General features: G+C 41.9%; 2 protein-coding genes and 2 long non-coding RNA genes across 9 annotated transcripts; 1 reads left to right on the plus strand and 3 right to left on the minus strand.

Moving 5' to 3' along the window:
- Positions 1 to 2,064: 2,064 nt before the first annotated feature.
- Positions 2,065 to 20,061, minus strand: LOC125247254. Its single transcript, XM_048158526.1, has 8 exons — positions 19,859 to 20,061; positions 19,184 to 19,507; positions 14,571 to 14,900; positions 3,796 to 3,903; positions 3,060 to 3,149; positions 2,808 to 2,836; positions 2,457 to 2,528; positions 2,065 to 2,315 (listed from the first exon to the last, which is right to left on the minus strand). Exons 1-8 carry the CDS (start codon positions 19,917 to 19,919, stop codon positions 2,196 to 2,198), a joined length of 1,134 nt encoding a protein of 377 aa, XP_048014483.1. The 5' UTR covers positions 19,920 to 20,061; the 3' UTR covers positions 2,065 to 2,195.
- Positions 20,062 to 24,804: 4,743 nt separating this feature from the next.
- Positions 24,805 to 50,764, minus strand: LOC125246756. Of its 6 annotated transcripts, none has more exons than XM_048157765.1 (8): positions 50,451 to 50,764; positions 46,853 to 47,194; positions 38,833 to 39,162; positions 38,605 to 38,745; positions 36,699 to 37,046; positions 35,850 to 36,140; positions 31,436 to 31,534; positions 24,805 to 25,167 (listed from the first exon to the last, which is right to left on the minus strand). In XM_048157765.1, the coding sequence occupies exons 1-7, from the start codon at positions 50,485 to 50,487 to the stop codon at positions 31,440 to 31,442; spliced, it is 1,584 nt and encodes a 527-aa protein (XP_048013722.1). In that variant the 5' UTR covers positions 50,488 to 50,764; the 3' UTR covers positions 24,805 to 25,167; positions 31,436 to 31,439. The 6 variants fall into 6 exon arrangements, with proteins under 6 accessions (XP_048013722.1, XP_048013747.1, XP_048013730.1 ...); XM_048157790.1 differs by having other exon boundaries at positions 31,436 to 31,525; positions 50,451 to 50,761; XM_048157773.1 differs by lacking the exon at positions 24,805 to 25,167 and adding an exon at positions 31,089 to 31,270.
- Positions 50,765 to 53,370: 2,606 nt separating this feature from the next.
- On the plus strand, positions 53,371 to 55,033 carry LOC125248969. Its single transcript, XR_007180456.1, has 2 exons — positions 53,371 to 54,178; positions 54,306 to 55,033. It is a non-coding gene; the product is annotated as an uncharacterized LOC125248969 (long non-coding RNA).
- Positions 55,034 to 62,520: 7,487 nt separating this feature from the next.
- On the minus strand, positions 62,521 to 65,937 carry LOC125248895. Its single transcript, XR_007180433.1, has 3 exons — positions 65,711 to 65,937; positions 63,516 to 63,544; positions 62,521 to 63,286 (listed from the first exon to the last, which is right to left on the minus strand). It is a non-coding gene; the product is annotated as an uncharacterized LOC125248895 (long non-coding RNA).
- Between the last annotated feature and the right edge of the window lie 10 nt (positions 65,938 to 65,947).

A 65,947-nucleotide genomic window follows, 5' to 3' on the forward strand; every position in this document is an offset into this window, starting at 1 on the left:
GATGTCATAGGCTGTCGCCGGCCAATACGATTACCGTGATTTGATAGTGTTTCAGACACCGGTTCACGCGGAGGCGTTCCCCCATAGCACTTTGACGCAGTGTGAGTTCCCTTTCGAAAGAGAACCAGTCATAAGGGTCTGTTTTTTGAAACTGAGATTTATAGATCATCTGATCATCTGCTTTCCATTGATGTATGGTGTGTTAGGATAGGACAATATTTGCCCGATACAACTATTTTAAAATCTGGAATCTAAGGATGAAAAAAAATATATATATATTGAGAAAATCAGCTTTAAAGTTGTCTAAATGAAGTCCTTAGCAATGCATATCCACTCACAAAAATAATTTTGGGATATATTCATGGTAGGAAATTTACAAAAAATCTTCATGGAAGATGATATTTACTTAAGTGTCCTAATGATTTTTTGCATAAAAGAAAAATCAATAATTTTTGACCCATACAATGTATTGTTGGCTATTGCTACAAATGTACCCATGTGACTTATGACGGGTTTTGTGCTCCAGGGTCACAAATGTGGTACTGGTAATGTGAGCTAATACCTCTCCAAGATTTTGAACATAAAAGGTATAGATTAAATGTTGGTCTAAAACTGGTTAGGATAGATGTATCTGAATTTGACATCTTTATAATTGGAGTAATTGTTGCATGTTTTAGACTGTCAGGAACTGTTCTAGTGCTTAGACTCAAATTTACAGATACAGAACAACATCTGAACAAACAGTATTTATAACTTTAAAAAAAGAGCTGGCATGACAGCATGAGGAAAGACAGCGGGCCTGAAGTGTTCAATGCTATTTTTGCAAGAAGGAACAGGGTCAGAGGACCAGAGGAACTGACATGATGTACCAAAGACAGAAAAATATTTTCTTTGCATTCTTTGCATTATGCTGTGAGAGAAGTGTTGGCAATGTTTCTTTGTAAAGAAACACTATACACATATAAACTGAAAACATCATATGTATGTTCATGATGTCACCGTTTACACAAATTCATGTTTGGTTTTGTTGTTTACAGGGAGAAAATAAAGGTATCCTTTTCAAAAACTTGGACCTTTAAACCTTTTATTCAAATTTTCATGGAAATGAATGATCAAAACATTGTGCACAAGTTGAAAATGGTGTCGTGTAAACGCCAAAAGTGTGAAAATTCACACCCATCAGTCTAAACTGAGTTCAGAGATGATCTCAGAAGATCTCATTTCCTTTTCTTTCTTTAAGCGTGTTTCTTTAATAATCTGTGTGGTCAAACTAACTGAGCTCTCACACTCAGCAGTGACATGTTTCCAGACCTCAACAGTGAGATCACACCTCTGAAATACCACAGAAAGCATATCTAAACTGTGAAACTAGACTAAAGATCACGCAAACAGTTCTGAAAACACCAGATCTCAAAGCCAGAACACAAAGAGGACAAAAGAAAAAGTGTGTTAGTTTGGCCGCACTTTTTAGACATGGAGAAAGCCAAACTTTTATTTGCATATTTAAAGACCCCCTGTGGTGAAAATCAAGTTTTTAATGTTAAAATCTTGTAACCAATCACCTCAATGTGGGCGGGCTTTAGCATATCATTAACAGTGAGTGGAGGAGTCTTGAGAGAAGATATGAAAAGATATGAAAAATCATGTAGATTTAGCAATATAGCGGGTGTATGATGTATATTACGATGTTATGATGAACAATATGTCTTTCTCCACTGATGTTCTGAGTTTCCCTGGACCCCTGGTTGAGGACCAGTCCCTTATGAAAATTAAACATGGTTTATGATAGTAAAACGTAATAACCATGTTACATCAAAAATACATCAAATAGCTTTAGCTGTTCTCATAATTAGTGCAAGCTGACAGTTAATTAACTGCTGGAGAAAATACATGATTTAATGAGAATGATGTAAGAGAGTAAAAGTGTCGTCATTTTCTAGACTTTGTCCAAACCTGCAGCTCTGAATGAATAATAAAGACACTAGCATTAACTGATCAACAAGCAGACAGAAACTATACAAAAAACATGCTGAACTGAGAAAAATAGCAATAACTACAAATAAATCAGAGCATCACTTGGGTTTGTTTGTGAACATGTAAAAGACATTGAAAGTATTTATAATGGCACTGAATGACACCATTAGGACTCAGTTCTATTAGATTCATATTCTTCTGCTCATGTGGTTTTTGTGTCATTATTTGACTGATTTGTGATGGTTCTTGTTCACAGAGGCATAAAGTTCACTGCAGTTTTCCTGAGATCCAGCTTTTGCTCCTCTGATGGAAGCAGAAGTCACTTTATCATCACAGCGAACCTGAATGAACATCACAGTTATTGTTTCAACACACAATTATTACAGCATGATGTTTGAGCTCAATTCATGACACAAATTCAGAAGAAAACACAAACTATCATGTTGAGAGAAGCTGGACAACATCAAGGAAGTGTTTCTCACCTTCTTCTTTTGGTCTTGGTTTTTACTGTACGCAGTGACCTCAGAATAAGTCACATGATCATCTGTCTGCTCCTAAACACCAATTGAAATGTGAAAAATCACCACAATGTCAAATATACACAAATATACACAGATTATTGAAGATGAATCATATTGTTCACTGGCAGTAGATGAATGTAAATGTTGATTGTGTTGTTGGTTCATCATATTTATTCTTATCTGTGAGTTTTAGAGCAGAAACAGTTCAAATACACTAACCTGTCATTATATAATCTGACTAATACGAGTGTCATATTTCAGGATCAGAGCTTATAAACACTAATAACTCATGGATCGACCTACAATACTCACCTCAGAGTCATCAGTTCCTCTTCTGTTATCTGAAACATAACGTCAAGAGAATACTGATCAAAAACACAAACCAAATACACAATACAGTCTCAAACACATAATATTTGGAGGAATTTTAGTGCTGTAGAATTACATTGTGAACTCACTGATTTCTCTTCACTTAGAGGAATTCTGTCTAAATTACATGTTTATTTTATCAGATGTTTTGGACTTTTTGTCTGTTATAAAATATGAGAAACTGTAAAAACTCACCGTCTCTTTTTCTGCGAATCATCCAGAGAATAAGAGCAGGAAGGAGAACAGCGAATGAAGCGACAACAATCACAATCACTGAGAGAGAGACTATAGAGAGACACTTTCAGAATTACTGTGTTTAAATAAATATATTAAAACAACAACTACAAATAAAATTAATTGACACATTTAATAGTATAATTATCCCTTATTTAAAAACTGATACTTGAAGTACTTGTGATGAGGATTTTATAGAAATTTCAGTAACTTTATCACAGCTGTGATCGTCCTACTGTTATCAATTCATAGATCTGTAGCTAAAAAGTGTTTATTATATTAAAGTTTCCACCAACAAAAACAGTCAATTGCACTTGTACAGAACAACTGATCGAGCAACAGCATGAACACTGAAACACAGCAATATTAATACTGTTGTCTTCTGAGCTCATTTTCTGTATATAACTTTTTTAGGACTGTCTCAATGAAAATGATGCCTCTTTGACATTATTAGAGTTACTTTTCACATAACATTAGTTTTCATGTTTCTGGATTGTTGGTGATGTGTGAGAGAATGTGAAATGAGAATGTGATGTGGATTACAAATGAAGCATGTCTCGAGTCAAAGCTTGTGATCAGATGAAGATTCAGTTCATTTAGATACTAATTCCAGAAATGAGTGTGTCCTGTAAGAGCTGGTGTAAACCGCAAAAGTGAGAGACTGATGATGTGTGACAGTGATCATGTGATCATGAACCTTGTGTAGGAGCTGCTGCTGTAGTTTGGCTTGATTTCTTCTCAGAGTTTGAGCTGCTGACTGGAATCAGTGTTGTTGAATCAGAAGATGAATGTTCAGATGCTTCATCTGTAAGACATTAACATCATGATTTAGACTAGCAATAGTTCGAGGGAACTTGCACTGCATTGTCATGACTACACTTTTGGGAACGCAAGCTTCTGAAGCACATGGCACGGCATACACGTAAGCTATAACGAGATGCCGGCACACAGTAGCATCAGCTTCTGCTCTTCAGCAATTGCTATATGGAGGAATTTTAAGACTCGCCACTCACCACTCGCTGAAAAAAAGCAAGCTGGATGAGTGCTTCTTGCAGTGTAGAGCACAACCCATTGTCTGGGCTTACCATTCTTTGCTGATTTACATAAGTTATGTAAATTGTGGAAAAGACCATTCTCTTCCCATATTTCCCCCACCTCTGTGACTTAATATAATTATGGAACAATGCTGCGGGTTGAGGAACTTTGGCCTGCTATCTCTTACCCAACACTGCATCATCCCTAAAAGCCCAGACGCTTCCAACCAAACCCTGCTGCACAACATCTGCTTTGGTGGGAAACCCATATATGTGATCCTGGACCACAAAACCAGTCATAAGGTTATTTTTTTTAGTGGAGATTTATACTTCTGAAAGATGAATAAATACGTTTTCTATTGATGTATGGTTTGTAAGGAAAGGACAAAATTTGGCCGAGATACAACTATTTGAAAATCTGGAATCTAAGGGTGCAAAACAAATAAATAAATCATAATGTTGAGAAAATTTCCTTTTAAAACCTATTAAGCCCTGAAGTGACATACACAAAAGTAAAGACTCATAACTCCCAAACTATAGCAAGAAGAATCAAAAGGTAGGTATCATTTTGTAGAACACTTTTTTAAATAAATCTTTACTTAATATCATAATGATTTTTGGCATAAAAAAAAAAAAAAAATCTGTAATTTTGACTCATACAATGTATTGTTGGCTATTGCTACAAATATACCCATGCAACTTACAACTGTTTTTTTGGTCTAGGGTCACATATGGTGGTGGGTCAGGCTGGTGCATGCCTGCACACTATGGCCATCATACCAGGCCGACCTATTAAGGGACATAGATGTGAGCGAGAGGGTCAAGCCTGGTGATATTCAGGAGCAGTGTCAGGCTGCAGACCTGTCTCTCTGTATCACTAAGGAGACTGTCCGCGCCATTGGCCGCTCCATGGCAGCATTAGTGGCCACAGAGACAGATTTGTGACTTAATCTCTTGGGCATTGGGGAGAAGGACAAAGACATGAGCACTCATGACCGAGGCCAGGTCCAGGTTATGAAACCTGACAAACATGTACAGCAAGGACCATCCTGCCGCATCACACATTTCCTGGAGGGAGACTCCCAAAAGCAAAGACAAAGAGGCAGCCATAGTCAGAGTAGAGTGGGCTCGGACCATAAGAGGTGAAGGTTGGTCGGCCGACTCGTAAGGAAGTGAGATAGCCTCAACTATCCACTTACTTAAGGTTTGCTTAGATGCAGGGTGCCCTTTACGTGGGGACCGAAACACAAAAAACTGATCAGATTTATGCCACAGGGCAGCTCTGTAGATGTAAGCATCTAAGGCCCTGACAGGACAGAGCAAATTGAGTTTCTCCTGGTCTGGATCTTGGAATGAAGGACAAAAAGCCTGCAGCATAATAGGGCCCGCCACATTAGTGGGAACCTTAGTAATATAGCCTTCCCGAGGAAACAATAAGGCTTTAACCATGTTCTCCAACCAGTTCTCTTAAGAGACGAAATAGCAAAAAGAAACAGTCTTGAAAGTGAGGAATTTCTCAGGAACCTCTTCGATGGGCTCGAACGGATCCATGGACAGGCTTTCCAAAACTATGGCCAAGTCCCATGTTGGAACTCTCTGACATGCCGCAGGTCTTAGCGTCAAAGTACCACAGAGGAAGCAAGTTACCCATTGGTGTCTTCCAACTGAAGCACCATCTAAAGAAATAAATGTCTGCCACATAAATCCTCAAAGTGGATGGGGATAACCCTGATGAGAAATTATCTTGAAGGAACTCCAGAAATATACCAACCAGGCAGTTAGCAGGTTACCAACATATGACCTCTACACCACGAAGAGAACACGTTCCATTTCAGGGGATATAACCTCCTCTTGGAGGGAGCTCTAGACTAGAATATAGTCTCCACTACCTCATTAGGGAGACCTGAATCTATACGCTGGCCCCCCTCAGAGGCCACGGCCACAGTTTCCACAACTCCGGGTGGGGGTGAAGGAGTGAGCCCCCCGCCTGTGAGAGCAGGTCCCTCCTGACCGGAATCTTAAAGGGAGAGCCGTTGAGAAGAGACATCAGGTCCGAGGCGGCAGGGTTGGCAGAACAGCCCCTTGAGGGCACCGAGGGGATACGGGCACCGTATAATGAGGAGGCGGCAGGACTTCTTTCCCGAAGCCTTCCTCTGGATAATGACAGTCCTCAGATCCGTCTGCCCAGTCCCCCAGTCTCTCTGTGGGGGGAGCACAGGATGCAACACTCGCTTTCTGTTGCGGCCTGTGTGAGGAGCTCATACTCAGCTGGGGCTGCTCCCCCCCAGCAGCCCCTGGGACCTGAGAGTCGCTGAAGCAGCCAGAAGGTGTGAGAGGGGCATCCAAAAGAAAAGATCTATCACGGTCTTTGATATCAGCGAAGTTGTGCCATAAATGCCTCTCCATGGCTAGGGCTGCCATAGACCACCCGATTGACTTGGCGGTCTCCTTGGTAGCCCGGAGAGATAAATCGGTTGCTTTACGAAGCTCAACAAAAGCCTCGCAACTGACTTCCCCATCCTCATCAGGATTCTTTTGCAGGTCGGCCTGATAAGCTTGTAAGATGGACATGGTGTGTAAACAACCCGCCGCCTGACCTGCAGACGAGTATGCTTTACCAACTAAAGCAAATGATGTTCTAAGTGTCTTAGTGGGTAACTTTTGGTCTTTTAGAGAAGATGCAGACTCGCAATAGATAGCTCGCAAGCGTCTCTTCCACCAGAGGCATCTCCCTATAACCATACCTTTTCAGCTCTAATGTATTGCTGTAATTAGATAATTGTGGTGGAGTCACAACCTCCACCAGCTCCTCATAAGCTTGTGTGTGAGGTGGCGAGTCCATCGATACTAACAATGCCTGATTCCTCAGAACTAGAACGTTGCAGTACTGGTGCTTCACCAGGTGGAAGAAACCACAGAGCATGCTTACGCCTCCTGAAATGAAGCGCTGGGTCCTGCAGGTAAAGGTAGAGATAGGGCAGTGCCCGTCTCTAACTCCTCTGCAAGATCCAGGGAGCATAGCGTCTTGAGAGACAGCTGTTCACAATGCTTGCAGCCAGCCCCCTCGAGGGCTGCCTGGGCATGCTCCTCTCCCAAACAAACAACACAAAGCTTGTGTGTATCCCCACCTGTAATGTAACGAGGGCAGGGAGTAACACACTGTCTAAACTGTTGCTTGCTTGCCTTAATCTTTGTTTCATATATACTGTATATATATATATATATATATATATATATATATATATAGTATATAAGCTCTCTCTGTGAAATCGTGTGTCTTATTTGGTGTTGTCTGTCTCTCATATATCATATATCACATTTATATATAAATGTGATTGTGACAAGATAATATAAATGTGACAAGACATATAAATGTGACAAGAAATCGTGTGTCTTATTTGGTGTTGTCTGTCTCTCATATATCATATATCACATTTATATATAAATGTGATATATGATATATGAGAGACAGACAACACCAAATAAGACACACGATTTCACAGAGAGAGCTTACTGAAGACACAGAAGCTGACACTGTTTGATTCAGGTGTGCTTTATAGTTTCCTGGTCATGACGTCACGCGCCTATGATGTTCCATCACACCATTGGACTGATTTCACATGTTTTCATGATGCAATCATGCAGAGGCGTTCCCAAAGCACTTGACCCAGCGTGAGTTCTCTTGAAAGGGAACACTTAGCCGAACACATTAACAGCAAATACTTACAAACAGACTTTGAACGTGGAAGAGGCCCAACACAATCAATTGGAACTGGAAACAGTGGAGCAGGCGGAATAGTGATTTGGCTTCCCTACCATTTGACAAATATGACAAGTTTGACAATAAGGGAAACATCTCTCTTCAGACCAGGCCAATAAAAATTTCACAAAATTCATGTTATATGTATTTGCAACACCCAAATGACCCAATGAGCAAACATACCAGTGGTGGTCTCCTTGGGACAATGGCAATACCCCTTCTAAAATAAATGATAGAGCAGCTCCAGTTTCTCAGAGGATGCGAATTGGCATAGGCTCATTTAGACCAGGAATGGACACAGTTCCACTATGCAGGAAAGGGCCATATCCTGTCTTATCGGGATTAATCAAAGAGTCAGCTGTAGTAGTCCTATCAGATTTTGAATAAAAATCACCTGATATCAACCCAACAGGCTTTGGATTAGACTTTTTTTTTTAAAGAACAAGACAAATTTTCAATCAAATGACCAGGAACTTTACAATAAATGCAAACACTGTCATCAGAAGAAAGTTGTATTGTTTGATGACTTTCGAGAGGATAAAACTGATGGAACAACAGGAGTTTGATCCCACGATTTCTCTTTAAACATCACTTTATGTATTAAAACAAAGTCATCAGCTAAAGTATCAGCTTTGTGGAGTGTCAACTTTGTTCATTTATATACATCAGGGATGGGTGGCCCGCCATGTCTTTAATACACTGAACTACTCGGGTGATCAATTTTAAAAACTATTGCGTTACTAAGGCAATGACTGAAGAGCTCCGTTATCAGCCCACAGTGGAAAATGAAACCATATCCGTACTGGCCGGCTCAGAACGGAATGGAACGGTAAAGCAAAGAGAACGGTTTAACTTCACGGCAGAAAATTCAACAGCATCCAGAGTGGTGAGCCTTCTTACAAATCCTCCCGGAAATGAGTAGTATACAGCACTTAAAGCCCACCTGTTAAAAACGTTTGAACTGTCGGATGCTGAGAGAGCCAGCAGGCTTTTCTCACTTCAAGGACTGGGTGACAGCAAACCGTCCGAGCTCATGGACCATATGCTGGATCTTTTGGGCGAACACAGACCTGATTTTCTTTTCATCCAGCTTTTCCTGCATCAGCTGCCTTCCCAAGTGAGAGCTGCATTAGCCAATACCACAATCACTGACTGTTGTAGACTAGCTGAAGAGGCCGATAAGAGTCAGGGACATTGTGCGGCTGCGCTTTTTCCCACGCACATCTCTTCTTGTCGGCAGCAGTCTTCTGGCACCCAACAGCCCTCAGGATTGTGTTTCTATCATGGAAAGTTTGGAACCAAGGCTAACAAATGCCGTCCACCATGCAGTTTCAGTGTTCCGGGAAATGCCAGGGCCGGTGCTCAGTAGTGGCCATGAGTGTCGGCCGCGTTGGCAGGCTGCTTTTCATCCGCGATAAGCATCTCCGGACGCCGTTTTCGGTGCGACACGGGAGCACAAAGGAGCGTCCTGCCTGCATCTCGTTTGGACATGGTAACCGACAGCCACGGCCCCCCTATGGAAGCTGCCAACGGTAGCCCCGCACATATGGAATGAGGTATGTCAAATTGTGTTTCGGAGGACAGCATTTCGGTTGGGACTTTGTTACTGCAAAGGTTGCCGTTCCCCTCTTCGGTGCTGATTTTTTGTGAGCACATGGACTGTTGGTGGATGTAAAGAACCGCCGTCTGATTGATGCTGTCACGTTTTGTTCTTATACGTGCACGCTCAGTGAGGCAGACTCCATACGACTGTCTAGCATGCTCTCAGCTTCCAATGATTTCCAACGACTACTGGCCAGTTTCCCAGCCCTCACTCAGCCCACTTTCTCTGCATCTACTGTAAAGCATGGTGTGGAGCACCATCTCGCCACTACTGGTCCACCTGTCTACGCCCGCGCTTGGCGCCTTGACCGACCAAGCTTGCCGTTGCAAAGGCTGAGTTTGCAAACATGGAATGCCTGGGCATAGTATGCCGATCCAACAGCCCGTGGGCATCACCCCTCCACATCGTCCCTAAACCTGGCGCCGGCTGGCGCCCGTGTGGCGACTACCGGTGGCTTAATGAGGCAACGGCACCTGACCGATACCCAGTCCCGAACATACAGGATTTTTCAGCACACCTGGCTGGCAAGGTGATTTTTTCCAAAGTGGACCTCGTCAGGGGATATCATCAGGTGCCAGTACACCCACTGGACATTCCCAAAACAGCAGTGATCACGCTGTTTGGTCTGTTTGAGTTCCTGCGCATGCCGATCAGCCTTAAAAATGCCACCCAATCTTTCCAGCGCCTCATGGACTCTGTTTTGTGGGAGCTGCCTTTCCTTTTGGTGTACTTGGATGACATCCTGGTAACGAGCACGTCCAAGTCTCAGTACCCGGCGCACCGCCGAACCCTTTTTGAGTGGCTTAGCCACCATGAACTAATTGTTAACCCCACCAAGTGCCAGTTCGGTCTCTCCACCATAAACTTCCTATGACACAGAGTCACTAAGGATGGGGCAGTTCCTCTCTTATCAAAGGTGCAGGCAGTCATCCAGTTCCCACGCCCACTCACTGTCAAATCTCTGCAGGAGTTCCTCGGCATGGTGAATTTTTATCACCGCTTCATCCCTCGAGCCGCTCAGCTCATGGGGCCATTGCATGAGGCCTTGAAAGGTAAACACGCTGTGGACTGGACTGAGAGCAGAGTCAAGGCTTTTGATGGCACTAAAGCAGCATTAGCGAACGCCACCATGCTGGCGCATCCTTCTCCTACAGCCCCCATCGCCATCACCTCAGATGCCTCTGATTATGCTGTCGGTGCTGTTTACGAGCAGTGGGTAGGTGGGACCTGGCAGCCACTGGCTTTCTTTAGCCATCAGCTGCGCCCTTGTGAGCGGAAGTACAGCACTTTCGACCGGGAGCTGCTGGGTCTCTACCTCACCATTAGACACTTTCGTTCACTGCTGGAAGGCCGACACTTCACTGTTTTTGTGGACCACAAGCCACTGACTTTTGCCATGGACCCGCCAGCAACGGCATCTGTCTTACATTTCAGAGTTCACCACGGACTTGCAGCACGTTGCCGGTAAGAGCAACCACGTGGCGGATTGCCTATCACGGGCTGTGGCAGGGGCAGTCCATCTTGGTTTGGATTACAACCGCATGGCCACGACTCAGACAACAGACCCAGATGTGCAACATCTGAAAACCTCGACTACAGGGCTGCAGATCGAGGACATGGTTTTTGGCAATGCCGGCACAACGCTCCTGTGTGACATCTCCACAGGTAGTCCTCGGCCTATTGTTCCCTCGGGGTGGAGGCGTCAAGTTTTTGATGCCATCCATGGTCTCTCCCACCCAGGTGCAAAAGCTTCACAGAGGCTTGTTTCAGCAAAGTTTGTGTGGCACGGCCTCAAGAAGGACGTTAGGGACTGGGCTAACACCTGTGTTGAGTGCCAACGGGCCAAAGTACACCGCCACACTAAAGCCCTGTTAGAACCATTCCCGGTTCCTGAGAGGCGTTTTGACCACGTAAACGTGAACCTGGTTGGTCCTCTGCCCTCCTCTCAAGGTTTTACATATCTGTTAACCATGGTTGACAGGACCACCCGCTGGCCTGAGGCTATGCCACTGACATCGGTGGCGTCATTCGAGATGACACGGGCATTTATTGGCACCTGGATTGCCCGCTTCGGCACCCCTTCGGACATTTCCTCTGACCGAGGCACGCAGTTCACGTCCGAGCTTTGGGACGCTGCCGCACAGAGCCTTGGAGTGAGACTCCACCGCACGACTGCATATCACCCGCAGGCTAATGGACTCTGTGAACATTTTCATAGATCGATGAAGGCTGCCCTGCGTTCCAGCCTCAAAGACAGCAACTGGGTCGGCAAGCTCCCGTGGGTGATGCTGGGTATCAGGACTGCACCAAAGAAGGACCTTCAGTCCTCGTCTGCGGAGCTTGTTTATGGACAGCCGCTGCGAGTACCAGGTGATTTTGTCCCTAGCACCACGATTCCCTGGTCTGCTACTCTCCACCGGTCTACTCTACTGGATAATGCGAGGCTTTTTGCACCTGTCCCTACTTCCTGTCACGGCCTCCCTCAGTCGCACATCCCCACTGGACTTCAAAAGCCGACTTGTGTCTTAATTCGCCACAATGCCCACAGGGGACCGCTACGCCCGCCCTACGAGGGCCCACTCCGGGTTCTGGAGACAGGGGACAAACACTTTGTGGTGGACAGGGGTGGTAAACCGGAGCGACTCTCCATTGACCGCCTTAAACCGGCTCATTTGGACGTGGCCAGGCCTATTGACCTGGCTCAGCCCCCACGACGCGGACGGACTCCTGCTCTGCCCCCACCCCGTGCTCCATAATTCTTTACACTTAATACTGCCTAACACTTGATGGCTGCTCTGTTAAGTCTTCGTCGTCAGCAAGGAACCTGGGTGTGCTCTTTGATACCAATCTTTCATTTGAAGGCTATGTTACTAGCATCTGTAAAACCATTATTCCATCTTAAAAATATATCTAAACTACGACATATGCTCTCAATGAAGAATGCAGAACAGTTAGTTCATGCGTTCATGACCTCAAGGCTAGATTACTGTAACGCTCTACTGGGTGGTTGTTCCTCCCGCTTGATAAATAAACTACAGCTCGCACAAAATGCAGCACACAGCATTTGTAAGTTGTATGGAAGTGGCTAAATTAAATACACTTTTGTTTGAGTGAGCAGTTAAAGGTATTAGCCAACTAATTACACCCTCTGACGAAGATCAGACTGGCTAGTTTATGTCCGTGAGTTTACAGCAAATTCCGGGGTGAGTATCTCTGTGCGGCATTGGGTCCTTGATGAACAAATAATTGAAATATGGGATACCCAGAATCATCAAATATCTAAATTAATACATAATAATGTTTAATTTCTAATTGGAAACACAACCTAAGAGTAATAATCATTTGAAATTGGAGTCATATTAAACAAGTGAAATTAAGTGAACTTCACAGGGGACACACACGCGTTAACCTTCGCCTAGGCCGTTGGATTCCATTTTTGGGCCAGTGGGGGGTTCTTTACAAAGCACTAAATGGTTTAGCTCCCCAGTACCTGAGCGAGCTTTTAAAGCATTATAGTCCTTCACGTCTAATGCGATCTCAGAACTCCTTCCCTTTCCTTTCCCTATGTATAGATAAAACGTTATCAAAATTATTCCAGTTCGCATAGATCCGCGGACACAACTAATTTTTCTGTATTATGCGGACCAGTCAAGTAATTTGGCAAATATCACTTCTTTTTTTTTTTTTAAAAGACCAAGCTTCTGCGCACATACACACTCAAACATGCAAACCTATAGACTAAACATGTAAATGAATGGTAAGAATGCATTAAAGGTACTCAGTTTTCAGTGGGAAAGGTGTCATTTGATTGGCCCCTAAAGTAATAATTAACAATTTTTACAATGGAAGTGATTCAATCAAAAACCAACTTTAGCTCGATAATAATTTTCCTATTGTCACTGTGAAGCTGCTTTGAAACAATATGTTGTGAAAAGTGATATATAAATGAAGATGACTTGACTTTGTCACCATCTCTGTTTGAAACCTGCAGTTGCACTGATTTGCGGAATTATCTTTACGTGGGATGTGCTTTGGCACGGCTCCTCAGCGTGGATGAATCTAATGTTTTAAGGTGCAGCTGCAGCTATGTGTTGGGACTGTCAGTCAATGCACCAGTGTGGATCTTCACTGTACATAGTAATTACAATTATGTTCAAAATATGAAGTTTTACCAGAAAATGTTATCTGAATAAGTAACATGTCATCCGCTTTTGTTCTGCCCAACTGAAAAAAGTTTTACAATAAATCAAGGACCTTCAAGCTCTTTTTATTTCCCCTCCCTGCTTGGAATTTGCTCCTGGGAGGGTGAAGGCTATCTTCCACCCTATATCTGGCTACATGCCCTCTAATGTGCCTAGATCTACCATTCTTCATGACTTTCATACTCTACAGCATGTATTGGCAGAAGGGGAGGGACTTCATTTACTCTGCCCTGTTCAGTTTTATGTTCAAAGATCTTCTTGCTGGAGGAAATCAGATCCCCGGCCTCCAAGCAAACAATCAGCAACTGGATTGTCGAGGCAATTTCTTTGGCTGGCCAGGTGTACAGTGTGCCCTCACCTCTAGCCGTAAGAGCTTATTCAACTAGAAGCATGGTGTCTTCTAAAGCTCTGCTCTTGGGGATCTTCTTGCAAGACTTATGTGATGCGGCGGGCTACCCTGCATACTTTCATGAGATTTTATAGTCTGCATCCTAAGCTGTGCCTGGACAGTTTCACACTAGGACAGACAACACTTGGCATGGCGCCTTGGGCACTGCATTGCCCAAAATGTTATCATGATGATGCAGCGTGAGTTCCCTAAAAAGGGAACGTCTTGGGTTACGACTGTATCCCTTATTCCCTGAGAAGAGATTGAGATGCTGCATCCCTTTGCTATGCCTTCGTATACCTTTTCAACCTTTTAGAAGCTGACCAGGATTGGTCTAGTTTCACATGTTTCAGATACTTGCAATTATGTTCAGATACTTGCAATTATGTTGCAATTATGAGGGTGTTCCCCAAACTGTCAATTCACTGTCCTGTTCCCTTCTCAAGGAACAAAAGTTACAGACATAACACGAGTCATTTTCTCACCTGAATACTTGAGCGTGTATCTGACTGAGGCCTTGAGTTGATTTCTGAGAGTAAGCTGACATCTCCACTCTCTGTTGTCATCTTCATTCAGGAGTGTTGTAGTCAGATTGATGTTACAGTGATCTGATGAGAATAATATCTGATATCTGGAGTCTGTCTTCAGATCAACACCAGTCTGATTCACCCACGACAGCTGAAGTCCCTCAGAACGGACCCAATAATTACAAGGGAATCCATAATATGAATACAACTGACAGGAGAGAGTCACAGAGCGACCTGGACTGATCTCAGTCTGTGAGGATGATGAAGATGATGATGATGATCGAGACACTGAAATTTAACACAAAACACAGATGCTTCAATAATCATGTAAGATTAAAGACAAATACAGTGGTGTGAAAAAGTGCTGATTTTTTTTTTTTGCATTTTTGTCACACTTTTAGAGCCCGGTATGTCACACAGGAGAAAAAACAAACAAAAAAACAATCCATGCCGACGGTTTTGCAATCCGTTCCCTCACTTTATAAACCATGCTCACGAATTCTTAAACTGTTCCCTCAGTTTAACAAATCGTGCCCAAAATCAAAAGCCTAAATGCAACAATAGGCTTATAATAATAATAACAACAACAATTATTATTTATTGTATTTATTTTTTAAATGTAGCATATTTATTTATAAATTATTTTTAATTTATGACTATAAAAGAGTGCACTTAAGACAGTATATCATAAAATAATTAATGAATGCTTTATTTAATTTTTTTTTTTTTTTTTTTTTTTTTTTTACAGTTTTAGAAATGTTTGTGTACTATTTCATTCTTAACATGAAGACTTGTTTTGGTGATTTTATTATACTAAGCTTTTTGCCCCAAATGGACTTTAAAAGATAAAAATAATGGAAATTCTCAAATGAATTCTGAATGGAAGTTCAGGAAATTCTCTATTTTGTAAAATAAAGTTTATTTATTTACAATAGCCTATGCATCCCGCACCTAAATAGGTGGCCTGGTTGAATTTTCTGGTAAAGATTGGAGGCGGGGCCACAAATCTGTGAGTACAGATTTTACAAACCCGTGGGAACTGATTGTGAAAACGTGCGCACAGATTATGAATTTGTGGGAACGGATTTAAAAACCGAGGGTACGGTTTGCAAAATCTGACTGCACGGATTTGAAATTTGTGGGAACTGTTTATAAACTGAGGGAGCTGATTGCAAAACCGTCGGCACAGATTTTTTTTTTTTTCTCCTATAGGTGACGTGCCGGACTCTGTACACTTTAATGTTTCAGATCATCAAACAAATTTAAATATGAATCAAAGATAACACAAGCAAACACAACATGCAGTTTTTATTATGAAGGGAAAACAAAATCCAAACCCACATGTCCCTCTGTGAAAAAGTGCTTGACCCCGCTGTTAAAACATACCTTAACTGTGGTTTATCACACCTGAGTTCAGTTTCTCTAGCCACACCTAGGCCGGATTACTGCCACACCTGTTCGCAATCAAGAAATCACTTAAATAGGACCTGCCTGACAAAGTGAAGTAGACCAAAAGGTCCTCAAAAGCTACACATCATGTTGATGTAACCAAGGTAGGGTTATTATTATGTTGGGTTAATAACAGAATGGGTTAATGCTAGGTAAAATAAACAAGTTATTATTGAGTAAATAATATTTAATTCATGAGAAGGGTTAATTTGGAATACATTAGATGGGAGTGCATCATTTATGCTTATGTACATGTGATATCATGTGTTTCAGTTGTGAACTACATTTTAAAGCACTGTTTCTTTAAGAATTACGGTGATACTTAAAGTTTGTATGTAATGCACTTGCGAAAATGTGCTTTTGCCTAGCAAGTTAGTATTATTTGTTGCTGATAGGTTGTTGTTTTATTTGTTCCCGCCCTCACATGTGAGAGTGCGATTCTGATTGGACTAGAGGGAGAAGAGAAGAGGAGAGAGGGACGCATGAGAGTGTTGTTCGGATGGCGGAGAAGAAATGTACATGTAAACGCTGTATAAGTTGTTGAAACTTACATTTCTTCATATCTGAGAGTTTAAGGACATTGAGGAAAGTGTATGCGCGTTACTCTGCATGAGTATAAGCAGGTTTTCTTTTGTAGTGTTGAGTTCAGTCGTTAGTATGAGAATACGTTGGATAAACGGACATTCAGGTACACTGGACTGCATTAACGTTTATCTTGCTTAAATGTACGAGTTTTGCTGGATCAACAAAGACCCAGATAGCATTCTAAATCTCCGAGTGATTTAGAATACCTCTGGCGCCGTGGGACACGATCAGCGCAACTTCGTCATGTGAAAGAGAGAGCGAGAGAGAGCGCTCGTGTTCGAGTTTCGGAGGAGTCTGAGACGAATGCTGCGTCAATAGGAATTCAGGTGCTATTATTTCATTTTATTTGCTCAATAGAGTGAAGTGGCCATTTGTTGTTTCACGGCCCCAACGATCGCTAGCAACGTCCAGGCCTGCAACAGGGAGGGGTTGGGACTTGTGAGGTGTGTGTGTGCGCGCCTATGTGAGTGGCCACTCAGAAGTTATAATTGTTTCAACTATTGGTTTTGAAACGAATATTTTGTATTGATGTTATTTGTTTATTTGAGATATTAAGGAAGTGTTGATCTAACATAATTGATTATTTGAAGTGATTGCATATTTTCCTCAAAGGAAAAGAAAGACAGAAGACAAGTGTATGGTTTAATTTGAAGTTTATTGAACATTTGACATTTAAACATATATTTACGTTTATTTATTTTATTTTACTGTGTATAAATAAATCTAAAGGTTAATTTTGTTATACTTACCTATTTGTGTTGATTGGAGTCATTATACAGTGACATTTCTTAGCTTAGTAGGGGGAGGGTAGCATTAGTGCATAGTCGAGAGACACTTTAAGAACCCGGTGCGCTGCCCTGGTTACATTCCGGGCATAGGGGGCGCTACATTGAGAAGAAATTCAGAAACAAATGAGAAAGAAAGTAATTGAGATCTATCAGTCTGGAAAAGGTTATAAAGCCATTTCTAAAGCTTTGGACTCCAGCGAACCACAGTGAGAGCCATTATCCACAAAAGACGAAAACATGGAACAGTGGTGAACCTTCCCAGGAGTGGCCGGCCGACCAAAATTACCCCAAGAGCGCAGCGACGACTCATCCAAGAGGTCACAAAAGACCCCACAACAACATCCAAAGAACTGCAGGCCTCACTTGCCTCAGTTAAGGTCAGTGTTCATGACTCCACCATAAGAAAGAGACTGGGCAAAAATGGCCTGCATGGCAGAGTAACAAGACGTAAACCGCTGCTGAGCAAAAAGAACTTAAAGGCTCATCTCAGTTTTGCCAGAAAACATCTTCATGATCCCCAAGACTTTTGGGAAAATACTCTGTGGACTGACGAGACAAAAGTTGAACTTTTTGGAAGGGTGTTTGTCCCATTACGTCTGGCGTAAAAGTAATGCAGTATTTCAGAAAAAGAACATCATACCAGCAGTAAAATATGGTGGTGGTGGTGTGATGGTCTGGGGCTGTTTTGCTGCTTCAGGACCTGGAAGACTTGCTGTGATAAATGAACCATGTATTCTGCTGTCTACCAAAAAATCCTGAAGGACAATGTCCGGCCATCTGTTCGTGACCTCAAGCTGAAGGAAAATGATCCAAAACACACCAGCAAGTCCACCTCTGAATGGCTGAAGAAAAACAAAATGAAGACTTTGGAGTGGCCTAGTCAAAGTCCTGACCTCAATCCTACTGAGATGCTGTGGCATGACCTTAAAAAGGTGGTTCATGCTCGAAAACCCTCCAATGTGGCTGAATTACAACAATTCTGCAAAGATGAGAGGGCTAAAATTCCTCCACAGAGCTGTAACAGACTCATTGCAAGTTATCGCAAACACTTGATTGCAGTTGTTGCTGCTAAGGGTGGCCCAAACAGTTATTAGGTTCAGGGGGCAAGTACTTTTTCAAAACAGGGCCGTGTGGGTTTGGATTTTGTTTTCCCTTCATAATAAAAACCTTCATTTAAAAACTGCATGTTTTGTTTACTTGTGTTATCTTTGATTCATATTTAAATTTGTTTGATGATCTGAAACATTAAAGTGTGACAAACATGCAAAAAAAATAAAAAATCAGGAAGGGTGTGATGGTCCTATGGGCCCGTTTTGCTTGTGGAGCGGGACTTATGAGATATTCATCACGTGAAACACCTGCAGAGTATGACATACGTTTTTGCTTCTCTGATTTGCCCCCTTCTGTTACCCTCTGGTTTTCGTTACTTTTGGGTTGCTTTGTTGTGATTATTCGATTGTTTTATGTATTAGTTTGGTTTGGGGCTTTAGGTTTGCAGGCCTGTTTGGTATGTTGGAAGGTTTGTTATTTTCCGTTACTTACTTAGTAATTTACTTTTCCTTAGCAGTGCTTTCAATGTTAATTATTGTGATTTGTAAATTCAATTTTGTTAATATTTTTTGATTCACTTTCGTTCTCGTTGCCTCCCTCATTTGTCGTGGCACTGAGCCGATTGTGACAAGGGGACAAGCACTTTTTCACACCACTGTAATTGATTTTATGTAAATAAATACATAATTGTAAACTTACCATGAAGAACATGCAGAGAAACACTCGCACCAGTTCCTTGTTGTTTGTCATTCACATATTGTCGGCAGAAGTAAGATCCAGAATCTTCTTCTGTGATGTTCTTGATGTTCAGAGAGCAGTCAGACCCCAGACTCAGTCTCTCATGTCTCTCTGTGTCTTTCTTCTTTATCCCTCCAACAATCAGTTTAACTGCTGCTGAACCTCTGAATCTGTTATAGTAGGTCCATGAAGTTGAGTTGCAGTCAGAAAGAGCATTATTACAGGGCAGACGGACATTTTCACCAGAACTGATGAACACATGAGTTTCATTCACTTCACTGGTACCTGAAACACAGTATATTTGAGTGATCATTCTTATATATTAATAAATGTAGATATAAAACATAACAACATTAAAAGCAGAAGATGCAGATCATTCAGTATTTTTTCCCTCACTGAACACAAACATCACACTCTCCAGAATAAACATTTTTTTCTTTTTCAGAGAGCTGTTTGAATCATTCTTAAATATGAAAATAATTGCTCATCATCAGATGGCAGTATCAGGAATAATACAGTATGATTAAACTGTCTGTATGAAACACGACACAACAAGAATAATCTGAGCATGTTCAAATCAACTCTTTCCAGACTAATTCCACTAAATGTCTTTAGAGAAAATCCAGATTTCTTTACCTGTGAGAAGTGAAGAGAGAATGATCAGTCCCAGCAGACACAGATCACACTGATCAGCCATTTTCTGTTTCTGTCAGTCTTTCTCTTCATTATATAGTTACAGCTCCTCCTTTAATCATCATCAGCTCCTCCTGTGGTTGAGAACTTCCTCTGATCTGAACTGAGTGTTTAGTCCTGACACTAAGATACAGCTCTGCATTTCACTGACAGTCACTAAAGTCGAAGACGAGAAGTGATCAGAAAGATCTTCTGCTGTGAAACTGTGTTTAATGTGAAAAGCTCTGGAACAGAAAGTGAGCTGAACTGGACAGTGACATCCAGAAACCAACTAACTCCAAATGAAAGGATTGTGTTTGGCACTGAACAAAGTGCCGTGAATTAGTGACCAGATTCAGTGATCTCAGAGTCATTTTTGTCATTTACACAATCTTTTTGCATCACATCACTACCACAGTTTTAAAAGGGTTTGTTATTTTTGTATCTAGGTAACCAAATTATCTAACTAACCACCAACAAGTGAGTACTAAAAGCTATTTTAGTGGAATGCAGAAACATTCATACATTCCCAATTTCAAAAATAAAAACATGCTGCTTGAAATTTTGGAAACACTTTACAATACGAGGCTCTATGAATTCATTCATTCTTAACTAATGCACAGATAATCAAGAGATAATGTATGACTGTATGAAGAAATAAAACATTTATTAATGATTACTACATCAGCAACTAATGAAGATTCTATTTGATTAATAGATTAAGTAATAAATAAATTATTAATTAAATGTGTCATTGTATTTATTCCTTAATAACACATAGTATTAACTAATATTGTAAATTCATGTGTTAAAGGGTTAGTTCACCCAAAAGTGAAAATTCTGTCATTAATTACTCACCCTCATGCCACAGTGATTTCATGCGATCCGAATCATGATTCGATATGCTGATTTATTGAGGGAAAAGTCATAGTTAATAGTGAATACATGTTACCTATGCTAAAGTGGTATAGTTATGTTTTGACTTTACTGTTGAGGCACATGACTGTTAATTAACTGATTCAAAATTAATTAAAAAAAAAACATAACCAATAATATATTACTAGTATAACTCAATAACGTGATATGCTGTATTATCTGCATTTATTATTTATTACTATATGAATAATTGTTACGATGTGGTCAGCGGGCATGAAAACAAAACTAAACAGAGCATTGAAACAGGAAATGAAGTAAAGTATGCATACATTATAAATCTGAGTTTTATTCACATGTGCACCATGAGGCTTTTACTAGGTCAAACGGCTACTAAGTTTGTGAAACCACAAATTCACATCCTTCAGAAGTGAAGCAGTTTAAATGAGCAGATGCATCAACATCACATTTCATCTACAGCTAGATTCCTCAGAGTAAGATAAATAATCTGTGATGTGTTCACACACAAACAAAATTACTATTTCATAAAGGTAAATACTCTTTTGGTTAAGCAGCATAATTTCCTAAATTAAATATTAAATATATATAAAAAGATTCTTCTGTTTACTTAAAAGATAATATAAAAGCACATTTACTTTTATCCCATAAAATCATAGGGTTTCATTTTTAAAACAGAACTACTGACTAAAAAAGCATCATTTGTTAAATTATAAATTGCCTTTATTGTTATCCAAACTGTAATTGTGTAAGTTCATGGAACAACTTATGTTTTTAAGAGTGTACAATTATGAAATAATCACATTTTTCTTTTCTTTTCTTTTTTTACACTAGTACTCAGAGTTTGTGTTTGTGAAACCACAGCTGCCTGCGTTAAAACACAATCTGTTTCCTCTCTTGATACTGCCAGTGTGTCAGCGTCTTCCTCCCAGAGCCCTGGCCCAACAGGAAAAAAAGGAGGGGAAGATGGTGAAGACAGGAAAAACTCTCTAAAAACGGCCAAACGAGGAGAGGTTAATTACTTACTGGATCATCCTGCAGGCCAGTCTGATGACACTCTGGAGGAGGAAAGACTCATATTGGTAGAGGAACTAAAGAAGAGGACTAAAAATGAGATCCTCATCAGACAGAAAATGAAAAGAGATTGAGGAAGTGGTGCATATGGTGTCTGAGGTGCTGGAACGATGGCCTGACCCGTTTTTTCCGAATGAGGTAAAAGTAATAGTCTTAAAGGTGCCATCGAATTGAAAATTGAATTTACCTCGGCATAGTTGAATAACAAGAGTTCAGTACATGGAAATGACATACAGTGAGTGTCAAACTCCATTGTTTCCTCCTTCTTATATAAATCTCATTTGTTTAAAAGACCTCTGAAGAACAGGCGAATCTCAACATAACACCGACTGTTACGTAACAGTCGGGATCATTAATATGTACGCCCCCAATATTTGCATATGCCAGCCCATGTTCAAGGCATTAGACAAGGGCAGCCAGTATTAACGTCTGGATCTGTGCACAGCTGAATCATCAGACTAGGTAAGCAAGCAAGAACAACAGCGAAAAATGGCAGATGGAGCAATAATAACTGACATGATCCATGATATCATGATATTTTTAGTGATATTTGTAAATTGTCTTTCTAAATGTTTCGTTAGCATGTTGCTAATGTACTGTTAAATGTGGTTAAAGTTACCATCGATTCTTACTGTATTCACGGAGACAAGAGCCGTCGCTATTTTCATTTTTAAACACTTGCAGTCTATATAATTCATAAACACAACTTCATTCTTTATAAATCTCTCCAACAGTGTTTAGCCGAACACTATCAAAATTATTCAGAATCGAATGTTTGCAAACATCCACAAAATACATGCCATTCTTACGTGATCTGATATGCTGCATCACCAACTGTTTGTAATGATCCAATTTGAGAGTTATATTTGCTGTGTGTAAATGCAATGTATTGTATGTGAACTTGTTAGGGGTGAGGAGCACGAGCATGAGCATTTAAAGGCGTACACCGCCGACTCAGAGCATTTTTTCTCCCACCCAAAAACAAGCAGTTAAAACATGGTATAATAACAAATCTATGGGGTATTTTGAGCTAAACATTCTGGGGACACCTTGTGAAATGTCCATTCTATGGCACCTTTAACAGGAAGTATTTAGCTGTATGTGGACCAGACAAGTAATTTGGCAATATCACTTAATAAAAAAGACCAAGCATCTACTCATTCAAATGCACACACCTATAGACTAAACATGTAAATGAATGGCAAGAATTAATTAATGGTCTTCAGTTTTCAGTGGGAAAGGTGTCATTTAACAATTTTTTACCCTTTTTTCCACCTTTTTTATTGTCCACATTAATCAAATACAACCAGTATTGCACAAACCATAAAGACCAACATCAACCAAAAAAAAAAAAGAAATTTTATATATGCAGTATGTTCTTTATAACATGATGGAGGAAAACAATAAAAAAACAAACAAACATCCAATACATATCAACATATGTTTTCAGTCATGTGACTGTCGCGGAGCCCTGGAGGGCAGCCATGTAACTGCAACACAAGCCTGTCAATTTTCCATCTTAAAAGCAAAAATATTGTAAACAAGATGCGAGTTTTGCACACTAGTGATCCACATACAGCACCTGCAGTGATTTTAAATAATAAAAAGTCAAGTCAAGTCACCTTTATTTATATAGCGCTTTTTACAATGCAGATTGTGTCAAAGCAGCTTTACAGTGATAACTGGTACATTATTTTGGCTGCACAGCAGCTCTTAAAGAAAACGGTGTCATTGTCCATCTTTAATAAATTCAGTATTGATTCATTCCGATGTAAGAAACAATAGTTATTAATTTAGTTAATTAATTTAGTAAACAGTGATGTCATCATCCAGCTCAGTTCAGTTCACATACAATAGTGTCAATGCAGGCAGAATCAAAAGCACTGTTGAATAAATGTCAAGAATACTGTTGAATATCAAATGTCAAGTCAAATGTCAAGTGTCCCCAACTAAGCAAGCCATAAGGCGACAGCGGCAAGGAACCCAAACTCCATCAGGTGACATCAGGTGGCAAACAAGTGGCAAATAGGTGTTAAGATGGAGAAACGAATGTCTTCACAATGGATGATCTAGTTGACTCGATCTCTGCTGATACTTCAGGGCTGCGTTGTGGTCATGTCCAGTTGAGGATCGTATTCATCACGCCGGTATGGACGGTTTGTTGAGGAACTGTGGCACTGGCTGTCGTGTCGATGATGTCTTCACAATGGATGATCTAGTTGACTCGATCTCTGCTGATACTTCAGGGCTGCGTTGTGGTCGTATCAAGGCGCAGGTCCTCGGTCTCAGCTGGATACGGCCCGAATCCGGTTGACTACGGTAAACCTCGGGATAAACAGAAAGAACTAATATTAGCGTAGATGCCATTCTTCTTCTGATGTAACGAGTACATCTGGTGTTATAGGAAGTGTTCCCGGTTCTGGCTGACCTAATTTATGCAGCCTAATAATCCTTTAACGGATTTGAAAATATAAATTGATAATGTGTTATGTGTATGCCAGGTTAAAGAGATGTGTTTTTAGTCTAGATTTAAACTGACATAGTGTGTCTGCATCCCGAACAAGGCTAGGAAGATTGTTCCAGAGAAGGATCTACCACCTGCAGTTAATTTTGCCACCATTGCCATTTGTATTCTTTATTTAATTGGTCTTCTCTCCATTCGTGTAGACAAATTCATTGGCTTCTGTTTATTTATAAAACTCTTACTGGTAAAGCTCCATTATATTTACAGTCCCTTTTAACTGCTTATAATACAGGTCGTAATCTGCGCTCTAGCAGTTCCTTTAATCTCTGCATACCCAAAGTCCCTACCTCCTTTGGTCGTTGCTCTTTTCAATTTTCTGCTGCATATGATTGGAATCATCTGCAGCTTAGTTCATTTATATTGTTCTCAATTGACTCACGTGATTAAATAAAGGTGACTAAATAAAGCATAATAATAATAGTCAAGATCCATGTTTGATTTATTGCAGTTCATCACTGAGAAGTGTATTTTGATACACTTAAAATTAAGGCACATTTAAAACACACACTCTGGCCATACAGTATAATACATTTCTGAAAGTGAAAGTGAAGTGACGTGGCCAAGTATGGTGACCCATACTCAGAATTTGTGCTCTGCATTTAACCCATCCAAGTGCACACACACAGCAGTGAACACACACACCGTGAACACACACCCATTGCTGCGACGCCCAGGGAGCAGTTGGGGGTACGGTGCCTTGCTCAAGAGTCTCACCTCAGTCGTGGTATTGAGGGTGGAGAAAGCACTGGATATTCACTCCCCTCACCAACAATCCCTGCCAGACCTGAGAAACAAACAAAAATAAATACTAATAATATTGTAAGCAATGCCTAATGTTTAATACATTGGCCAAATGTGTAGCAACAGACATCCAAAATCTAAACAGGAGGCAGGGTAATTGCATTTTTCTTGATATAATTCAACAGTATATGTATGTAGGACTTCGCCTATTTATTAGCTCAAGTATAAAGAATTAAGTTACAGGGAATAAGAATCGAATCAACTGTAATTGATTCACTGTAAATGATTCAGAATTAATATTTAACACTTCATCAATTATTCGTCCAGTGAAAAATTGAGGTTACCAATTCTGGATAAAATATTATTCTGTGGCCAACAGTAACAATATTTTATTATGATTATTATAAGCAAGAGGTAACTTTTAGGATCTTTTGAGTTTAAGACAGTAATTTGATACACAGCACAAGAAACTTGTATATGTGAATACCAAAACAAGCTTTATTGACTACTTCTAATGATTACAAGAAACTAAGGCTAAACACACACACACACACACACACACACATTCGCGGAGTTGATATGAGTTATGAAGAAAGTCCCAAATACTAACTAAACATCGCAACCTGAGGAAAATCACAAAAGCAGAGCTTTGGCTTGATTCTTTAGGTTTAAAGGAGTTTCACCAGTTTCCAGCAAGAGAGAGAAGTTTGCTTGTACCTGCGTTTGCTCTGACAGCTGAGGTAATCGGGTTGTTCTGCGACTCGTGTGCAGCGGACCCCCGTTCTGGATTGGCTGTCCTTGAGGTGATGTCTTCTCGGGAAAGCCCTTCGTGGGTTGCGCGGAAGCTTTAACCTCTTAACCTGCGCCCCCCTTTTTGAGTATTTATATGAAAATGCACTATCCAAACTTAAATGGTTATAATTCAAGAATGCTTTGGAATACAGACCTAAGATTGGTCTTGTTTTAAAGAAGACACTGTGTTATATTTATTTGTCTTTAACAGATTTCTGGGAACTGGAGAGAGCTTCACCAGCCTGGCCTTCCAGTACCGAGTAGGGAAAAGCACCGTTGCTGAATCTGTCCATATGACTTGTAGAGCAATTGAGGAGCAAATGATGGCATCACAGTTCCCTAGACCAACAGAGCACATGTGGAGAGCCATAGCGTCCAAATTTTGGGAAAAATGGAACTTCCCAAACTGCCTAGGTGCTATTGACGGGAAACATGTTACCATCATGTCACCTGCACATTCTGGTAGCTTGTTTTTTAATTACAAGAGAACTTTCTCAATAGTTCTTCTTGCACTAGCAGATGCAGAGTACAGATTTACATTTGTACAGGTCGGAGACTTCGGCAGAACAAGTGATGGTGGAGTGTTCAGTGGTTCTGCTCTCGGGAGAGGCATGGAGGCCAAAACTTTGTCTGTCCCTGCTGACTGCTCTTTGCCTGGATCTGGTGTACAAGGCCCAATGCCATACACCATGGTGGGTGATGCTGCATTCCCAATGAAAACATATTTGATGAGACCTTTTCCAGGGAACAGAATCCCACGATGGAGACAAATATTCAATTACCGATTGTCACAAGCAAGAATGGTTGTAGAATGTGCTTTTGGCATTCTGTCATCCAGATGGAGGGTACTCCATACACGGATCAGCGTGAAGCCAGACAATGCTGACTCTATTGTAACTGCAGCCTGCATTCTTCACAACTTCCTTACAAACCCATCGGACGATCAAAGGTGGCTGGATGAAGCAGAAGAGAGAGGGGAAGTGCTAGCACCTGCTACAAACATGGGTGGAAATAGGGGAAGCTTACGATGTGAGGGAAAAACTTTGCACGTTTTTCAGCTCCCCTGAAGGTAGAGTGTCCTGGCAGGACAATATGGTGTAGGGTTTATTTGCAAGCAAATTTACCAAAGGACATCCTGAAAACCAATTTAATACACTGTTTTAAATTCTGTGTATTGCAAATGGTTCATAGCCTGACTTCCTGCTTATCTTGAAATCAGCATTTACTTATTATATACGTATGTATCACCTGCTTTTGTTATTTGTGTGCTTGCTATGTGTAATTTAAAAATTGTAAATAAATGGTTCCAATTGAATCAATTTGTTTTTTTCTTGAAAAGTACAATGATGCTACAATTTTACACATTGGTTTTATGTAGCCAAAGCCAACACGTTTACTGCTGAACATTCCAATGTATTAGAAGAAAGTGGCAGACTTTTGAGGTTGTGGTGAACCTATAACTGTAAGTACTTAGACATGTTTTGTATTGAATTTATTATCTGAATTATATTTATTATATATTACCTTTTGATATTTTTAACATTAGCTCTTACCTCAATGAAAAAGTCTTTTATATGTTGATACACAGAATATCTGACATCAAATGCATACATTACCCATCATAAACAGCTTATAGATAATTCATAAATTTATACAGCAAACTTCTTATTAGAGACAATGTAAATGAGCAAACTCTCGAAAATAGAAAAAATAGATGCAGATCATAGATGTTTATACTGTAGCTATGTGTCTAAGCCTATATTAATCTGTCTATGCAATTTGCCTATCTATATTGAGTTGTTTGCTCGTGTGCCAGCGAAAGCGTCAAAAACACTATAAAATTACTTACCATCTGCACCAAGAGCCGCTGCAACTTCATCCCATGCTTTTTCCTTCGCCTGCAAGTCTTTGTTATAAGAATACGACTACTGTGTGGATCAATAACGAAATCTTGATGTTTCTCAAACTTCCACGTATGAGACGTGTATTTAAAGTCCATTGTTGTCTTTCGGCCAAAAAGTTTGTTTTTGCACTAGAACTGTAAGTACTTTGACCGCCTGTAAAAAATAAATAAATAAATAAAAAAAATGGACACCAATTGTGCTGTTGCATTTTTAATGTCAATTGCTCAAAACATGATGTCAGTCATCGTTAATGCAAATTTTGGGGAAAATTACTTATATCGTGTCAATACATGTGTATTTTGGCCATGATCATTTAGCATTGTCACTTTATTTTTTATACATATTTTTTTTTTAGATTAATATTCTTTCCTAACATACTCCAGTTCTTGTTAAAACACACTAGATGTGCTTATTTTGTGCATTTTGTGCACTTTTTGTGTGAAATCATATTTATTTTGTCCATCAAAGGTGTACTTTCACTTTAATTGAGCGTTAGCAGCGCAGCAAAAATAGACCCAGCGCCGAAAAGATCGGCGGCACTGCTTGCTTCTGCTCTGCTCCTGCTCCGTGCTGCCGCGCAGCGTCTGCGTGCGGTGTGAACGCTCTCATATGTTAACATGGACGCCGAAAAAATACGCGCTGCTTCTGCTCTGCTGCCGCTTGCGGTGTGAACCCGGCCTTAGATGGAAAATCAGCCCCGGTAAAGGATCAGTTCTCAACTTCTTCTTTTCAGCATGACCCAAGCGACTTTTCAGCTTCAACTCCGACTAAACACTTCAACCACTAGCTTGTTCGGACAGCATAGTTTTAAAGGGGCAAGTTGGCTCCATCCTTCAGATGCGATCCTCCAATGAGACGTTGCTATATGGAGCTTAGACACGCCTCGTCTATTGTCTATTGATCACATTGCGTGATATCTGCGGAACATTCTCCTGTTTTATTAACAACTTTATAACGTTTCTTAATATCTTCCTGATACTGAATTTCAATGTTTCATTCACACAGAATTACAGGGAATTATAAACTCTGTATTTAGAGCTCAAACATGACACACTTCTTACACACATATTACTAGACTGACCTAATTAAAACAGTGATTACAAGAGAAAGAAAAGGCATACGGGAATACAAACATATAATGCATTGAATCCAACATGTTAGTAATCACATCATAGCATGTGTTATTCTAGATATAGTTAATATTTTAAATGATCAACAATTGTCCTTTAGAGATTGAAGATTGAGTCTGTAAGCATAGAGTCATTGAACAGCGACCAGAGTCACAAGTGACCGGGTCAAAACGGACTCCTAATCAGGAGGATGTCTGTGTGGATCCGTTGTTCTTTTCAGGTCTGTTCAATTAGTGTTTCCTGTTCTGTTCGTTTGATACAAAAGGGTTTTGTGAGCGTCTATAAATTTAATGTGATCAGGAAGGCCTCAGAACAGATATTCTCTGTTCTTAAGTCACGTTAACACTTCTCTTAATGCTGACTAGCTGGAATACAGTCAGTGTTACTGCACACTTTTTTAACATCATTGCCTCCCATTGATGTATGTTAATCTGTTGCTAGGGTCAGACACAGTAATTTAACTTACTGGTGTGTCAGCATTTATTTTACATGTATTATACATAGCATTATACATACATGTAGGGCATCGCTCGACAGAACTTACCAATGACTTTATCAATGAACAACGTGATCGAACAAAGCTTCATTTGACAAAGGATTCATTCGCTGACCCCAGAATCCCTGGGGGCACTGGATAGCTCCTAATTGTAACTTTACACGGTTGCAGGGCTAGAGACGAACTTTTGGAATACAAAATTTGGTAACTAAAAAGATTTAAAATCAGCTCAGCCTGTTAGTCGTATTTACCATTAATCTAACTGGAAAATCATCAATCAACAACAAGATAACATCCCTATTTAAATTCTCCCAAAACAGTCGAGTTTATTTATTAATTTCTTTAATTTACACCTATACAAACTAGCCTGGGTGCCAGCCCGAACCCCGCCCACAACATTTTTTGGACGGGAAGTTCGGTCTGGACTCGATCCATTGTGGAGTAATTATGCTCGGCTCCCAGAAGGCCGAGCCAATCAAATTGCCAGGGCGGGCTTTAATCGATGATGGACAGGCTATCTGCGGTTACGTAACCACCCACGTCATCAAAGAGCGCTTGGGGAGTTTGATTGACAAGCGATCTAACCAATCAGGGGCGCGTTTCCCGAAGCGAACTATGGTCGCAAGTTCCGTCGTTACCATTAGAGTTCAATGGGACTTACGACCATGGTTCACCAACGATGCTTTCGGGAAACGCACCCCAGAACGCCGCATCTGCCATTTTGTCTGACAATGCAGTCAGGAGTTAGAAGATTAACATCGGTGGAGTTAAACTTGAAAAATTGTGCATATTGACGTCTTTCCGCGTTTGAAACAACATTCATTCTCATGTTCATTCATGTTTATTTGATGCTATAAATGGACTCGTAGTAAGAGATGATCGGTTAACGAGCCTCTTGAGCTGAGGCGCTACAGCAATCTGTCACGGTCATGGTCACAACACATTAAAGAGCCACAAAACGATTTTTATTGTTTGAATTTTTTTAATAACTACACAGTTTGAAAGCTGGGACTTTGTTTAATATCATAAGTAACCTGCTCTGTCTCGTCTGTCGATGTGTTGTCAGTTTCCTCTTTGCTCCGCGATGTATTTTCCACTCTGTGTGGCGTGACAGCGCCACGGCTTGTCGGACAAAGCAACAGTAACTAAGGGGGGCGGGTCTTTGCGAAAGGTCAATTAGTTTGCAACAATGATGGCTGTTGAAGAACTGAGATGTGTTCCGCCATCGCGTCCGTTATAGAAGATATCGACAGCGCATTAATTTTAAAAGAGGAACAGAGGACCGCGATCAAGGCATTTGTCGATGGGAAAGATGTCTTTGCCGTCCTTCCTACAGGGATTCGGCAAAAGTTTGATTTATCAGCTGGCCCCGATGGTCGCTAAGAAGAGTTCTGTTGACAACTATGCGTCGCTCAACATACGTCACTTACTCTGTAGCTCTGATTGGTTGTAGGTCTATCCAATTGAGGTCTTTCCTGGATCGGTTGAAATACGCCCCCATAATCAAAGCCCAATGGAGCAGTATCAGACTCATATTCTGACTAGAATTGAGTATGACCACGTCAGGCTATATACAAACTGCAACCACCAGACATTACCCCATGTCACGTTCAGAAATAAACTTTTCTAATATGGGGCTCTCTGCAATTGATTTCCAGGGGCATTTTATTTATTTATAAGTGCAGTTTTGTTGTTGTCCTTTGTCAAATATTTAACTGTAACCAATTACTTAAGTCAATCAGAACACTATATAGACTGTTACCAATAACATTTTGCATTAACAAAAGCCATCTTTACACTGCAAAGATGGAACAGAAGCTGCACCTGAAAAAGCATGCATGTTTATTTACACAGACTGTTTAATGTTACTCAAATTATAAAATTAACAGGAACACTTTACAGTGTCATTTTTTTTAATTAATTAATGCTCTTGAAAAACTTTTTTTACAATATTTTACAATATATTTACAATATCATGAAGGTACGAACCCTGTCAAATGGAACTTGTCGCCTGCTGCTCATTCACTCCAACAGGAACATCTACATTGATTAGCGGTGTCTCTTCATTCTCTTGTTCTTCTGTGGAACCATAAAGAAAATACACAGATAAATCATATTTTCACATCTGGAACCGGTAGTGTTTTTTGAAAAGAACCAGAACCGTGCAAGATTTCTAAGTTTCGGTTCTGAAAACGGTTCTTGGTGTGATGGGTGGGCGAAGTGCTGGGAGTGTATCCTTTAATAGAAATGTCTCACCTCATGAATATTATAGCAGTGAATGCACTGAAAAGCCCTCGCGCTACTCATATACGTCAGATATCAAATCTGAGATCTAATTCCTAAATGACAATGATTTTCCTGTGTATATTAAACCTTTGATTTAAAAAAATAATAAATAAATACACAGCTTCACAATCAATCTTTTCAAACACACAGTATCATTATTTCTGTGTGACAAATATTACAATTATAACAGAAATATACAAAAGTTTATTATTCAGATAGAAACGCTGATGTTACCAATCAAAATATAATAAATTACCTTCTGAAAGTAACTGGACTTCAAGTAACGACTGTATCGATTGCATTGTTACGCCAAATTACTGTTAAAAATGTCTCTACCATTGAATCATTCTTTAAGAAACAAATGAAGTCATTATGAATCCAACTTACAAAAATATTCAGTTTCACCTGTCTGGATCTTACATGTGTTCAAGCATCTTATCTGTGGTAACACTTTACAATGAGGTTCATTTATGAACTAACCATGAGAAATACATTTGTTACTGTATTTGTTAATCTTTGTTCGTGTTAGTTAATTAAAATATCCAAAATGTCTAAAAGGCAGAGACCACTAGCTAAAATGTTTCTTTACAAAAAATGTTCTTAAAACTTGAATAATCATAACTTAACAATCTGGAATGTGCAAAAAGACAATGCATTCTTTAACACCACCGACCAATCAGTTTGCTCCTGTCACGACCGTCAGTGAGAGTGCCCGAATTAGCCACTTGAGGGCACTCCATCCTGGACTGTTTTCACCCCATTGACTACACTACCCATAACGCACTGCCGGACTCATTATCCATTTATCACATCATTACACCCAGCTGTCATGTATTTTGTAATCAGTGTCTGTCTATTTAATCTCAGTTGTTTCTGTCCTCAGTTGTGGTTTGTTGTTTTAATGTTACGTGCACTTTAGTTCTCTGGCTTTCTGTTTTATGGACTGTTTTTGTGGAGTTTACCTTTGCCTGTGTCTTGGATTACGTGTTTGGAGTTCCCTTTAATAAACCTCACTGCACTTGGATCTTACCATCTTGTTTCTGTGTGCAACCGTGACAGAACAAACCACCCATGCAAGGATCCAGCAGTGTGGGGTTCCGAATCCTTCCTCCAGCCACTACCAGGGAGCGCTGGGATCAACTACGGGCGTTGAGGGCTCTACGCCAGGAGGGGTGGGAGGTAGGATGCTTTGCTAAGGTCTTTTGGACGATGGCGGTGGGGCTGGGTTACAATGACGCGGCTTTGAAGGATTTGTGTAATTGCTGCCTCGACGATCCTCTGCCTCAATGTGAGATGGAAGGGCTACGGAGTTTTGATTTCTGGAGATTCGCCGCGTATCTTCGCCGTCGGAGGGAATGGACCTCACTGAATCAGCCAGCCAGTTTGCATGCTCCAGCCCATAATTCTGTTTCAGAAGGCATTGAGGAGATGGGCACTGAGCCTCAGCTTCACCCCGGTAAAGGGAGGAGGAGGAGGAGAAGGAAGTCTCCAGCCAGTGAGCCCTCTCCAGAGCCCGCTCCAGTCAGTGAGTCCACTCCAGAGCCCGCTCCAGTTAGTGAGTCCGCTCCAGTCAGTGAGTCCACTCCAGAGCCCGCCTCAGTCAGTGAGTCCACTCCAGAGCCCGTTCCAGTCAGTGAGTCCACTCCAGTCAGTGAGTCCGCTCCAGAGCCCGCTCCAGTCAGTGAGTACACACTCCAGAGCCCGCTCCAGTCAGTGAGTCCACTCCACTCCAGAGCCCGCTCCAGTCAGTGAGTCCACTTCCAGAGCCCGCCTCAGTCAGTGAGTCCACTCCAGAGCCCGCTCCAGTCAGTGAATCCACTCCAGAGCCCGCCTCAGTCAGTGAGTCCACTCCAGAGCCCGCTCCAGGCAATGCGTCCACTCCAGAGCCCGCTCCAGTCAGTGAGTCCACTCTAGAGCCTGCCTCAGTCAGTGAGTCCACTCCAGAGCCCGCTCCAGTCAATGAGTCCACTCCAGAGCCCGCTCCAGTCAGTGAGTCCACTCCAGAGCCCGCTCCAGTCAATGAGTCCACTCCAGAGCCCGCTCCAGTCAGTGAGTTCACTCCAGAGCCCGCCTCAGTCAGTGAGTCCACTCCAGAGCCCGCTCCAGTCAGTGAATCCACTCCAGAGCCCGCCTCAGTCAGTGAGTCCACTCCAGAGCCCGCTCCAGTCAGTGAGTCCACTCCAGAGCCCGTTCCAGTCAGTGAGTCCACTCCAGTCAGTGAATCCTCTCCAGAGCCCGCTCCAGTCAGTGAGTCCATTCCAGAGCCCGCTCCAGTCAGTGAATCCATTCCAGAGCCCGCTTCAGTTAGTGAGTCCACTTCAGAGCCTGCTCCAGTCAGTGAGTCCGCTCCAGTCAGTGAGTCCGCTCCAGTCAGTGAGTCCGCTCCAGTCAGTGAGTCCGCTCCAGCCAGTGGGTCTGCTCCAGCCAGTGGGTCTACTACAGAGTCCGCTCCAGCCAGTGAGTCCGCTCCAGTACGGCATGCTCTCCCTATCAGTCCGGTGATGGCCAAGAGGGCTGTCCTCACGTTCTATGTTTTGGCGGTCTTGCGTGCCTGGAGGATGCTCTCAGAACAGCCTCAGCCTGAGCCCGCTGCCGTCCCAGAGCAGCCCCAGCCGGAGCACGCTGCCGTCCCAGAGCAGCCCCAGCCGGAGCACGCTGCCGTCCCAGAGCAGCCCCAGCCGGAGCACGCTGCCGTCCCAGAGCAGCCCCAGCCGGAGCACGCTGCCGTCCCAGAGCAGCCCCAGCCGGAGCACGCTGCCGTCCCAGAGCAGCCCCAGCCGGAGCACGCTGCCGTCCCAGAGCAGCCCCAGCCTGGAGCACGCTGCCGTCCCAGAGCAGCCCCAGCCTGAGCACGCTGCCGTCCCAGAGCAGCCCCAGCCTGGAGCACGCTGCCGTCCCAGAGCAGCCCCAGCCTGAGCACGCTGCCGTCCCAGAGCAGCCCCAGCCTGAGCACGCGGCCGTCCCAGAGCAGCTCCAGCCTGAACACGTTGCCGTCCCTGAGCAGCTCCAGTCCGAACACGTTGCCGTCCCAGAGCAGTTCCAGCTGAGCCGTCCGTCCCTGAGTCCTCCGCTCTCCCTGATACGGCCACGGAGGCCGTCACCGAGCTGTCCGCTCTCCCTGATACGGCCACGGAGGCCGTCACCGAGCTGGCCGCTCTCCCTGATACGGCCACGGAGGCCGTCACCGAGCTGGCCGCTCTCCCTGATACGGCCACGGAGGCCGTCACCGAGCTGCTCGTTCTCCCTGATACGGCCACGAAGCACCCTTGGCCAGCCCTGTCGCCACCGCCCAGATCTTCTGTCCTGCCGCCATCATCCAAGCCTTCTGCCCTGCCGCCGCCGCCGCCCAGGCTTTCTGCCCTGCCGCCACTGCCCAGGCCATCTGAACCGTTGGAACCAGCCTGGTCAGTTCCTCCGGCACCACCCTGGCAATCAGCCAGGATTCCAGACCCGCTGGAACCAGCCTGGTCAGTTCCTCCAGCGCCACCCTGGCAATCAGCCAGGACTCCAGAACCACTGGAACCAGCCTGGTCGGTTCCCCCGGCTCCCCCCTGGCCTTCTGTTGGAGACTCTGGTCCTGGCCCACCATCCCTCCCCCTGATCCTCCTCCTGTCCACCTCCCTCCTGAGTTTGTGTTTTTCGTTTTTGTTTTGTCTGGTGGAGCGTCTGGTAGCCGCTCCTTTGAGGGGGGGTAATGTCACGACCGTCAGTGAGAGTGCCCGAATTAGCCACTTGAGGGCACTCCATCCTGGACTGTTTTCACCCCATTGACTACACTACCCATAACGCACTGCCGGACTCATTATCCATTTATCACATCATTACACCCAGCTGTCATGTATTTTGTAATCAGTGTCTGTCTATTTAATCTCAGTTGTTTCTGTCCTCAGTTGTGGTTTGTTGTTTTAATGTTACGTGCACTTTAGTTCTCTGGCTTTCTGTTTTATGGACTGTTTTTGTGGAGTTTACCTTTGCCTGTGTCTTGGATTACGTGTTTGGAGTTCCCTTTAATAAACCTCACTGCACTTGGATCTTACCATCTTGTTTCTGTGTGCAACCGTGACAGCTCCTGTTGTGAAAATCAATATGTTATTATAATAAATGACGCTCTACTCACCGATGAGAGTCACATTGAATCTTCTGAATGTGGTCCGTTTGCTGTTGATGATCTGTAGTTTAAAATGTCCAGAGTCTGTGATTTCAATGTTTGTGATGGTCAGCGATCCAGTTTCGTTGTCCAGCTCCAGTCTGTTTCTGAAACTCTCACTAATGCTAGTCCTTCCTGAATCAGTTTTAACAACGAGACGGTTTTCAGGTCCAAATGTCCACAGCATTAGATCACCACTCTGTAATTCAGCATCAGTCTTGAGAGTGACACGTTCTCCCACCTTCTTTGTCAATGTCCTCACTTCATGTCACAGCAAGACATAGAAATATAGAAAAAAATAAAATAAAACAAGTGACTAAATGAACTTAGTCTGCAGTTTAAACATAACATACATTTATAGGGCCGGATTTACTAACAGCTTGCACCAGCGCAAACCCTCTTTTACTAAAGACATGCAGTGAGAGAATAGAGCTGAAAAGGCTTGGACAGGGTTATTTCTTATAGAGCACCATGACACATGAAAGTAAACGGGCTGTAGATTATATTATTTTGTAAATACAGTGGTAAATTAAGTTGTTTTTTTTTGTGTGTGTGTGTGTGTGTGTGCAAAAAAAGCACTTGCATAGCTTCTTAAAACCACTAGAGTCACATGGATTTTAATGTGACCATTTTAACTTTAATGTTGTCTTTTGTTCCTTTCTGGATCTTGAATGTGTAAGTTAGCTATCAGATTTCATGCATCTTCATTTGTGCTCCAAAGATGAATGAAGGTATTATGGGTGACATGAGGGTGAGTAATTAATGACAGAATTTTCATTTTTAGGTGAACTAACCCTTAAACACTTTAGATATACTTACCACCGACAGTAACAATGAATCTCTTGCGTTTTGTTCTTGTGGTGCTTTTGGTGCCGCAGCCACTTTTCCTGCTGCTGCTGCTGCTGATCTTTAGTATATAGAGTCCAGAGTGTATGGTTCTGATGTTGTTAATGGTGAGATCTCCAGTTTTTTCATTCAGCCTCAGTTTGCTTCTGAATCTCCCATCAGCACTGGTAGATAATATATTAATTTTCCTCTTATTAATTTCAGCAAAGCGATTGTCTTCAGCTTCATAGCACCACTCTATCGTATCAATACCATGTATGTTAGTAAGATCAGTGAATAGAGTTAAAGAATCTCCCTCCATCACTGACTTCTTCTCTTCCTCTGTCACAGCAACATGTGGAAATGGAGAACAGAAATGTGGAAAAGAGAAGATTATCACTGAACAATGTTAATCTGTTCATTACACAGGGTTATCATTTGACATTAGAAGACTTTGAATATATAACAACATAGTGCATTTATGGTACTTTTTCTTTTTAAAGCTTGAACTCTGTGGTCACCACTGTATGGAAAAGAGCACTTTCAGAAGGCCTTTATTAACCCCCTGGAGTTGTATGGAATACTTTTATGGTGGATGGATATGCTTTTTTGGGCATTATAAAGCTTGGAAGAGCCAGGATATTTTTTTAATATAACTGCAATTGTGTTCATCTGAGAGAATAGTCATATAAACATAAGATGCCTTGAGGGTGAGTAAATCACGGGATAAATGATAAATGATGGAATACGCTTGGCCTCAAAGACCGCTCCATTAGACCGTATTAGAGATTGTATTAGAGATTGTGTGGATTTAGTGTGCATTAAGCGTACTGAGCTTTGCCATTTTTCAACTCCTGCAGCCTTACTTCCTATGTTGTGCATGAACTCTCAAGAGGCCACACAGATTTGATCTTAGAGTGTGCGTACGCATAAATCCACAACACGTCAACAGTTTCTGTATTTATTCATGAGAAAAAGCACATTCAATCCAATCACTGCGCTGTAGTATGCATAAGATTATAACTGTGGTATTATGCATGAGGAAGTATCGCTTCTCTTCCCTCTGTCTCTTGTCATTCAGAGACATGGGTTGTATGCGAGCCGTGTGTATGTTTCCCTCAGCACAGCAGCACATGAGTGTTGTTTGTATTTTGGAGTTTGAATACGAACACATGAAAAATACGACTGTTAGGATATACACCTGGAGCTCGCATATGATGGGTTTCAGCGCGGAGCTCCGCTTTGTGTTTAACAACACCAGCCACATGGATCCTAGCTCATACAGAATTTTATGAGCTCATTTTAACAGAGTTTTTAAGCTTTGAGGTGTGAATGACCTTTAAGGAGACATGGAGAACATGCAGTGTTGGGGAGGCTCCAGGAATGTTTGGGAAACCCTGCCTTATCAGATTACTGCAGATTTTTGGAAATCTAAGATATTCTTGCAGCTCGTCATTCTAAATTAAAGGATTAAGGACAAAGACGATGACCATTTTTTAAATATAAATGACATTAATTAGGAGTCGTGTACAAGGCAGAGAACTGAAACCATTCAGAAGGGCACAAGTTCAAGATCATCTGTGATTTATAAAATCCACATCTGAAAGAGAGGTGTACGCAAAGGCTATAGATATACAAATAAGGTGCAGTCATATTAATTCTGAATGGGAGAAACTGCAACACGCAAAATGGCAAAATACGTCCTGCCTTCATAGTAGCATTCCCATAGAAACCTGAGACTCACCCTTAGGACTGCACATGCGCATTGGCTCGTCTAGCCTGAAAAATAAGCTTTTGTAACACTATTTGTGCATAAGAATTTGTGTGATGTCCACAGTTTAAAGAAAGTTATGACATTTTGTAGGAGATGGGAATCCTGTTAAAAGTATATTATACTTACCCATTTTCTTTTTTAATTTAAAGTTCCTGTGGTGGTAGTAAATCGCAGCTAAAGCTGCAGCCACAAGCAGCAGAACAAGAATTAAAAAACCAACACCTATCCCTGCTTTAGCACCTGAAGACAGCTGTGGTCCTGGGACAGCTATAAATAGAGACGGTGAAGGTGTCAGTCAGTGTGATGATCTGAAATGATTCATGCCATTACATTAAAAGACTTTCAATTACTCACCACTGACCGACAGAAGGAATCGCCGTGAGCTCTCAATGCCTCTGATCTGTAGTTCATAGAGTCCAGAGTCTGTGGTTCTGGTTTTTGTGATGATCAGAGATCCGGTGTGAAGATCCAGCTGCAGTCGATCTCTGAATCTCTCATCAGCGTCGTGTAATGAGGTCTTGTTGGCCTCGATATCGATTTTAGCCAGGAGGACACCTTTATCTCCAAACCTCCACAGCATCAGAGCATCTTTCTGTATTTCAGCATCATTGCGTAAAGTGACAGACTCTCCCTCCGTCACTGATACTGACTCTGACTTCATTCCATCCGTCTCACCAACCACAGCTGGAAAACAAGTGGAACCTTAATAAAAGTGCTTCACAAATTTTGAACAAGTTAGACCATTATGAAATCCTGCTTGTGTGGCTCCCCATCAGGTGGAACAACAATGTAAAACAAGGAAATACTAACTTAAACTTCTTTATTGTATTTAATTTTGGCAAAATCTAATACAGGCATACAAATAGAAGCCTGATCAGTGTAAGATTGGTTGCAAAATTCAGGTAGCACAACCAGAAAATCAGGTGGCGCAAATGCAATGAATGAATATTTATAAATATTTGGTTGCACCATGTGACACAAATAGAATAGAATACAATAGAATACAATAGAATACAATAGAATAGAATAGAATAGAATGTGCACACACAAAAATGTGGAAGCAATGTAAATAGTGCAAATTCAAACAGATATGTGTAGTGGACAGTGCATATGTAAGTGTGTGTGTGTGTGTGTTATGAAGCGACGAGAATACTTTCTGTGCGAAAACGGCTTTGTTCAACAATTTCTTCTTTTCTGTGTCATTCTCACATGTTGTTTACGTACAGCGCTTCCAGGTTCATCGTCAGAACATTGACTCATTATTGGCCGGATCCTGTGTTAGCATCACATCAATACTGAGCCAGTCATCACCTTTCAAGATTAGCCCCAGCACAGTGGTGTCATCTGCAAATGTAATTATTGTTTGAGCTGTGGGTCGCTGGTGCTGCTTTTATATAGTGAGTACAGCAGAGGACAGACTCAGACTCATCCGTGTTGACTTCAAATTTTACATTGAGTGAGATGTCGGATACCCTGCCAAACTCTTCGGGGGTCCCTATTACTGATGTGACTCTGAAGTTGAATGGAAGCCTCCTCAGGCCAAGTCCTTATTGTTAAAACAGATGGCTTAGTTTTCTTGATGAGATGTTTGTATGAAGGGGTGAGAAAGAGGGATTTATAATCAGACTGGCCCAAGTGGGGGGAGGACGTGACTTTGTATCCATTGTTTATGCTGCTGTTAAGATGATCCAAAACATTACGTTCTCTCATGGGGCATGTAATATGCTGATGAAATTTAGGAAGAACAGTTTTTAGATTGGCTTGATTAAAATCCCCCGCTACTATAAAAATTCAATCAGATCCAGTTCTTCTGTTTTGTTGCTGAGTGATCTAGTGTTTGTGAGGAAGATGTTGGGCAGTGCAGGCTTATGGGGTGATCTCTTTAGTCAAGTCACGTCACCTTTATTTATATAGCGCTTTTTACAATGCAGATTGTGTCAAAGCAGCTTTACATTGATAACTGGTATATAATTTTGGCTGCACAGCAGCTCTTAAAGAATAGTGTCAATGCAGGCAGATCAAAGCACTGTTGAATAAATGTCAAGAATACTGTTGAATATCAAATGTCAAGTCAAATGTCAAGTGTCCTCAACTAAGCAAGCCAAAGGCGACAGCGGCAAGGAGCCCAAACTCCAAGAGGTGACATCAGGTGGCAAACAAGTGGCAAATAGGTGTTAAAGTGGAGAAAAAACCTTGGGAGAAACCAGGCTTAGTCGGGGGTCCAGTTCTCCTCTGGCGAACAGTGCTTTGTTACGATTCAGGTTGCTATCATAAGTCTGATAGGATCGCAACATTCAAAGTATTTATTTCAGTTCCGTCCAGTTGAGGATCATATTCATCACACCGGTATGGACGGTTTGTTGAGGAACTGTGCTACTGGCTGTCGTGTCGATGAGGCCTTCACAATGGATGATCTAGTCGACTCGATCTCTGCTGATACTTCAGGGCTGTGTTGTGGTCGTGTCCAGTTGAGGATCGTATTCATCACGCCGGTATGGACGGTTTGTTGAGGAACTGTGCTACTGGCTGTCGTGTCGATGAGGCCTTCACAATGGATGATCTAGTTGACTTGATCTCTGCTGATACTTCAGGGCTGCGTGATCTCTTTAGCCTTGTTTGTAGGCCCACCTGGCAGCCTTTTGCCTGCCTTCACTGCGCCGCTTCCTGTGTTTTCTGGTCGGTATGATGGTCTAAGGAGATCCCGCTGGTTGGACAATCTCTTCCAGGAATTGTACACTGTTATAATAATAACAATTCTGGATCGAGTCTAGCTCGGAGCACGACTCTCCGATCTTTAAAGGGGTCATGAACTGTGTTGTTTTATTGTTTTATAATGTTTCCTGGAGTGCACTTATAAGGTTAGAATGATTTTTACATAAAAAATCATCAGAATTGACCCTTCGCCGTTAGTTTGATTGACAAGCAATCTAACCAGTCAGAACGCCAAATCCGCCATTTTGTCTGACAAAGCAGTCAGGAGTTAGAAGATTAACCTGGGTGGACTTAAACTTGAAAAATGATGTGTATTGAGAACCAAGCAGGTGGCAGCATCAGCAGGACAACAACTGTGGCGACAGGACGTACGTCTCCGTTCCCTCCTTCAGGGAACGAGGGTTACCTTTGTAACCAAGATGTTCCCATTCAGTCGATCACGTTCGACGTACGTCGGACAGAACGACGAATAGGAATCCCTACCAAAGCACCACAGGAGCTGCTCTTTTCCAGCGCTCTGTTGTAAGCCACCTGAACCCCCTTGCCTGAGGACGGTGGGACAGGGCTAACACACAGAGAGGGTCGATCACTGCTGTTCCAAAACCCATTCAGTGAGACTATTGGATAACGCTGGGAAAGCGTAACCTTTTGTTAGAAAAGGAACGCTGAGGAAGCCACATCCTTCCCCGAAGGAGTTATGTGGAGGAGTACATATGGGCTAACCTTGATGGTTGTACAACATATGGAGAACTGGGGTGACTCCAACTCGATGAGAGATGGGTTCTCCCAGAGGGAAAGACAAGGGCTTCGTTTAGGAGCAACCGTGGAAAAAACCATATGGGATCCCCATAGGGTCACACATATGGAACCCAGCCTAAATCTGGTTCTCAAGGATGCAACGGAGTATAGGCCTGGTGCCAGATGCTCCGCCACGTCGGCTGCCGAAGGGTAACCGGAGGACTCAACAGGGTCTGCCCATAGGGACTCTCTGGAGCAAAAGAGCGCATGTAGCACAGCAAGCCGACACTAAGCCGGGGCCTCTCCGTGCCTCTGACCTGAGGCGAGAACACGGGAGGAGACCGGCTCGACACGAAGGCTTTAGTATTTAGGGAACGTGTTAGGTGTCGCCCAGCCCGCAGCTCAACAAATGTCTGTCAGCGAGGCGCCACGAGCCAGCGCCCAGGAGGATGCTACACCTCTTGCGGAGTAAGCATGCAACCTGAGCGGGCAGGGCACGCCCTGGGCTTGGTAAGCCAGGGCGATGGCATCCACTAACCAGTGGGCCATCCTCTGCTTGGAGACAGCCTTTCCCTTCTGCTGGCCTCCGTAACAGACAAAGAGCTGGTCTGAGGTCCTGAAGCTTTGAGTTCTGTCTATGTACAGTTGCAAAGCGCGAACTGGACAGAGCAAAGCCAGGGCTGGGTCTGCCTCCTCCGAGGGCAGCGCTTGCAGGCTCACTACCTGGTCCCTAAAGGGAGTGGTAGGAACCTTGGGCACATAGCCAGGCCAGGGTCTCAGTACCACGTGGCTGTCACCCGGCCCGAACTCTAGGCACGATTCGTCGACCGAAAACGACTGCAGGTCCCCTACCCTCTTGATGGAGGCCAATGCAACCAGCAGCAAAGTCTTCAGAGACAGAATCTTTAAGTCTGCTGATTGCAAGTGCTCAAAGGGAGCAATCTGAAGTGCTCGAAGCACCAGAGCAAGGTCCCAAGAGGAGGATTTAACCGTCTCGCCCCCCTAAGGAACCTGACGACCAGGTCGTGCTGACCAACAGTTTTGCCATCTATGTGGTCGTGGTAAGTGTAGCAGCAGTGTGGACTTTCAGGGTGGAGGGGGACAGCCTATGCTCCAACCCTTGCTGCAAGAAGGACAGCACGACTCTGATCGAGCATCTTCGGGGGTCTTCTCGGCGAGAAGAATACCACTCGATGAACAGGTTCCACTTCGAGGCGTAAGCACGTCTTGTAGACAGTGCACGTGCCGAAGTGATGGTGTTAAGTACCTCGGGGGGTAAGTCACCTAGAACCTCCGCGTCCTGTCCAGGGAACAGACATGGAGTTTCCAGAGGTCTGGACGCGGGTGCCAAAGAGTGCCCTGTTTCTGAGAAAGAAGGTCCTTCCTCAGAGGAATGGGCCAGGTAGGGGCTGTCGCGAGGAGTGAGAGTTCTGGGAACCAGGTCCGGTTGGGCCAATAGGGCGCAACTAGCAGGATCTGCTCCTCATCCTCCTGTGCACAGTGTCTGTGCAAGTAGGCTCACTGGGGAAAACGCATATTTGCGCAGGCCCCGGGGCCAGCTGTGTGCCAGTGCGTCTGTCCCGAGTGTTCCCTCGGTCAGAGAGTAAAACAGCTGGCAGTGAGAGGTTCCTGGTGAGGCAAACAGGTCTACCTGAGCCTCTCCGAACTCTCTTCAGATCAGCTGGACCACCTGGGGGTGGAGTCGCCACTCTCCCGGCAGCGCAGCTCGTGAAAGCTCGTCGGCCGCACGGTTGAGCACACCGGGAACATGAATGGCGCAAAGCGACCTCAGATGCTTCTGACTCCACAGGAGGAGATGGCAGGCAAGTTGCGACATGCGACGAGAGCGTAGACCACCTTGACGGTTGATGTACGCAACGGTCGCAGTGTTGTCCATATGGACCAGTACATGCTTTCCCCGTAGCGGCCCTTAGAGGCGGCTCAGAGCAAGGCGCACTGCAAGCAACTCGAGGCAGTTGATATGCCACTGCAGATGGGGTCCCGTCCAAACCCCTGAAACTGCAAGCCCGTTGTACGTGGCTCAGTCGGTGTTGAACTGCCTGAATATGTTCAACGGCAGGACAGCGGTCCCACTGAAATATTTTCAGAGGCTCCTGGGGCATATGGCGGCCGCAGCGGCTGTAATACCACTCGGTCTGCTTCATATGAGACCGCTTCAACACTGGCTCCACGGCCGAGTCCCGAGATGGGCATGGCAACGCGGCACGTTCCGGGTGGCAATCACTCAGGAGTGTCGCCAAGCCTTCAGGAATGGCCTGTGTCGCGGAAGAATCGAGAGATGAAAGTACGCGTCCTTCAGGTCGATCGCTGCAAACCAATCCTGGGGACGGATGCATTCAAAAATGCGTTTCTGCGTGAGCATTTTGAATGGTAGCTTGTGAAGGCTCCGATTCAACACTTGCAGATCCAGGATAAGTCGTAACCCACCGCTCTTCTTGGGTACAATGAAGTAGGGACTGTAGAACCCTGACCTCATATCGGCTGGAGGGACCGGCTCTATCGCGTCCTTCGCCAGTAGGACTGCGATCTCCGCACACAAGACAGGGGCATCGACATCTTTCACTGTAGTGAAGAGGATGCCCCTGAACTTGGGGGGACGCCGGGTGAACTGAATCGCATAGCCGAGCCTGATGGTCCGAATGAGCCAGCGAGATGGACTGGGGAGCGCTAACCAGGCTCACAGAGACCGTACAAGCGGGACCAAAGGGACCACTGGCGTACCCGCAGTGGGGCAGCGAGGTGGACAGAGGGAGCAGTCAAGGCTTTGGCTACCCGCTGCTTGCTGCTGTCCGCTGGCGAAAGAAGAGGGGGATGAGAGTGGTGAGGTTTTTCTCCTCCCACTGCTCTCCAAGCCCTCTTCAGACCTGGAGATGGAGGAACTGCTCTTTTTTTGGAAGTTTGGGTACCACTGGCTGTTGGGCCAGTGGCGGAACAGAAACAAACCCAATAAAAAGATTTACCACCCGGCCCTCCTCCGGGGGGTGGAAAGAGCAGCCCCACCCATCTCTGGGTCGCCCGTCTCAGGGGTGATTTTCTCACCAACCACTTAAACAGCAGCAGAGACGGGAGGTGTCATCTCCCCGCAATGGACACAGTAAAGCAGGCTGGGCCGGAGTTTTTTGCAGGGGGCGACACCCTTGGCGAAGAGCAGACTGAGGGGCGGCCCAAGAGGAACTCAATGGTTTGTCATGGGGAAGCTCCCCGGTCTGCTACTAACTGAGGAAAACTGCTGGGCTCAGTCCTCGACAGTGTCACCGAAAAGGCCACCTCGTGAGATGGGAGCGTTGAGAAAGCATTTAGCTTGACAACCTCTCGCACCTCACAAGGTAAGCCAGGGGGCGCTTCTGGACCACTGAGGTGGACATCGTCTGGCCGAGGGCCTGCGCCGTGACTTTGATCACGGTTAGTCAACAAGCGCAGCTCAACCCCGGCTCAGAACTACCCTCATGCATTAGAGTGCCTTGGCCTCACATGCAGGGTGGGTGTGGTCTGTGTACAGCCACCCCATCCAAGAGGGCAGTGAGAGAGGAAAAACGTATACAGATTTTGGCACTCTTGGCGTTCCATATTTATGGCACCAATATACCTCCATACTGCCAAGTTTTCCATGCACATCCGGAATACCTGGGAAAGCATGGCTGTAAACTCTGAATCTGAGTCAGCATAAGAACACACCATTACAGTGGGCAGCGTCACCCTCATTTCCAGAGCATAACAGCACTCTCTCCGATGCTGCAATCGACGTCTGACCCTCAGCTGGAGCTCTGAATGAAATGCTAGGTTCCCCTATGAGAAGGACCAGCAATCCAATCCAGAAACTGCACAGCTTGCAATGCGCTGGAGAGGGAGGGGCCCTAGGGGGTTGGTTCCCCGAAGGAACCCCTCAACCTCATGTCACCCAAGCCATATCAGCAAAGTAGACCTCTTCTGAAGTGCAACAAATGCCTCAACCTGTGTGAATTCCTGATGATGGACAACATTTCACAAGGATTACGTACATCTATTTTTGTCTTTGGGGACTTAACACGAACTGTGGATTATATTTTTTTTGTGATTTTTGTAAGACCTTCATCGTTTGGATTTCTGTCTGACTTTTTGCCTGGGGGATTCAGACATTAACTGTATGGACTTCTCACCAACTTTTTCCAGATAAGAATTGTTTCTCTATTGCTCATAATTGTTTATATTTGGTGGTATTTATTGCAATGCTATTATGCAAGACATTCAACTATTAATTCTTATGAATATATCTCTTTGCATATTTTTTAAACTACTTTGCGGGTTGGTTATTTTACACAACTAGTAAGACAGGAAGACCTTTTTTATGAATAAACAGCGAGTCCTCCCTAATATAGATGTGTAGCTAAAGCTTGTGTATGACAGAGTGGCGGTTATAACTCAGGCTACCTATTCTATTGCATGTCATGTGTGAATCGGTGGGCGGGGGTAAACAGGCAGTGATGAAGTAGGCGTTGATCTTCTTCTGAAGAAGCTGTGCTTGCTGCCCTTTGACGTCATAGATCCCCACTTTCGTTGGATCTGGTGTCAGTAAAAGCTTTTATTGGACTAACACGGAAGTTTTCAGTTCTGAAACTTACAGGATATTCTTATAGTATGATGACCTCTTATATGTCAAAAGCTCAAGGAAAATTTGATTTCTCAGTTCATCACCCCTTTAACAGAACATTTCAATTATATGTAGAGTTGCTGATTGGCACAGAATAAACAAAACAAACAAAACACACTAGCAGAGCAAAGCCACTGCATGCATGCCACTATCTTAAGACAGAAAAAAAAAACAGTAAACAACTTTAAAATGTTAGATTCAAAGAAAGATATTTTTTTAAATACCTTTTTTGAAGCTTTTTGATCATTGTTGCAATGAAGGACTCAAGATACTCACCAATGACTGTGACATTAAATGTCTTTGTTGTAGTAATTTCTCTAGAGATGGTGAGTTTATATTGTCCTGTGTGTCTGGTTCTGGTGTTTCTGATGGTCAGAGATCCAGTCTTTTGGTCCACCTGCAATCTGCCTCTGAATCCAGGATCATCAGTGAAAAAAACCGGAGTGAAGTCATCTTTTCGCCTCATCTGAGATATGAGCAAGTCTTTAGGTCCAAACAGCCACAGAATGGTATCATCGTTCATTACTTCAGTAAGATCAGTGTGTAGAGTCACAGAATCTCCCTCCATCACCGTCATCGGCTCAGGTTTAGATTCTTCTGTCTCTTTATCAGACACACCTGAAACAAACAGATTCAGTTTTACTGATACCACACTAACTTCAGGCCAGCTCAGAAGACAAACAGATACTGGTTTACTGTTCTGGGGTGCGTTTCCCAAAAGCATCATGAGATAACTATGGTTGTTCTGTGGAACTCTGTTGGTAACGATGGAACTTCTGAAGATTGTGGAAAAAAATATGAAATTCAAGAGCATACACAACAATACATAAGCATAAAAACAAGATAAATGTAGCCTACTTGAGAAGCAACACTGCACAACCGAACAGTATTTTTTCCCCATTTTTTTAAATCATCACTTTATACAGGTGAAACAATAAGAAAATATTTAACATTTAGGTCTTGACTGTTCACTAAACTATCAATGAAGATGCACTGTTTACTATGAAATCAGACAGCATGTCACCTGTTGGAGTTTGGCTTGCTTAGTTGGGGACACTTAACATTTGACGGAAACACCAAAGACGCTTTTAATAGACAAGGGAACAACTGTTTTGATATATTTATAGACATAAAACGAATTGTTGTTATATAACTGAACACGTTTAGTCTTATTGTTTAAATCTAATTTTCTTGATTTTTTTTTTGCGAGCGAACGCACAGAGTAACGTTATAACATCATTTTCAACACACTCAAATGTATCTAATATGATAAACAGAGCATGTTACATAGCCCGCAAAACACCAATGGCAGACCCTACAGATGCGGTGTTTATGCAAATATTACACGATCAGAAATAGACTTTAGGACAATATAACGTTGCAATCAAATTAATAATAATATAATAATGATAAATAATACACACACGATTATGTATTACAATGTTATGTGTCTGAAACGATAAGTATGTCGAGAAAGTATATCGCCACATGGAAATGTTGGACATATTAATTAATAGACAATTAATACAAAATATGTTTCCAAATATACAAATAACGTAAAATAAAAGGTAGTCTATAACAGCTTCTCTTGCCTTATGTGCCGTTTTTCCTCTTCCGTTTCCCTCAAATATGCAAGGAGTAAGCACCTTTGGCCATAGAAATAATTGTAAAATAATTGCCCCATATGGTAAATAGGGGTTTTTAAATAGGTTTTTATACAAAAACAGCTTTTTATGTCAAATTCACTTTATAAAAGACCCACATTTCTAACTTTCATTCATGGGGATAACATGGATAATTTGACATCTTTTCACAAGTATTTTTCAGTTGAATTCATCTAAATATTATGAAATCACAATTAAAAATAACAGTAAAAGCTTTAAGCTCAAAGTTTAGTATTCTTTGTAATATATAAAATCAGTTTTTCATTATTGTTACATTATGATGAGACCCCACTTAGAAAATTGACAAAATTCATCCTCAAAATCAACATTTTTGAAAAACTTTTTTTTTTTTCAGTACAAAAAAATACTAAACTTTGACAAAAAGTAGCTTTTATTGTTATAATTGTGATTTGATAATATTTAGATATGAATCCAGCTGAAGAATACTTCAGTCAAACAGCAAATAGTGGAGCTCTGCTGCCATCTACTGGATAAAGTGATCATTTTTTACTTTTAAAACTGCATTTTCCAAAAGATGGGCAAAAATCTCACACTAAACCATGTCAAATTATCCATGTTATCCCCATGAATGAAAGTTAGAAATGTGGCTCTTTTATAAAGTGAATTTTACATAGAAAGCTGTTTTTGTATAAAAACCTACTAAACAAAATATTTATTTATTTATATAAATTTAAAAGATATGATAAATCCTCCAAAAACTGTACAAACATGGAGTAAAAACATTAATAAACAGAGTAAAATTACATTTGATTAAAACAAATATATAATTTGTAACAAAATTAAATTTTGAGTGTGACTTTTTTTTCTACACTAACATAAAAACAAGATATCACTCCATTTTTTTTATTTTTTTTTTTTTTTATTTGTAGCTCTAGAAAGTGTTAACCACTGTACAATGTTTCATGTCATTTGGACAAAGAGAACATTTTTTTATTATTATTTGAGCAAACGTTGTTTGGGGTCTAAAAAGACGCACATCAACAATTGTCTGCATCATCAAGATCACCTATTTATTTATGTAATTTTCTTTTCCTCCTTCCTTTCTTCATTTGGCTTAAAAGAAGCCTTATTTACATGGCAAAGTGGAATTTGCATTTGTTTAAATGTTTATTAATACATTGTTCATTTTTCAACAAACTGAGTAAAATCAATGATTCAGCGGACCATTCTTAAAAGACAATTGCTTGTTATCCACTTAGACATTGATTTCCTCATTTTAAGACACTGTTTTTCATTTCCTTTTTTACATTTTCTGTTCTGCGCCCCAGAATGGACAAATCCGTTTTGGACATGTGACTGTCCGTAACAGAGCAACGGCTCTTGTATTTCAAAATGGTGAGCAGCTGATTTCACTTGATATAATAAAATATATGTTTTACTCATTGAAAATGCTAAACAAAGATTAATTTTCAACAAACATAATTTTAAAATGTATTTTAAATTTTATTCAAAGAATTGTTTTGGCAAAATGGCGCCCCCCTCCATTTTTGCGCGCACACACACACACACACACACACACACACACACACACACAAAACTAACAAAAGGAAATATGTACAGCAAATGCGTTTTATTTCTGCTGTTATGGCCATGTGTTAGACTAAAGAGCTGGATACGCGAGTGTGAATATGAATAACTTTCTAGCATACTGAATCTGAACCTTTTTTGAATACTGGACATATTTGGACCCCAAACAAAACTGGCTCAGGTATAATGTCTTTGTAACAACCAAATGCAACGAACCAAGTATAATCACTAATCACTAAAGTCAGGTGACTTGTCCATACGCAGCCAAAGGCTTTTTACGGATCCGCGCTAGCTGCAGTTTGCAACATCATGAATCCATCTTCCAAACCGTGTTTTTGTCTTATCCTGAATCCCTGCGGTACACCTGTAATAAGTGTTTATATTCGGACTGGACTGGTCGTCACCGCTGCGGAGTAACACAAGTCTTAATTATAATTTCTACGTCAGATGCATGAAAATGAGTAATAACATTAATATCTATGAATAATGTGGCTAACGGTTGATCCGTGGTAATAGCATTTGCATCTATGACTTCAAACTCTGCAAGTGTTTCTTTGGAGCGGTTTATAAACAAACCTGTACGCGTCTTGCAGAGGAACAGACGGAGCTTGTTATTGTGCACACTAAATTGAAACCGAAAGTAAAACAGGTTCGAAACTCACCGTAGATTAATAGTAAGAACAGAAAGACGGATAGCATGTCCGTATGTTGAGCTGTGAAGATGCTGAATTTAATAAAGATGGCTAATTAGGTTACTTTACAACCTTTGACGTGTTCGTAATTCTAAAACACACTCAAAGATAAGGGGAACTGACAACGCCCACGAAATGGTGCGTCTGCGTCTTCTTCTTCTGGTGTTTTTTTTATGGCCAGCTTATTCCGCATATTCCGCCACATACTGGGATGGAGTGTGACATTAACGGGATTCATGTTCTCCTATCATCTGGAGTGATTTATTAAGAAGAGTCGAGTGTCCATGTCACTGATGTCACTCTGTGGGTAAGTTAACCTGGGCGGGAGGGACAGGTGTTACAATATATTTGTTTCCTGAAATATTCTGTTCCATTGGGTGGCGCTTACGCGAATATTCATGAGATCATCATATTGTGGGCGTGTCCTTGAGAGATCGCGCAAGCCAATGGAACTGAAAATATTAGCACACGCTCCGCAAATTGCAACTATTTAATAGAATATTTCGAAAAGGTAATAAAATATCCCTTTGGAATATAAACCCTTAGTTTTGATGGCAGTCTTCATGCCAGCAGCTACTTAAAGAATGTTATTTTTGTTTACAATATTATAATTATGATAGGAAATTTTAGTTTAGTTTCATTTTATTTTTCACTTTATTTTACCAGGCAAATTATTAAGAACGTGTTCTTATTTTCAATAAAGGCCTGAATTAAAGTTTATTTAAAGTTTGACAAGGCAGGATATTGCAGCACAAAACCCTGAAATGTGTCAAACATAACACATACTCAAACAACCTGATTACCTGATTTAAAACTGATTTCAAAAGCAGTCAAATAAAATAATTCTGATAATAATATAATTTATTTCTGTGAGGTAATACAGCACAAATGCACAGAAAAAATAGACAACGACTTTACAAGATGATGTTATACTTGTTATTATCACCAGTCATAATATGGTTTTGTTTTGCTTTTGTGATGTTTGCACCTTATTCTCATCATCTTGTAAAGTCGCTGTCTGTTTCAGACTGTATGCAATTAATGTGAACTAAAGCAATTAATGTGAACTAAAATATATTTTAATATCAGTTATCACACTTAAAGTGTGAATTAAAGTGTACATGTAAATTACATTAAAGTATATTTTAGTAATTGCTTGTCAGTACATTCGAAAGTACACTTTTACCACATTTCAAAGTACATATTTTTTTTTTATTAAAGTCCCACTTAAGTTGTTTAAAAAAATCACTCAGAAGTTCAACTAATTGCATTGAATATGAACTTAACCTGTGATACATTTGAAACTAATTACAAATAGAATGCACTTAAGCGCTGAAAACATTACATCTATTATATAATTTAATACATTTATAATTACATTATTTACATACATTTTTATTTAATTTAATACATTTGTTATTACATTATTTGTAATTACATATAATAATGAAGTTACAGTTTAGTATATTTCAAAATATTACAATCAACACAAATGCAAATTGAAACCCTCTACATTTATTGACAAAACAATCTCTAAAACAAATACACAAAAACCTTTTTCATACTACATATTCTATTGCTATTATTATAGTATTATCATGCTATATGCTATTATCAATATATTATTGATATATTATTGTACTTATATAATTGTACAATTCATTACTATTTTATTTGCTGTAAACTGTTTGTTTATTGACAGTATTAAATACTTTATTATTGACTATATTATTATATACTACATAAACTATTTCTTATATATAGTGTATAACAAACTATTTACTATTCTCACTTTATCTTATATTTACACTTTGCATTGCACTGTAGTTGTACCATGTCATTACCATAAAGGATCCATCAGTTATCGTTGTTGTTGTGTGTTTTGGAGTATCTGTCTGTAAATATCTGTATCATTTTAGTGCTATAAATATACAGAAAGCAGCCTGTGTGATTTGTATTTGATGATGTGTTTCTTTTTCTCAATGGTGGTCAATTCTAAGCTCAAGAAAAGCTAAAATTGCGTTAAAGACAGAAAATGCCGTTTCCACAATAAGAAAACTTTATTTCATTTAATGTGAAAATTAAATTCTCTGTATGGGCGTTTTCACAATTCTTATGCAAGAATAAAGCAGCTAAATACATGAAAAGCCTGAGCTTTGACTATTTCTTATTCGAATAAATATTTTGTCTAACTATCAATATTTTAAGTAACTAGAATTTTTTGTACACCACATACATTATAAACCACTGAAATCGGTTGATAAATGTAAACGTTATTTTTGTTTTATCCAGAAAAACCGCAGCTCGTCCGTTTACTTGCATTTGTTTACAGCGTAGTCTCGTAATGTTTCAGGAACTTGTTTTCGTTTTTGTACCATGTTGTGTTCGAGCACGTTATTAATCTTCAGTGAAGGATCTGTTTAAAACTTATACAGGCAAGTATGTGACATCAGTCATCATTTTACTTTCGGTTTTGTTCAAGTGTTTTGAGCATAAAATGGCGCAAAGAGCAGGTAAGCTTTGATTATTAACAAAATATGTATATTATGCTAATATCAAAACTGTTGTTACTCATTTAATACACTGTATTACCACACCCACAGACATGCGCATTCCCAGGTGAAAAAACTACACTTCCATAATGTACTTAAAGTGCTCTATTTTCACACACTAATTTTGTACTTTAATATACTAAAAATTCTTCTTAAGATAATGTTAAGAACACCTTGGTGTACTCAACTGTACTATTTGAGACACCATTTAGTTACCACTTGTAGTACACTTGAACCTATAACACTACAAATACAGAGATAGTATGTTAAAAAGCACATTTTAGTTTTAATTCATGGTGTCTCAAAGTAGCACAGTTGAATATGTTCTTAAGATTATCTTAAGAAGTACTAAAGAAGAATTTTATTAAAAAATACTATGGAAGTACAAAATTAAGAACAATCTATTAAGTACAAAATTAGTGCACGGAAATAGAGCACTTTAAGTAGCTACATTATGGAAGTTTACTTTTGTTCACTTGGGTTGCTATACGTTTTTGATGTGTTTTTGACTATATTGCAGTATCTGTTTCCCCTAAATCCCACCATATCTGCTGATATTTCAGCCATGTAATTCAGTAACAGGCTAGCTAACACTTGTAACCAATTATCACGAAGCAATGACATTTAATCGTTCTACTAATCATTAGATTAATCGATTATCAAAATAATCGTTTGTTGCAGCCCTACTGCTCAGTGCTCTGGTAATATGGTATGACCCATTTCAGATTTAATCAAAACTGCCCCCAACACTGACCAGCTGACCTCTTCTTTCAAGGAAAGACGGTGTTGGTGTTGTGCCTTTTGTTTTGTGTCTGGACTTTTAAATTGAATTGTTTTCTCTGTTCCCATAGTCTCTGTGTTCTCTTCCTTTGTTTAGTTCCTGTTTTCCCTGTTACTGTGCTCCCGTTGTTTGCTGCCATGTCTTTTCCTTTGACCACTCCCCACTCCTAGTTTGTCATCATAGTAATTCATTAGCTTATTTGTTTTCCTCTGTCTTTATAGCCCTGTTTAATCTCTTGGTTTGCTTTGATTGCTTTGTTTAATTTGTTCCTTGTTGCTCTGGATATGTTCCTGTTCTGAGTATCATTGTCTACTCCAACTTTCCTGTGTTTATTTCTCCGGTGGATTTTAACTGTAAACCAAGCTGTACGTGGATCCTCTTCAAATTTTCTTTATTTCTTTAAGTGATTTTCTTTTCATTTTTATTCACAAAGTAAATGAACTCATAAGCATCCAAATAAGCACTGATTCCAACTGTTTTCTCTGTTTTCAGATATCATGTCTTCAACAATAGAGATGAGAATAACGGAGAACAGGTGAATGATCTACTGCAGAAGATTGACACAATGATGGAGCAGAATGGAGGAGGACACTACAGTAATCAGCAGCTGTTGGTGCATTTTTTTAGTAAAACTAGGTGTAATTTGTGACATTCTCATGGAATTTGTGTAATTTTGTTTTATAACATTTTGATGTATTTTTACTTTTCTTGGTGCTGGTGTGGGTGCAGTGCTTGTCTCTGTGTATTTTCTTAATAATCTCGCAGTGATGTTGTTAATACTGCAGCAAATTCAAACGCTTCCTCACTGGATCAGCGCTGTGTGTCATGTGATCGGCCTGCAAGTAAACCTGTTCTTTTATTTTTTTGTAGATTCAGTATTTGAAAATATATGATGTAATGATTTTTTTCTGCAAATCTCATCAATATAACATCATATTCAGGTTTTATTTTACTCATAATGCAGCACAACTGTCAAAACTAATACTTGAATGGAATTGATGAATAGAAGTGATGAATTCTGACAAAAAGTGATAGTAAATGCTAGAATGGTAATTATTATTTTAACCAGCAGGTGGCAGCAGAGTACCACTTATTGGCTCACTTTCATGTTTTTGGTATTGGTTTCAAAGCACATTTTCCGTGGTAATGCCATAAAACATTATTACAAACACATATTTTGTTGATATATGGATATTTGTAATAAATGATATGTAAGAAAATGTTTCTTCCAGGTTTCAATTTAATTTTCAGGTCTCAATGCAACATTATTGCAAAAACATACCTCAAATGAATAAATGAAGTGGAAAACCTTGACAAAATATAATTTGTAAAGTTATAATGGTTTATACATTTTAAATATGACTTCAAATGAAAAATCCCTTGGAAAAAAAATAATACTGAGCAGAAGAATATATGCTATTACAGGTGCTGGTCATATAATTAGAATATCATCAAAAAGTTGATTTATTTGACTAATTCCTTTCAAAAAGTGAAACTTGTATATTATATTCATTCATTACACACAGACTGATATATTTCAAATGTTTATTTCTTTTCATTTTGATGATTATAAATGACAACTAACAAAATCCCAAATTCAGTATCTCAGAAAATTAGAATATTACTTAAGACCAATACAAAGAAAGGATTTTTAGAAATCTTGGCCAACTGAAAAGTATGAACATGAAAAGTATGAGCATGTACAGCACTCAATACTTAGTTGGGGCTCCTTTTGCCTGAATTACTGCAGCAATGCGGCGTGGCATGGAGTCGATCAGTCTGTGGCACTGCTCAGGTGTTATGAGAGCCCAGGTTGCTCTGATAGTGGCCTTCAGCTCTTCTGCATTGTTGGGTCTGGCATATCGCATCTTCCTCTTCACAATACCCCATAGATTTTCTATGAGGTAAAGGTCAGGCGAGTTTGCTGGCCAATTAAGAACAGGGATACCATGGTCCTTAAACCAGGTACTGGTAGCTTTGGCACTGTGTGCAGGTGCCAAGTCCTGTTGGAAAATGAAATCTGCATCTCCATAAAGTTGGTCAGCAGCAAGAAGCATGAAGTGCTCTAAAACTTCCTGGTATATGGCTGCATTGACCTTGGACCTCAGAAAACACAGTGGACCAACACCAGCAGATGACATGGCATCCTAAACCATCACTGACTGTGGAAACTTTACACTGGACCTCAAGCAACGTGGATTGTGTGCCTCTCCTCTCTTCCTCCAGACTCTGGGATCCTGATTTCCAAAGTAAATGCAAAATTTACTTTCATCAGAGAACATAACTTTGGACCACTCAGCAGCAGTCCAGTCCTTTTTGTCTTTAGACGCTTCTGACGCTGTCTGTTGTTCAAGAGTGGCTTGACACAAGGAATGCGACAGCTGAAACCCATGTCTTGCATACGTCTGTGCGTAGTGGTTTTTGAAGCACTGACTCCAGCTGCAGTCCACTCTTTGTGAATCTCCCCCACATTTTTGAATGGGTTTTGTTTCACAATCCTCTCCAGGGTGCGGTTATCCCTATTGCTTGTACACTTTTTTTCTACCACATCTTTTCCTTCCCTTCGCCTCTCTATTAATGTGCTTGGACACAGAGCTCTATGAACAGCCAGCCTCTTTTGCAATGACCTTTTGTGTCTTGCCCTCCTTGTGCAAGGTGTCAATGGTCGTCTTTTGGACAACTGTCAAGTCAGCAGTCTTCCCCATGATTGTGTAGCCTACAGAACTAGACTGAGAGACCATTTAAAGGCCTTTGCAGGTGTTTTGAGTTAATTAGCGGATTAGAGTGTGGCACTAGGTGTCTTCAATATTGAACCTTTTCACAATATTCTAATTTTCTGAGATACTGAATTTGGGATTTTCCTTAGTTGTCAGTTATAATCATCAAAATTAAAAGAAATAAACATTTGAAATATATCAGTCTGTGTGTAATGAATGAATATAATATACAAGTTTCACTTTTTGAATGGAATTAGTGAAATAAATCAACTTTTTGATGATATTCTAATTATATGACCAGCACCTGTATATTAATAGGAACATTGTCATTTTTCGTATTTTTTACTGTTGTAGAGGCACATTTTGTCCGATCTGACTGAAATTTTGCATGCTTATTTAGAGGCATATGTCACAAGTTCCAATTTTTAAGATGATCTGAGCTTTCCTTGAGGAGTTTTTTGGTACACTTGATCAAGGCCACAATTTAAAATGATCCTATTATATTCATCCCAATACAAAAGTTCAGCTTTTTTGATAACTATTAATCTAGAGGGTCCAGAATATTATACTGCATTGGTTTAACTCAGATTAAGCAAAAAACTAGTTTGCAAAAGTAGTTTATATATATTGTCTGACCCAGCATTCAATACCAGTAGCTGGTTACATTATGGGTATTTGTTTGTTTTGAGTTGATTTATGCGTTGTTTAAGCAAGATGGTTGGGTTTTTGCAAAATTATGTGTGTTTATGTTAGTTTTGGTGGGTTTGGTTCACGACTCAGTTGGCCCTTGCCTTGGAGGGTCCCACGCTCCAGGTCCTCATTGACCTGTCTCCTGAAGAGCGGCATGATCTCCAGGCCCTCACCGCTGCTCTCAACCATCGCTTTGGGTTGAGAACCACCGCAAAACAGAGCAGGGAGGAGCTAACTAACCGATGTCAACGTGAAGAAGAGAGCGTGGGCACCTTCGCTGCCGACATCCGAGTTTACGCCCGGAAGGGCTACCCTACCTTCCCGGCCGCAGCGAGGGAACAGCTGAGCCTCCGCGCTTTCCTGCGGGGCCTTACACCTGAGCACCTCCGCCAACATGAGAGAGGGGCTGAGTGAGCTGAGGCGGTGCTACAGGCTGGGCCAGTGAAAGGTCAATCTCTGCTCCAACGTCAGCAGACGAGAGCAGCCGCACAGGAGGTGGAAGGGGCCCGGTTGGAGGAGTAGGTCAGCCAGGTCCAACCAGCAGTGACCCCCCGACAAAGGATGAGACTAGACCATTGTGGAGAACTGGGGCATTTCACCAGGGACTGCCCTGCCCCAAAGCTGTTATCTGTGGTGGTGGGGATGATCCAGACGAGCCACAAGTTCTGGCTCGCTCACATCAGGTATGAGTGCATTATTGGCTTGGACTTGTTGGCTCACTGGGGAGCATGTGTCGACGTGTCGGTGGCTGCAATCTGCCACGGTACCGAGACGGTCGACCCCAAGCCATCACATGAGAGTTGCAGAGACTCGGGGATCCACGGTGAAGTATCGTACCTCAGTCCAGCGCCTCCCATTCACTACCACCGCACGCACCATTCACTCCCCATCACCTGAGACTGTTGCTGCTGTTAAGGAGTTAGAGCGGCGAAGCAGTGAGCATCTGAGCGTGTCGTAGCGAGAGCAGTTACATTGCCTTTTGAGAGACTTTGTGGACATTTTTGCAGCCAGAGAAGAGGACTGTACCATAGAACAGCTCTGGTACAGCATCACATTGACACTGGCACTGCTGCCCCCATTCACTTGCGCCCCCTTAGACTGCCTCTCGCCAAGCGCCAGGCCCCCACCAACCAACATCACTTAGCTACAGAGCTTCTTGGGCCTGGCCTCCTATTTGTCAGAGACTTTGCAACCATCACCAGCCCCTTGCATTAGTTGACAAACAAGGGCCGGCAGTTTGAGTGGTCTGAGGATTGTGCAGCGGCCTTCCGACCGCTAAAAGCCGCTCTCATTGATGCTCCTCTCCTGGCCTACCCTGACCCCAACCAACCATTCCTTGTGGACACTGATGCCAGTAACTTGGAGGTTGGGGCTGTACTCTCCCAGAGGGGGGAGAATGGAGAGCGAGTTGTGGTTCAGCACTGACCAGGGCAGCAGCATGCTAACGCTGATGCCCTCTCCAGATGTCCATGCTTAGGTGAAAAATGTCGGTACTGCAGTCACCAGGAAGAAAGAGGTATGGGGCCCTCATCAGCGGCAGTAAGGCTGGGTGACAGCAATAGAGATGGGGAGCCATTTACCACTGAGCAGTTGAGGCAACAGCAGGTGAACGATCGAGTGCTGGCGAAGATGAGGGGCTGGCTGGAGGCTCAAGCATGTCCCAGACTGGCCAGCCGTGTCTTCCCAGGGGCCCGAGATCAAGACACTTTATTCTCAGTGGGGCAGGCTGGAGTTCCACGACAGCATGATCTACAGGCGGTGACAGGCCCCTGGGGGGGGGAATCGACCATCTGCCATTCCTGGTTCCCCACGCTTTGCGGCCTGAGGTCCTCCATTGGATTCATAAGGCAGCTGGAGCCAGCCACTTTAGAAACTCCAAGACAGTGCGGCAACTGCGGCAGCGTTTTTACTGGCCTAGATGTCGGCAGGATGCAGAGCTGCATGTTCACTGCTGCGATATTTGCATGGCGCAGAAGGGACCCAGCCGACGCTCTTATGTGCTGTTGCAGCAGTACCTAGTCAAGGCTCCCATGGAGAGGATTGGGGTGGACATTTTGGGTTCATTACCCATCACAGAGACCGGAAACCATTTTGTCCTGGTTGCAATGGACTATTTTACGAAGTGGCCAGAGGCGTATGCGGTGCCCGATCAGTGCTTCCACATCAGCGCAGCGGCTAGTGAACGAAATGTTCACCGGGTTGAACAAGCTTCATAGTGGCCAGGGGTGGAACTTTGAGAAACGATTGTTCAGTGAGGTGTGCCAGCGATTGGGGGTGAAGAAGACAAGAACCACTCCCCTCCACCCTCAAAGCGATGAACCGGTTGAGTGGTTCAACCGCACCCTGGCCACCCAACTTGCCATCTTGACCAGTCAGCACCAGAGAGACTGAAACTAGCATCTGCCCCTAGTCCTTTGGGTGTATAGGACAGCAGTGCATGAGTTGAGCCAGTGCACACCGACGGCGATGATTGCTGGTGGGCTAGAACTGGAATACTTCAGGCGATTGAAGGAGCGCCTGAGCATGATCCATCAACTGGCCAGGGATGCTCTAGTGGATGCAGGAGCCCGCCAGAAGTGCTGCCAGTTATTACAATATATATGAACCTCATTGGTTCTTGCTGAAGCTCAAACATACTGCGTGACACATTTACGTTTACATTTAGTCATTTAGCAGATGCTTTTCTCCAAAGCGACTTACAAATGAGAATAGTATAAGCAATCAAATCAACACGAGTACAACAGTATGTGTCGATAAAAAAGATTTTTGAAAATGGCTAAGGACTCAGCTGCTCGGATAGAGCATGGCAGGTCATTCCACCAGCCAGGAACAGACCCAAAGAAGATCCGTGAGAGTGATTTTGTGCCCCTTTGGGATGGCACCACAAGACGCCGTTCATTTGCAGGATCCAAGCTTCTGGAGAGTGCATAAGTCTGAAATAGTGAGTTTAAGTATAGTGGTTCAGAGCCAGTGGTTGTTCTGTAGGCAAACATCAGAGCCTTGAATTGAATGCTACAGCTATTGGCAGCCAATGCAGAATGATGAAATCTGTAGGACTGGGCTGTTGTAGCGATAGGATCTGTGATAGGGCTGCACGATTAATCGCATGAGATTGTCATGCGTGTCTCAACAGTAAAGCCGGTTCTGTGATTAGCGGTAAATGTCCATCACCTGCTTTCAAATGGAGCGGCACTTAATATACAGAGCCGTAGTTCGCGGACAAGCTACGCAATATCGCGTTCATAATCGCAGATGAATCGCCTTCGATTATGAACGCGATATTGCGTATCTTGTCCGCGAACTACGGCTCTGTATATTTGCCGAGATACAACTATTTTTAAAATCTGGAATCTAAGGATGAAAAAAAATGAAATTATTGAGAAAATCAGCTTTAAAGTTGTCTAAATGAAGTCCTTAGTAATGCATATCCACTCACAAAAATAAGTTTTGGATATATTCATGGTAGGAAATTTACAAAATATCTTCATGGAACATGATCTTTACTTAATATCCTAATCAATAATCAATCAATTTTCAATTTTGAAAAATCAATAATTTTGACCCATACAATGTATTGTTGGCTATTGCTACAAATGTACCTATGTGACTTATGACTGGTTTTGTGCTCCAGGGTCACAAATGTGGTACTGGTAATGTGAGCTAATACCTCTCCAAGATTTTGAACATAAAAGGTATAGATTAAATGTTGGTCTAAAACTGGTTAGGATAGATGTATCTGAATTTGACATCTTTATAATTGGAGTAATTGTTGCATGTTTTAGACTGTCAGGGACCATTCCAGTGCTTAGACTCAAATTTACAGATACAGAACAACATCTGAACCAACAGTATTTACAACTTTTAAAAAAATAGCTGGCATGACAGCATGAGGAAAGAAAGCGGACCTTAAGTGCTCAATGCTATTTTTGCAAGAAGGAACAGGGTCAGAGGACCAGAGGAACTGACATGATGTACTAAAGATAGAAAAGTATTTTCTTTGCATTCTTGAAAATGTTCATGTTCAGACGACAACACTGTCAAAATGTTCCCTGTTCACACGGATCTGTGAAAATGAACAAAAACGTTACATTATGCTGTGAGAGAAGTGTTGGCAATGTTACTATACACATATAAACTGAAAACATCATATGTATGTTCATGATGTCACCGTTTACACAAATTCATGTTTGGTTTTGTTGTTTACAGGGAGAACATAAAGGTATCCTTTTCAAAAACTTGGACCTTTAAAGCTTTTATTCAAATTTTCATGTAAATGAATGATCAAAACATTAAAAGTTTTCCATTCGTAGTTGAAAATGGTTTCGTGTAAACGCTCCACAAAAGAGTGAAAATTCACACCCATCAGTCTAAACTGGGTTCGGAGATGATCTCAGAAGATCTCATTTCCTCTTCTTTCTTTAAGCGTGTTTCTTTAATAATCTGTGTGGTCAAACTAACTGAGCTCTCACACTCAGCAGTAACATGTTTCCAGACCTCAACAGAGAGATCACACCTCTGAAAATACCACAGAAACAAATTTAAACTGTGAAACTAGACTAAAGATCACGCAAACAGTTCTGAAAACACCAGAACACAAAGAGGACAAAAGAAAAAGTGTGTTAGTTTGACCACACTGTTTAGACATGGAGAAAGCCAAACTTTCATTTGCATATTTAAAGTCCTTCTGTGGTGAAAATCAAGTTTTTAATGTTGAAATCTCTGGTGTTTCTGACGTCACAAACTACATTGTAACCAATCATGTCAACGTGTGGGCGGGCTTTAGCATATCATTAACAGCGAACTAGCAGAGGAGTCTTGAGAGAAGATATGAAAATGAAAAGATATGAAAAATTGTGTAGATTTAGCAATATGGCGGGTGTATGATGTATGGTATGATTTTATGATGAACTATATGCCTTTCTCCACTGACGATCTGAGTTGTCCTGGACCCCTGGTTGAGAACCAGTCCCTTATGAAAATGAACCATGGTTTATTATAGTAAAAGTGTAATAACCATGTTTTGTTGTTTTTTTTTTCTTTAATTAAAAAATACCATGGTTAAACTATGGTTAGTGTAGCAAACCCATGGTTGATTTGTGAGCATGTTTTTTATGTTAACCATGGTTTATTTTTGTAAGTGTGAACAGAGGTTTTTGTGTCTCGTCTACAGAGTCTGCTCAAGAAAATATGTGTAATGATGGAAAATATATTTCACCATAAATACACGTTTGACATAGACTATTTTATTATTGTATTTATTATACAAATAAAATATAATATTACAAACATAGCTGAATGCAGATGATCAAATGGTTATTGACAAAAATATCATATTGTGATAAACACTTACATCATCAAATAGCTTTTGGCTGTTCTCATAATTAGTGCAAGCTGACAGTTAATTAACTGCTGGAGAAAATAGATGATTTAATGAGAATGATGTAAGAGAGTAAAAGTGTCCCCATTTTCTAGACTTTGTCCAAACCTGCAGCTCTGAATGAATAATAAAGACACTAGCATTAACTGATCAACAAGCAGACAGAAACTATACAAAAAACATGCTGAACTGAGAAAAATAAGCAATAACTACAAATAAATCAGAGCATCACTTGGGTTTGTTTGTGAACATGTAAAAGACATTGAAAGTATTTATAATGGCACTGAATGACACCATTAGGACTCAATTATATTAGATTCATATTCTTCTGCTCATGTGGTTTTTGTGTCATTATTTGACTGATTTGTGATGGTTCTTGTTCACAGAGGCATAAAGTTCACTGCAGTTTTCCTGAGATCCAGCTTTTGCTCCTCTGATGGAAGCAGAAGTCACTTTATCATCACAGCGAACCTGAATGAACATCACAGTTATTGTTTCAACACACAATTATTACAGCATGATGTTTGAGCTCAATTCATGACACAAATTCAGAGGAAAACACAAACTATCATGTTGAGAGAAGCTGGACAACATCAAGGAAGTGTTTCTCCCCTTGTTCTTTTTGTCTTGTTTTTACTGTAGTCCTCAGTATAAGTGACCTCAGTGTAAGTCTCATCATATATCAGCTCCTAAACATCAATGGACATATGAAAAATTACAACAGTCAAATCAAATATACACAAATATGCGCAAATGATTGAAAAGATTATATAATGGACAGGTTAGTGTATTTGTACTGTTTCTGGTCTGAAGTCACAGATAAGAATAAAAATGATGGAACCAAAGAATATGAGTCTGACATTTCAGGATCAGAGCTTATAAACACTAATAACTCATGGATCGACCTACAATACTCACCTCAGAGTCATCAGTTCCTCTTCTGTTATCTGAAACATATTGTCAAGAGAATATTTATGATTAAAAACACAAACCAAATACACAATACAGTTGTTATATTCACCGTCTCGTCCTGTTGTTATTGACTGTCACGTGATCCTTTGTGTTCTGTTCCCGCCACTCATCATTCACCATGGACACTGATTACTCACAGCTGTTAGTTATTAGTATTGTGTATTTAAGTTCCTCCCTGTCCTCAGTCTTGTGTGCGGTATTGTTGAATGTTACTCGTGTTGTATGTTACCTGCCTATTCCGTAAGATTAAACTAAGTTATCTTACTTGAACCTGTCTTCCTCGTCTTCCCTGGTGTACAACTGTAACAGAATACCAGACCTAAACCGAAAAATGGATTATGGCAACATGTTTGTGCACGATTTTTGTTTGTTCACGAAAAAGTTCATCAGTGTTGCACTTGCCTGCCCCTACGACGACGAAACCCTGAAGTCGCCGTTCTGGATCGGGGCCAACTACCATTGTCCCGTGGACCTCCCAGACACCTCCAGACTCGACTGGAGGGAATATATCATCAGGTGTCTGGAGAGTATTCGTCCCCGATCCAGAACACAGCCAGACCCAGAGCCCGTATCTTCCCCACGGACCGCGGAGTTCTTGTGCGAGCCCCCCGCAGATGGAGAGTTATCACTGGCAGGTACAGGTCAGCCAGATCCCGAGACTCTGAGGACAGAGGTGACCCGCGCCCCGGAAGTGGAACTCCACCAGACGTCTGACCAGGGGTGTGAGCCCACGACATCTGCAGACGAGGGAGAAACTACTACGGAGAGAGAGGACTGGCTGATTGACTTTAGCGATTAGTCAACTCCCACGCAAACCCACCCATCATGTTCATCTTCGTTACTTAACAGGGACATTACTATAGACTGTGTTTTATTTACAGATTCTCTACCAATGCAGTCAACACCTCGCTCAGCCAGTCCTCCTACAACATCACTGCTGGATGTCATCTGCCCTGCGCCGTCTCCGGGGAACCCCTGTGACGTCGAGCCGCAGGTCACACTCCCACCAAGAGCATGTAGGCCAGAGGTTCTGGTGGCTTCGCCTCCAGCCGCCGACCTCATTGCTCCATCTCGGCCCGTCGACCTGCCGGCTCCGTCCAGGCTCCGCCCATCTACGGTTCTGCCGGAGACCTTCCGACTGACGGCTCCTCCGGTCTCCCTCATCCGGCTGGCTCCCCCTTGGTCAGTCGTCCCTCCTCTTCAGCAACGGACTTACGAGACATCGTTTACACTCCATCCCTCCACCCTTTCGGCTACAGAGGGCTCCTCCTTCCCCTCGGAGTTGCCTCTGTCCTCGGTCGAGCCTACGTCACCGCAGCCCTCGGGATCTCCAGCTCCACCTCCGCCAATCGTCGCCTGTACATTGCCGCGGTCTCCTAGGCCAGCAACGTCGCGGGAGTTCACGAGCTCTCCGTCTGCACCCCGGAATCCACCTGCCAAGTCTCCGCCGGTCATCCCCCAGATGCCGTCAGTCCGCCCTACAGCATCTGGACTCCACCCTTCATCTACTCAGCCGTGGACTGTCGGATCTGGGGAGCTCTGGGTCTGTGCCAGCAGTCATCCACCTACACCGCCAGGGGATCGTCATCCTCCATTCATCACTCCATCACCATCACTCCGTCCACCTCCTGGGCCCCCTCCGGCCACCCCTATGATGTTCTTCCATGGCGCGAGGACGCGCCTTGCCGGAGGGGGAGCTAATGTTACATTCACCGTCTCGTCCTGTTGTCATTGACTGTCACGTGATCCTTTGTGTTCTGTTCCCGCCACTCATCATTCACCATGGACACTGATTCCTCACAGCTGTTAGTTATTAGTATTGTGTATTTAAGTTCCTCCCTGTCCTCAGTCTTGCGTCCGGTATTGTTGAATGTTACTCATGTTGTATGTTACCTGCCTATTCCTTAAGATTAAACTAAGTTATCTTACTTGAACCTGTCTTCCTCGTCTTCCCTGGTGTACAACTGTAACAAAAGTCTCATACATAAAATATTTGGAGGATTTTTAGAGCTGTAGAATTACAATGTGAACTCACTGATTTCTCTTCACTTACAGGAATACGGTTTAAATTACATGTTTATTTTATCAGATGTTTTGGACTTTTTGTCTGTTATATAATATGAGAAACTGTAAAAACTCACCGTCTCTTTTTCTGCGAATCATCCAGAGAATAAGAGCAGGAAGGAGAACAGCGAATGAAGCGACAACAATCACAATCACTGAGAGAGAGACGATATTACAGTCATATTAATACTGATGTCCACTGAGCTCATTTTCACTACAATGAGTTCATTTAGATCCTGATTCTAGAAAAACTCCAGAGTGTGAAAACAAGCACTGAAATGAGGATGATCTTCATACACACCTAGAGAGGTTGG

Source organism: Megalobrama amblycephala, linkage group LG1, assembly GCF_018812025.1.
Source record: "Megalobrama amblycephala isolate DHTTF-2021 linkage group LG1, ASM1881202v1, whole genome shotgun sequence".
In the NCBI taxonomy this organism is placed as follows: Eukaryota; Metazoa; Chordata; class Actinopteri; order Cypriniformes; family Xenocyprididae; genus Megalobrama; species Megalobrama amblycephala.

Coding starts and splice junctions, on each gene's coding strand:
- LOC125247254 (XM_048158526.1), bottom strand. CDS start 19,919: ATGGCTGATCAGTGTGATCTGTGTCTGCTGGGACTGATCATTCTCTCT. Junction 14,901..19,183: donor TTCTCTGCATGTTCTTCATG/GTAAGTTTACAA, acceptor GTTAAATTTCAG/TGTCTCGATCATCATCATCA. Junction 2,837..3,059: donor GATTCGCAGAAAAAGAGACG/GTGAGTTTTTAC, acceptor GTTATGTTTCAG/ATAACAGAAGAGGAACTGAT.
- LOC125246756 (XM_048157765.1), bottom strand. CDS start 50,487: ATGCTATCCGTCTTTCTGTTCTTACTATTAATCTACG. Junction 47,195..50,450: donor GTTCTTACTATTAATCTACG/GTGAGTTTCGAA, acceptor TGTTTGTTTCAG/GTGTGTCTGATAAAGAGACA. Junction 39,163..46,852: donor ATTTAATGTCACAGTCATTG/GTGAGTATCTTG, acceptor CTTGTTTTCCAG/CTGTGGTTGGTGAGACGGAT.